This window comes from Syzygium oleosum, unplaced genomic scaffold, assembly GCF_021117445.2.
Source record: "Syzygium oleosum isolate NSW1041296 unplaced genomic scaffold, Sole_v2.1 Sole_v2.18, whole genome shotgun sequence".
NCBI classification, from domain to species: Eukaryota; Viridiplantae; Streptophyta; class Magnoliopsida; order Myrtales; family Myrtaceae; genus Syzygium; species Syzygium oleosum.
Genome location: NW_026607502.1, coordinates 1,111,980 through 1,183,040, shown reverse-complemented (window position 1 = coordinate 1,183,040; position 71,061 = coordinate 1,111,980). Strand labels below are relative to the sequence as shown.

Genomic DNA, 71,061 nt, shown 5'->3' with positions numbered 1-71,061 from the left:
GATTATTTGAGAATCGGGAAAATCATCCAATCAATCTTAAACATACTGTACGGATGTCAATTTAGTCCTAAACTTTCAAATTTTATCAATTTTTTATGCCAATTTAGTCTTAATGCAAAATTTCAATGAAGTCATTCTGGTCAATCTTTGTCGAAAGCTGACATAGCGGTTCAGTTATCGCCGGGAGCGAAAATTGGGCAAGAGGACTATATTGAAATTTTGCGCTGAGATTTAGAATTGAATTTGGCATCCGTATAATAGGTTTAAGATTAATTGGACAAATAACAAAAGTTTGTACCGTTGACTTTGATGCACGAGTAGGAAGACCCATCATTAGGGAAACTTCAAAAATTTTCTTGCCGCCATTTAAGAAATAATCCCGTTGATTAGGAAGATGACCGTTTGGTGATTGAAGTACTTGCGGCAAGAAAATCACGCAGCAGTTCTATTGGGATTTGGGAAATCCTTCAAAGACTTGCACACATCAGTCCCAGTCGTTCTAGAGTTAGGAAATATTCGAAGCAACGGCTACAAGATCATCTCCTAACTCCTAAGCAATTTTCAAATAAGCAATCTATAAAAGATCCATCATTTCGACTCGAGGAAATTCAAGGATTCACTAATGAACATTTACGAGATTCAAGAATCATTTCGTGCTCAGGGAATCAATCCTTCGTTAGAACTTACGATTGTATCGAGAGTCGCCCTGAAATTGTTTCTTTGGGGTAAAGGGGAAAGATGCCCAGCTTCATTGAGTCTATACTAAGTATAGTAGGATCTGCTGCTGCCGTAGCGAAAGCTTTTGTTACTCATGATCTACTTGATTTAGGGTCTATTTGGTTCAACTTTGAAAATACTACTTGGGGGAATGCAAATACCTTTGAGTGAAAGCCCATTGGGAAAATGCAAATGTTGTTTGGTAAAAATATTTTGTAAAGCTACTTTGACCAAAATATAGTGTTTGGTGAATTTTTTTTGCAAATGCACTTTGAGAATTATCTTATTTATTATAAAAAAAAAAAAACCGCCGAGGGTCGGACGACCCCCGGCGACCCTCGCCGGCCGCCGTCCACCCTCGCCGGCCCTTCTGGTGAAGAAGATGAACAGCGCTAAACCCAAAAAAAAAAAAAAAAAAAGATATGAACAGTAGCATTCGTGGAATGCTGAAAGCCCAAGGCTGGTCCGGCATTTGGCCAATGCTAGGCCAAATGCTGAACCAAACACCCCCTTAGTAGAGGAGTTAAGCTTTCGAAGATTATAAGGGTGCTATGACGCAGAGAGAGAGGACTTGGGGTGGACAGCCGAACCTCTATACATAGTCGACTCACGTTCTCTTAAATATTACTCCTTTACACATAATCGACTCGCATAGCACTATCATTCCTTATTTTCATTTTAGATTCGGATACCGTATGGACTATAGACATTGATAACTTTTAAATCTTCTAACCGCACCTTTTTAACTCTTTATCTTGACTAGCAAACTTTTTACGCACGATTTATATGAATTCTTTTTATTCTAGTTACACCAACAAGTTCGAATCACATCGATTGAAATTTGTGTGGTGCGGAGGTTGAAGATGCAACTATTGGGTGTCAATCTTAGATGTTGACTTTGACCCCAAAAAAAAAAATCTTAGATGTTGACTATTAAGTGACTTCAAAGGAAAGTTACTTCAGTTGCTCCTAATAAAGTCACCGATATTAATTATAAATGGCTTGTACACATCTATCTGCATAATAAAATAGCCAATTTACCAACGTCCGTTGGCCCAGGTGGTAAGGAGCCTGGGTTCCCTTAAGCAAGGTCTCGAGTTCGAGCCTTGTGTATGGAGCAAACGGCGCTGGGAGAGCCACCCCCCTTGTGGGTCCGATAGTGCTCGCTTCCGGATTTAGTCGGGGATACCCCGGATACCGGAAGGTCATAGACCAAAAAAAAAAAATAGCCAATTTTAAGTCTCATATGGAATGGAAATGCGAAATTTTTTATTTAAAATCTCAGATATTTATGATACGAGGGATTAATATTGTTGTAAAAAGAAAGTACAAGGACTAAGTTTGAACATTCCAAAATGTAACTTTTATTTAGAGGATTGTACATAGAGGACCCACGAGTCACCAGTCGATATTAGCTTGGTAATTTCCTGAAAACGTTGAGTGGAAATTTGTTTAAGGAATTAAATTGTTACCGAAGAATAGTACAGGAACCAAAATCATAGCCAAACAAAGTATAAGGATCACAATTAAATTCCCCCAAAACTACATCTATAAAAAAAATGTGATTTCCCCTAAATCTAATATATTGTATCATATTGAAAGTGACTTTTGAACATTTAGTGCATTAAATTTAAATAAAGGAAGTTTTCTCTTTTCCTAATGAAATTTTAAGAATTATTCCATGAATTTTTTTTTAATGGACTCTTGAACGATTTGTAGTAAAAATGACCAATAAAAATCAAAAGATATATTTTTAAAAATTAGGAGAAAAAAATTTAAAACCTTAACATAGTATTGAATATTACATCTAATAGTACCTTCATCAATAAGTCGTAAAATTAATTATACTATAATGATAAAGTAACTATATCTATAACTCATGTAATTTGACTCAATTGTGCAATTACTAAATAAATCTACTCGTATATTTATAGAATAATATGGAGGAAGAAAGTCGATTTTGTCACTTGCAATATAATACATCATATAGAGTAAAATTATTTCGATGCTGTTTTTTACATGTAGTAAGATAAATTCTAGAGTTGATGTTAATAGAATTAGTTCACGACAATTCAACTTTTGTAAAATATGTCGTACATAATGTTTGGTTCAAGTATAGTGAAATTATATATAAAGCAAATGATCCCATTATATTAAATCATCTTATAAATGATTTTTTAAGCGATATTGTTATACAATTTCATGATTATTGTCATTGCTATAACTCTCAAAGTACCATTTTCATATAAATTGGATGAGCAAAGAGTAGATGAGCAGTTCTAATAAACATGTATTCTCTTAAAAATATTTATACATAAAACTCATAGGAAGCATGAACAAATATACCAGTCCAAAATAAAGGTCAATTGGCAGTGCGTGACGCAATAAATAAATTAAATAGGGCTAGTTAGGTAGATAAAGACATATGTTTGTGGATGGGGATGGAGAGGTAGACCTTATCAATCGTTAGATTGAGTGAGATGGAGAATTTACCAAGGGCATTAACGAGATATTCATAACGAAATCTTTTTCAAGGTAACCATTAAAAGTTTATGTTATCGAGTGGTTTTATATTGTCAAAATCTTTCAATAATGCTCGCTACTCTAGGCTTGGTAAGACACTAACAAAATATATATTTTAATTTTTTAATTATTATCAAACAACTTTTCATTCTCATCTTCAACGTTTAAATACTTCAGCAACTAGTATTTAGCGCTTATTTTTTAGTTTTGTCAAACGACCCCTCGGTAAAAGAAAATAATTTTAAAGATTTAAGCTAAGTTGAGTTCGAACATGAAGACTAGGCTCGATCAGTCCCTAGTAGAGCACATCAAGAATAGTTAATCCGATCGTTCGATAGCAAAGACCGGGCAATCTGCCCATCAAAATGTTCTACTAATCATCGGACTTTTCCATAGAATTAAGTAGGGCTAAATTTGAAAGCCGAGCCTAAATTTTTGTCCAGACTCGTGCCATCACGAAATTTTTATAAACAAGTCAGGTCGGGCTTGCTCATTTAAGTGCTATCGTCCAAACCCACCCAAAAAGTCTTTCGGCCTTGGACCCGCCGTAGGCCACCGCCCGTGACTAAGTATACTCTCCCATGCCATATCGAAAAAGAGAAAACATTCCACGTACAGGTTTCATGACTAATGTAAAGTGAAATATGAATTATATCGTTCCTAGGAAAATTTCCAAAAAAGTCTTAAACATATTATGCAGATACCTACTTAGTCCTAAACTTTTCAATTTCATCAATTTAGCCCTAAACCTTTTGACAATTTATCGATGCTGTCCTTTCGGTCAATTTTTGCCGGAAATCGCTGACTTGAATACCGGTTGTCCTACGTGACACGGCCAGCGTCAACACGAATCAATTTTTTTCATTTTTTTTAAATTTCCTTTTTTCCTAAAAAAGAAAAAGGAAAAGGAAAAGTGGAAGAAAAGAAGAAGAAGAAGAAGAAGAAAATATCAAAATCGCAAAATTCGTCAACGTTAGCGCCGGCCGTGCCACATAGGACAGCCGATATCCATATCAGAGATTTCCAACCAACATTGGCCCGGAAAGGTTATATTGGCAAATCGCCAAAAGGTTCAAGACCGAATTGACATCCGTACAGTATGTTTATAACTTATTCTCTTAGTTATCCCATGGTTCCCATCAAATCGATCCCACATAGGCTCTCGCTTATTTATGCTATTGCCGCGCGATGCATCCGATGCTCAAAATACTTCTTTTTTTTTCCCTTGTCGCACACGGGAGGCAAAGAATCCAGCGCGTGAGAACCAAGTAAGGGGGAGAGGCGCGTGGGTGGGGGCTGGCCTTCGGGGAGGGGGGAATTCTGGTTGAGCAAAGCGTAAAATTTTGTGGCGGGCGGGCCCCCCCGCGAAACGGAACCGAGAGCGTGGGAGGAGCGGAAGCGAGAGACCCGATACTTGTCACCAAAACAAAACAAAAAAAAAAAACAAACAAACGGAATAAAAGGGGGAAACAAATCCGGTGCTCCCGCGCCCACGGAGGCCTTCCTTGAAACTGGAATGTCCGGCGGTCGGATCCGGAGAATCGACGGCCAGGATCGTGGGGACTCTCGCAGCGGTCGCGACCCGGGCGTCCTTGGTAACCTTGCTTTGCCGGCAGGCTTTGTCTTTTTTTTTTTTTTTCACTTTCCTTTTTTTCTACTTTTTATTTTTTTCATTATTTTAATTTTGTTTGGGTGTAAATAGGGACGTTATTTATTTTACTGCTCTGCTGTGGGAAAATTGAAGGACGTCACGCTGAACCACGAGAGACCCCCGACCGTCGTACAAGTTCAACGACGCTCGTTGCCTCGGGCAGTGAGCGCCACGTGTCGTTTGATCTATGTTTTTTTTGGGTTAATTCAAAAAAAAAAAAGCACCAACTTTAGATCGAGGGACAATTCTGGTCCGAACTTTTTTTTATTCCATAAAAAGGCATTAACTTTAGGTCGAGGGACAATTATGGCTCGAAATTTTTTTTATCTCGTAAAAAAGAACCAACTTTAGGTCGATGGACAATTCAGGCCCGAACTTTTTTTTTTCTTGTAAAAAAGCACCAACTTTCACTTAAATCCCAAATCTGGCCCTTATTGACTTAAAATCATTGATTTTCCAATTTGACTATTCCACCTTAACAATAAATCCACGTGACTTGCTAACTGGATTTAAAGCATTATTCATTGTCTTATTCTCTAAACCACAGCTTGAAGAATAACGGTGAAACTGTTTGTCTCCTTTACTTCACCTAAGTCAAAAATATCTCCAGGATTGAATCTTTCCGCCGAACTCGTCGTTTTGTCGTAATCGAATCGTAGACCACCGTCTGCGACGACGCCATGGAAGAGATTCGCTGGGCTCACTACCATAACTTTTTTTCTCAAACAAGGGTAATTTCGGATAGAAAATCAATGAGGGGCCAAATTTGGGATTTAAATGAAAGTTGGTGCTTTTTTACGAGACAAAAAAAAGTTCGGGCCAGAATTGTCCCTCGACCTAAAGTTGGTGCTTTTTTATGGGACAAAAAAAAGTTTAGGTCAGAATTGTCCCTCGACCTAAAGTTGGTGCTTTTTTATGGAATTAATCCATGTTTTTTTGGTCTCCTCATCGCAACAGTAATGCCGTGGTAACTGTAACATGGATTACGTTACGTATCTCTATTTTTCGAAAGATACGTATTTGCGTCCTCAAAATTTAACGATATCATCCATCTATTCACGGCGTCGCCGTAAATACTCTTTAGATATACGATCGCTTTTCTCGCACCCATTACCGCGCCGCTCGCTCAAGTTCTCGGGCTTGCAGCCACGACCGCTCAAGCTCTGGGCCCACGACCTCGACGCTCCCATGAGCTTTTTCCAACTACCTAACTACCGGACGCGTCGCTTCGGTGGCCAAATGGAAAGTTGAAGGTGGCCTCACGCAAGTGAAGATAAGTAAAAATTGCAAGAGCTAAGGCATTAATTTGATTCTTTTGTTAGAAGGCCAATAAGTTCATTGGAGGGAGGTTGTTAAGAGGGAGCCCAAGCCCAAGTCTAAACCCGTCAACATATCCAATCGGATCCATATTCACTCAAAAGCTTAATTTAATAAGTTATGGAACAGTTAAGATATATTAACTACTAGGGGTGTGCAAATGAATCATGAACCGCCCGTACCAACTAGCCGTTCTCATGGGAACGGGTTCGGTTCTCGATTTCAATTTACTAGGATCGGTGAGTACCAATCCGGTTCCTGATTCTAGACATGGAACCACTTACCCACCCACCCACTGGATTGATTATATATATAATTTTTAAGAAAAATTTCCAATCAAAATAAAATAAATTTTTTTAATAAAAATGATAACCTTAAAATCATTAATTTGAAGCTCAACATCCATTAACTGAGTGCTCGTATCGTCTCACTCTCATCTTGTCTGAATCGTCTCTCTACTGCTCATTCATAATTTCGACTCTCAAGCTCAATGCCCTTCAACTCGTAGCCTTGACTCTCAACTCCCATCAACTCACAGCCGTGCCTCCGACCATTAATCGCCCCTCTCTCACGCCCTCGGTAGAGGTGGTAAATGGGTCAAGTGGCTTTAGTTTAAGAATAGACTTAAATTGGTCATTAATGAGTTGTCCTATAAATTTAATGGATATTAAATGGGTCATAAATGGGTTACCCAACAACCTTAAGTGAATAATAAATATGATATTTTCATTTTTTTAATTTTTTTAATTTTAATTTTTTTATATTAATTTTCTTTTCTTTTTTTTCTTTTTCTTTTTTGCTCTTCTTCCTCCGCCGGCGGCCGGTCGTCGCCCACAGGCGAGGGATGAGCTCGCCGATCTAGTGAGCCTCGGGCCTCACCCAATCGGCGAGCTCGTCCCTCGCCTGTGGTCGACCACTAGCGAGGAAGAAGAAAAAAGAAAAAAAGAAAAGGAGAAACGAAAGGAAAAAAAGAAAAGGAAAAGGAAAAGAAGGAAAAAAAAGAAAAAGAAAAGGAAAATAATTAAAATATGATTTTTAAAAAATAAAAATAAAAATATAAAAAAAACATTTTCATTTTCTTGAAAACATTTTCTAGAAATGTTATATTTTTCGCGAAACAAATATAGCCTCAATTTAAAAAAAAAATATAAAACTTGTTCACTAGATTTGTATTGCATTAACATGTTTTAGCAATACAATTTTTTAAAATAATTATTAGAAATAAGCTTTCCTAGATTTGGTTAAATGGGTCGGGTCGGATATGGGTTGGGTATGGGTCGAGTATGGGTCGAGAAACTTATTTTGCGATAAATAGATCATAAACAAGTTAAATGGGTCAAGTTGGGTCATACCATTTATAACCCAACCCAAATCCGACTTGACCCATTTGTTTAACAGGTCTAGCTCTTGATCACCTCCATGGAATCGGTTCCCAGATGGGTTCATGGAACCAACGAATGATTCTCGATTCCAATTTTTTGAAATCGATCCTTAGTGCGTGGTTCTCGTTGAACCGCCCATCCAGACTATGCTCACCTCTATTAATTACTCCACACCATATCAATTTTCTGATGTGAGACTTCTCTAACACAACTTATGTGTGCTTCCTAACAATCTTTCTCATGCATGAGTTTAGTATTAAGTATGCTCCTCCTTAATCCAAGTATTTTTCTATATCGAGATATATTAGCTTGAATCTCCATCAATGCCCAACTCGTCTTTGGTCTTTTTCTTCAAACCAAACCATAAAGTTTGCCATCAGGCCCCGCGTTGCTACGGCATAATGTCCATTGCCTGAAAATTGTGTTGGTCAGCATATTACTTCATTGAAATATTCACCAAACACCGAAATAGATTAGGGGTTCACTAATTTACCATTAGATCCGATACCATTTGTTGGGAGCACGCAATAAAAGCTGAAGTACCTTTCTCTAGGGGTTGATTATTAAAAATTCAAACCAAGAGTCCCCTACAGATAGTCTCACTCAGTCCTTTCAACTTCTGCGCGAGCTTCAACTGCGTTCAAGCTCGGAATCGTTCGATCATGGCTTTTTCTTCTTCCTTCCTCTGCCATGACAACATCGTCTACCCATCATGCAATTTGTCACAAAACAACAAAATTCGTCCTTCCATGAGATATGGCCCCATCTTCATCTCGTCTCCGAAGGAACACTAGATCTGTGCTCGCCGCATCGTCCGTGTCGATGTAGGAGGACAATCGATTTATTTTTCTCTATTTATTTCTGCAAACATCGATTATATACAGCACGTACCGCCATTTCAGAAAAGGCGTTACACACGAGGCCTTTTACATCATTGACTTCGAAAACGTATGTAATTGTAATCCTCAAATCAACCATGGATAAAATTATATGTAGAAAACTTCCACTACGGTGTGTTACTATATTTCCATACATGTATGGACGGTAGAATAAGTTCTATTTTCTGATACGTGATGATCCCACAAAGCCGAAAGCAATTAAATTGGTCGAAACCAAGTGGTAGAAGACAAACGTGGGTTTAATCCGGATCCGCAGTACTCGGATGGGTCGGGCTTGGATAACCGGCCCATAATTTTTCTCTCTAGGTTCTGCTCTTCACGGCCTATGTTCCACGCGACACCCCCTGGACAAAGTGCCATTGCTCTCAGCGATGCCAAGTGTTCCAACAACATGCTCGCCACGGTCGGCGCATCCTCCGACCGGGTCGATCGCCTGGCAGTTCGCTGGGCTCGAGCGAGGCGTCGCCTTCCTCCGCCACGTCGCCATCCTTGACTGCCTGATGGTGCATCGGTCACTTTTTGGACCTGAAAATGCATAAGATCGCACATGTAAACTGCTTTACTCAAGGCCACCCGCATAAGCCGAAGATCCGCCACACTTACCTGATCTTAGATTGGTGACTGAGAGAGGGAGATGGGTCGGCCCAGAGTGTTAATGGGTTGGCCCGACCCTACCCCAACCCTAATGACACCCCAAATTTTAGGGCCGAAGATTAAGGCCCGACCCCAAAATACCCTAAATTTTAGGGTCAGGCCGGGCTGGCGCTGGTTTTGTTGACACCTCTACTGATCTATTGGTCTTGCATGGTGTTTATAGATCTCTAGATAATTGGGCCTATGCTTGTACCCCTTGATTATCAAAGAGACAATAGTCCAGTAAAATTTATCCGAAAGACGCGTGCTTGCGAGCGAGAAATTTGTATGTTTGCGTCGTTTCAACTGATAAAATGCGTGCAGTGAAATCATAATAAGTGACTAGTAAGCTCCAGTTTCATGTAGCTCCTGAAATTGTAACATGTATATCCTAGCTAGTCAGCAATTTTCTTATTGGCGTGAGCACGTAGTGTTAGTTCAGTCATCGGTGATTTCGAGAATTATGTCAAAATTTAAGCATAATCCAAATACAAGACATGTAAGCCATATGGAATGTAAGTTATGAAGGGTCAAAATTAATTAAGTAAACGTAAAACAAAGTAGAAACATATACTAAAATTGGATAGGAGAAAAACACAACAGCTAAAGAGGAAGAAGTCTTGCCCCAACAAAGAGCACAATCGCACCGTCGTCGGCGATCAAGGTGGCTGGCCGGATTGGTTAAGCCTTACTCTTATATGGTGTGGAGTCTCTTTGATTATAAGTTCGAATCTCTCTATTGCTCATTGATCTAAAAAAGGAAAATCTTAATTTGGCTGTGGCGGAAGAATGCGATCCCGGGCTGCCAAATGAGCCTGCTCAAACTGAACATTCGGACCATAATGCATAATTTCTATGATGACATCCAGAGATGATCGTCGACGTTAGTCGCTCCTTCTGATCCATTCAATTTTTTTAGAAAAAAGGAACGCTTGTCCGTTGTGCGCCTTAGTTGAAGCATTCCAATCTTTATGACTTTGATAGAATAAAATGTCATTTTCTATTCGATTAATATTTAGACTTTGAATATTTTTCTTATCCTAACAACCTCATTGAATATCAATACTTTAATGTTGCTGACGTTTTGATTTGTTGACCACTCCTGTTCATTTCTCTAGTCGTATGACTGCAATTACCGCAATGAGAAATATACTTTATAAGATTTTACGTTGAACTACTAAAGTTAATGCGTAATCTCGACTTAAGATGGTATTTGGCTGTAGTTAGGTAGTGCTAAATTTTAAGTGGAAGACATCACTAAAGTTACAAATCTCAAAATCATTTTTGCCTATTTTTGCTCTGTTATACTCTAGGAAGCACAGACACTCTCCGGGGGCCTCCGTGTCGGTGTTGGACACATGTCGGATGTGTCGGACATCGACACTCGTCCGACACTCTTTTTTTTTTATTTATTTATTTATGGATTTGAATCAAATTAATTTGATTGAAATAATCATAAAAATGATAATTTATCATGTATATATAAAAATATACATTTAATATACAACGTGTCAAAATTATTTATTTTTTGAGAAATAATGTGTCGGCGTGTCGTATTGTGTCGTGTCGTGTCGGTTCTACTTAGGTTATACTTATCGGTTTTCTTGGCCCCCAAAAAAAAATTATGGCCTTTTTGTTATGGTTCAGGAAATGTCAAACTAATTAAGTTGGATTTCATTCCATTTTATCTTTTTTCCAGAAAAAAAACCTTATAAAGGTTTACCATTAGCTTTTTATTTATTTTGAATAAGTAAAGTGTTTGTACAATCTTCTGGAATAAAAGAAATGTTTTACATGAAAAGATTTCACATGAAAAGATTTTGCATGAAGTAAAAGTGTTTATGCTTTTGATAGACAATCGATTTCTTGAAATTGGACAAGAGAGCTAACTTTCGGTTGAATGTCATCTGGTAAACAAATTAGATCGAAGCGAACGCATTTCTTAATTTTGGTTTTCTTGAGTTTTGGGCTTGGGCCGCCCATGATGGGCTTGACCCAAGCCCAACCCATTTGCATTTCAATGTTTAAAAAATAATCTTGATCTAGTGACTGCTATTTTAACATGTTTCTTCCGGTTAAGAGTGATGTGGGCTACGAAACATGTTAGGAAAGCAGCTAGGTTGAGATGGAGAGATCTGAGTAACAAAAGGAAGACCATTATGTGTTTACATTGGTACATGTATTCATCGGACCGTCAGTCATGTCTATCTTAAGTGGTTACGACCTGATTGTGAATATCCGATAAAGTCAAATACGCTTTTAAAGGGATCAAAGGTGCTTGGATTGGTGTAATGAATTGAGTTTATGATACGACGGGATTGTTTAGGATGACGGATATGTAATCTTAACTAGTGCATGGTGAGCGTAATGCAGGTGTACTCGCGTGATCAATATGCTCGTTTGAATTGATCCTTTAAGAAACTACTTGCATGTGATAGATATTATATATACATGGGATACATGAGTATGGAGACGCATGAGAGGGAAAAAGAACAGTGATCTCCAATCAAGTTTTGTTTGGATCAAGTGCATATTTGATTGAGGACATACGAGTGCTAGTCCGAACGCACGATCACACTTCCTACCGAAACGACTACATAAGCAGTACGTGGAGCAATCTCGCTTCTTAAGATTTGAGGTACGATTGCGCGAAACCCTTCGGGTTCCACATCCATGTTTTTTTGGCTCTCGGAATGAGATAACCAACAGCACAATGGGGGCTCTACAATACATAGAGAAATCCATTGAAAGCTGATAATTTCTGGGATAAAAATAAGGTGGTCTAGGTCATTCACACTAAATTTGAAGTGATTGTATACTATCAAGTGGTTTATATATCTTAACTCATTCACATGGAAAGTACGACAAAGAAAGGTGAACCATCGAGAATCGTTCCTCAAGAGACCGGGAAACGCTCCGGGATCTCTATGATCGAATCGAGCATGTGTCGGGTGCCTCCTGTATAACGTAGTTCAATGATTCCATTCTAACCCTCGCTAAAAGAGATGGGCTTCGATTAAATTAATAACGAAACTTAGATTAAATTGAAAAAATGGTTAAGTCAAGATTCATAACTATCTCATCCTTGCAAGTCCAAGGTTTTTGCTCCTTAAAATAATGTTGGATCTGCGCTAATAATTAAATAGGCACGTTGAATGGGTAACAGAAGGACAGCACTCCACCGGTTGAAAGTCCTAAGCCGGATTAGACAAATGCTAGTCACGGTTTACTTGTCAAGCTATTTCAAGTTATTTTTCTTCATTTCCTTGTGCAAAATCTTCTTCCTATGGAGATGTTAGGTATTCATAGACTTTTTGGTCAAATGAGATTGCTTCATCGCCCACCCCTCGAAGAACCCACAGATTGATTTTCAAATGCCATCATGGGTTTCGATTCCCACCACTCGTCTTAATTTAATAGGTTATCGATATCGATATGGGGGATGGTGGAATAGAAGATTAGGTTAAAATCAACAAGGAGAAAGAACATATCGCATGTGTATGCAACACTATCCCGCAATTGAAGTAATGTAATAAAAGTAGTCAACGTGAAATTTTTAGATAGGAGAGAGAGGGAGAGATGGTTGGAGAACGTGCGCAGCTTGAGTTATTTTATATGGATCGCAAGTACGACTATTCACATGGTAGCTTCTCTACACCATGTGGAGATGTTCCATGAATCTGATCATTTTCTTTTGAAACTTCGAGATCAAGAGACGTTACGAATAGAATAGAATTCATGGCCATCCGTCGGCCCGTTCCTGACGTTCGAGACAGGTTGAGTTGGATTGCCCTCTCGGGTCTCTTTAGGTAGATATAGATCATCTTGGCCACATAACATACAAGTCATGGTGATTTTATTTGACTGGAATGGCTTCGTTTTGTTTGGGCATAAAGCGAAGGCATGAGGCAAGATCGATGTGGAGGATGATTTGATTCCGAGGGGGGGTCGATTTTCGAGATGCATCTCTTGGCGGTCGCCACCTGCAATAGGGTTTGCTCAGATCCATGCAAGTTTCGATTCGATTACATAGACTTTCTTGGATAAACCCAGAAAAGGAAGAAAAAAAGATCATGCATTAGGTTTTTTTGATCATCTTGGCCACGTAACATACAAGTCATGGCGATTTTTTTTGACTTGAATGGCTTTGTTTTGTTTGTGCATAAAGCGAAGGCATGAGGCAAGATCGATGTGGAGGATGAATTGATTCTAAGGGGGTTGATTTGCGAGATGTATGTCTTGGCGATCGCCACGTGCAATGGGGTTTGCTTGGAGATCGTGCAATAGGGTTTGCTTAAATTCATGCAAGTGTGGGAGTTTCGATGCGATTCGAGATGCTTTTACAAATCGGACATCGACCCTCGAAAAAATCCGAGTTGCGAGCTCTCTCTATTCATCGCCGACACATTTTCGTGTTTGTACATGCATTATACGTCCTTATCTTATGCATATAATGTGAATATGGCTATGCTTCGATCGGATGCGAATTTGGGATTTAGGGTTGAGCGGAAGCGGAATACATAGTCGGGAACATATTTTTGCTATCATCAGCAGTAAAGAGATCAAGGAATCAAATGCATCATTGCTTAGGTATTATCCCCCATATTAAACTAGTCAAATTGCTTTAAATTCTTAAAAATGCCTTAGAATATGAAATGAATATGAACAGGTGAGTGTGAAAATAAAGAGAAGTGATGAATGCAGCCTTGTCCTTTCTTTAATTCAGCTAATGACTACCCATAATTTGTCGTGTCTCGAGTTGGGACTTGGAATTATCTAAGAGATTAGTTGGCACTTTGACAGTGCTATAATCATATTCAAAGTTATAACAGTTACGTGTATCATATTCTATCCGAAATGTCTCCCTTTTACGTTTGAATATTTAAAAGGATTTAAATGAGCGCTTAATATAATTCATGTACAAACTATAATATGTGAAACCCATAAGATTGGATATTTATTCATGTCACTAAAAGGGCTTGCTATAGAAGGAACACAAATTACGTATATTGATTGATTATTGCTGATTCGGTCGTTCGAGGGGGAAGAACCGATATTTCCTCTCACTTCTTTTTCTTATGATCTAGACGTACGAGTACTGACCCGACTAAGTGTCCATGACCCAGAACGCTTCGCATGTGATTGGCGGGATTCGACCGCGCAACTTCCGGTTACCGTTTTTTTTTATCTCGTGACATTCTTGTATGGAAATGTTAGGTCTTAATCAGCTAACAATAAGTTAGTGACCTACTCTTTTGGTATTTTTTTCCGTTCCAATTGGATTTCTGCATTCGTAACACAAAATCCAAGTTCTAAACTATATGACTAATCCTCAAAATATAGAGAATATGCCGTTTCAATTTCCGTTGCTTAATTTTGCTTTTTGGTGGTTCCAATAATTAATTATAATTAGTGTGTAGAACTGACTTTTGCATCAGGATCAAATGATGAAAGAGAAGTCGCGCGTACCAATGATCTGACTATTCTTTTCATTATCATCAATTTCGATCCGATTACATAGACTTTCTTGGACAAACCGAGAAGAAAAAGGATTTTCAAACTAGGGTTTTCTATCACGGAATTGGAGGAAGCTGTACCTAGAGTTTCCTTCAATTTCCCACGTGGAGTCGATCGTTTCTAAATGTTACCCGTCAACTTTAGAATACGTAGTGACATGAACGAGAAAAAGTCTAACCACTCTGTGTTGACAACTCTATATAATAGTGCCATTCATCTTTTGCTTAAGCACCCTAAACTTTGGCCAATGGCTTCTCTTCCTGCACCAGCCGCAGCTGCCGCTGCCGCCGGCACCACCACCACCTCCTCCTTCTCTTCCTCCGCTGCCATCTCCACATACGGTCCATTCTTCCACAAATGGGCGCCGGTCTCCCTCTACACAAAGCCCAGAAAACACTCGACGCGGCGATCGACCGTTTCGTGCAAGGCCCCGGGCAATGACAACTCCGAACAAACTCCTATGTCGGCCAAGCTCGACAGGAGGAATGTGCTCATTGGCCTCGGCGGCTTCTACGGGGCGGTCGGGCTCGGATCTGACCCGTTTGCGCTCGCGGCCCCGATATCCGCCCCGGACCTTACCAAGTGTGGGAAGGCCGACTTGCCGGCTGGTGTGAAGGCCACCAACTGTTGCCCGCCGTCCTCCACCAAGATCCTAGACTTCAAGCTTCCACACTCAAACTCGCCCTTGCGCGTGAGGCCAGCCGCTCATTTGGCCGATAAGGACTACATCGCCAAGTACGCCAAGGCCATTGAGCTCATGAAGGCCTTACCTGCCGACGACCCGCGTAGCTTCATGCAACAAGCCAATGTGCATTGCGCCTATTGTGACGGGGCCTATCACCAAGTCGGGTTTCCAAACCTGGATATCCAAGTCCACAACTCTTGGCTATTCTTCCCATTCCACCGTTACTACCTCTACTTCTATGAGAAGATCTTGGGGAGCTTGATTGGAGACCCGACCTTCGCATTGCCCTATTGGAACTGGGATGCGCCCGCCGGCATGCAGATGCCTGCCATGTTTGCCGACCCGAAATCGCCGCTCTATGATGCAAACCGAAACCCAAAGCATGCACCGCCCACGCTCGTGGATCTCGACTACAACGGCGAGGACCCAACCACATCGAATCAGGACCAGTTGTCCAGCAACCTAACCATCATGTACAGGTAATAAAGGTTTGCAAGAATGAGAAACTTTAGGTTGGATGAACGTAGGTGTAGATCTAAATTAATACAATTTAATTGGCCATGTAAAGTCTAAAGTCAATGCTTCAGTTTGCGATGGGTAAATTCTCTTTTTGTCACTTTTGATTTTTTTCTTTGTTTTATAATAATCTCTCCCATAATTTTTCTACGTAAGCACTGAGAATAGATGAATCCTATATATTTTTAGACTAGTGAGAATGCTATTCAGGACTTTATCATAGGTATTGTAACGAGAGTCAAACTAACACAGAGCAAAAATGGGGTTTTACAAGGGTCCACAAAAAGAAAAAATGTTTGATGCATTGAGATGGCAACAGCTTAATTCAATTGCCTTACTAATAATAATAAGATGACATAAATTGTGGACATGGGTAGTTATATAGTTTCAAAAATTGACCAACTATTGAAATCAATGATGATATATGTGGATTGTGTGTGAAAAACCAGACAGACTATATCCTTATAATTAACTTAGAAAACCTTTTTGCTTCTTAATTTATGACATGATCAATTTGGTCTAAGCAGGCAAGTGGTGTCGGGTGGGAAGACGGCAAAACTCTTCCTCGGCAGTGCCTACCGGGCGGGTGACGAGGCAGATCCGGGGGCCGGGTCGCTCGAGAACATCCCGCACGGCCCGGTCCATGTGTGGTGTGGTGACACCAGGCAGCCCAACCTGGAGGACATGGGCAATCTCTACTCTGCCGGCCGAGACCCGATCTTCTTCGCCCACCACTCCAACGTGGACCGCATGTGGAACGTGTGGAAAACCCTAGGAGGCGCGAAGAGGACCGACTTCACGGACCCGGACTGGCTCAATGCCGCCTTCCTGTTCTACGACGAGAACGGGCAGGCTGTGCGTGTGAAGGTCAAAGATTGCCTAGATAACACTAATTTAGGTTATAAGTACCAAGATGTTGACATTCCATGGCTAAAATCTAAGCCAACCCCACGCAAAATAGCCAAAAAGGTGGCCAAGGCCTTTGGGAAAGTAGCTCATGCCGCGGATATGCCACGGCCTATTGTTCAATTTCCTATTAAACTAGACAAAGTTGTGAGCACTCTGGTCAAGAGGCCAAAGCAAAAGAGGAGCAAGAAAGAGAAGGAGGAGGAAGAGGAGGTGTTGGTGATCGAAGGGATCGAGTTCGAGAGGGATGCGTTCGTGAAGTTCGACGTCTACATCAACGACGAGCACGACTCCCTGAGCAGGCCCGACAAGACTGAGTTCGCGGGCAGCTTCGTGAACGTGCCGCACAAGCACAAGCACGGCAAGAAGATGAAGACCAGGCTGAGGCTGGCGATTACGGACTTGTTGGAGGACCTGATGTGCGAGGACGACGAGGAGGTCCTGGTGACTCTGGCCCCCAAGTACGGCGGCGGCGACATCACCATTGGCAACATCAAGATCGAACTTATCGACTGAAGTCGACGGCGGCGGTGGCGTTCTCTTGTGATGTTTCTTCCGTTTCAAGTTTGAAGATTAGTGGTCAAATCTTTTTGGTTTAACTTACGTAAGCGTTTCGTTTTCTTTCCTTACGACTTTTCTCGATTTTCTTAGTTTCTACATCATGTGTGTTTGAATAAAGTGCTGGCCGCGTTGCATGTAGTAGGCTCTTGGAAACCCTAAATGGCTACGATTAATCTAATTTAAAGGTCAAGTTGCTATATTATGTAATCCATGGAGATCTGTGCGCTTATTCTAACCAGTGGTGCTATTAAATGTAAAAAGCATAATCCCTTTTGAAACTAATCGTGTTTGCCCATCTAACTGTCAAATTACTCAAACTAGTCACCTACCCATCTCATAAAAAAAACTCAAGAATGAGGAGAGAAGAGGATCCAATGTAAACTACTGCTTGTCCTTTAGTTTCCACGACTGGGATTATTCTAAGAGCTCGAATGATAAGACCTAGACAATCTTACAACGTGCAAATTCAACGCTCACGTTCAAATGACTCTAGTATATATATATAGATATGAATCACAATATATGATGTCGGATAGGGAAAAATGCCATAAAAAATCCTAAGCTATAGTCACCCATGACAGATTTACCCGAACTCTTTTTTTGTGACGTCAAAATCGTCAAACTATGTCTACTGCGACATATTTGCCTTAAAACTTTATATTGTGACATAAAAAACTCCAAATTTTTAACCGTGTGATATATTACCCTCCGTCTAGGTCCCATCAATCCAACCAAGGTGCCATGTTGACACAATTTGCTTTCCGTTGTTCATGTAGACAGATTTTTAATGGTTCTCATTAACGTTACTATGACAGAGCGCAAATGTGTCATATATTTACAAATTTAGAATTTTAGATGATACTAAAAAAAAAAGTTTAGGATAAATATGTTACAATGAGTTTGGGGATGTTGGTGGTTTTTGTTCTCCTATAGGATACATATACCAAAGAAGTCAACTGAGAAATAGGGACTTAACAAAAGAACAGTCAGGATTTCAAGATTACCATAGCCCTTGTCCTAAAAAGTTAAGATCAACAGCTTAACCCGCAAATCATGCATACAAACAAACGTACATAACACGTAAAAGTGTACATATATTCTTACATGTATGTGCATGCATGTATAACAGTTGTTTGACTCGAGATGCCTTGGCAAGCAAGCGTCGTGCACAACAACTCACTGCCACCGAAGAACACTTCTGGTTCCTGGTGCGTGCATGTGAAGAAAAAGCCTGGAGAAATGCGAGCAAATCATAAAATTACCTGTAGAGTATTTCTGCGCCGCCCGTCGTATGCATCTCGCCTTCTCCGTTGCAGCTCTCATTGAGTTTGGTGAAATTCAAAAGAAACGCACGAATGATCCGCCGGTCATCTTTCTGTCTGTGGTGTTTGAACCTTTGCATACTGAAAGGGCTGATGGAGAAATCTCAGTTAAGTACTAACAGTACTACAAAGATGAAGTACAAAGGAAACTACCATACCCTTTGTGTAGTACAAACATTCTCCTGCAGTACAAAGCTGCTTCAGGATGCATGATTTCTTGAATTAATAATAATGACTATGGTTTTAGTCATCATCTGGAAATAAACTCGAATAGGATTTGATTGCATCGGAATAGAATGTTGTCAAGAAGATTTGAACCGGCGAAGAAAATCCGATCCTTGTAAAAATTCCAAATTCGAATAGGACAGGTTGATGTCTGAACAAACAAGAACCTATTGAAAATTTTTTATTACCGTCGGAATTGGATTCCTAGTTGGGTCGACAGGTCACATGAAAAAAAAAATAAGAAAAGAATTCTACTCAGTCATTACGTATCGAAGCAAACAAAAGGGCTGGGAAATACTTGAGGTATTGAGTGATTGTAACTTTGTAATTTTTCAAATTCATAGTGAATTTCTTGGTAGTTGACTCTCCCTATGGAGTAGGTACCGATACTCAGGCTGAACTACGTAAATCTTTAGTATAATTATTGTTCATCATTGATTACTTGAGTGATTTCTTCTTCTTGCGTTAAATTTGAATTCCATGATCCGTTAGTTTCCATGTTATTTCACTGCAGCCGTCCCTATTTTCATATCGATCGTTTGCTTCAAAAAGTTCCGCACATAAGAGTTCCGGAAATAGTTACGAATATCTCTTAGGAAATATATAGTGTACCCAGTATAGGGTTAAATAGAAATTGAAAAAAATTAGAATAAATGCTCTTTAAGCTCACCTTAACTGTTAACTTAATTAATTTGAATTAACTTTCATTATTAATTATTGCGATATAACTCTATAAATAAAATAGATGTAACTGTAAATATCTTCTTAAATCCCACGTAGATTTATTACTTAAGGGAAAATGACACAAACAGTCTCTGAATTTTGGTCCAATGTACAATTTGGTCCATGAACTTTTAATTTATTCAATATGGTCCGTAAACTTTAATCCAATGTGCAATGTGGTCCCTAAATTTTTAATTTGTTCAATGTCAACCCTAAACTTTTGGTATATGTTCAATTCAGTCTCTGAACTATATGGAAATGTTCAATGCAGTCCTTTCTATTAATTCAAGTTCAGGGACTACATTGAACATTTTCATATAATTGAGGGACTGAATTGAACATGTATCAAAAGTTCAGGGACGACATTGAACAAATTAAAAGTTCAGGGACTACATTGAACATTCGTCTAAAGTTCAGGGACTACATTGAACAAATTAAAAATTCAGGGACTAAATTGCATATTGGGCTAAAGTTCAAGGACTGTTTGTGTCATTATCCCGTTACTTAATTATTAGGCTTGTAAGAATTCTCAAAGCCATTGACAACGCTGGTCAACGATTTATTAAGACATGACATGGCCTGGTGGGTGGGTCTCTGTTGCAAAACTAAAAGTCTGTCAAGATGCATAAACTCTCATGCTACCATTCTACGTTGATAGTTAGATGGAGAAGTTTTTGGATTAATCATCTGATTAAAGTTAAATATAAACGTAAGCAGATGAGCGCTTAGCTCATAAAATAACAACCCCATTAATTACTAGTTTTATTTACTCTTAATATCTTAGTACATATGCGTACCAAATTCTTTGTCTTTATTCACCCTACAATATTCGTAAAATTCGAGAGATGCTGATTATATATTGTTGAATATATGTCTCGAGTTTGACCTCGTAAGGAAAACCCGACCCAAATACATTTTCTTGTTTTAGTAGGTTTCGTAATTTGAGCGGTTTTGTAGTTTGAATAGGTTTTTCCTATTTTGGATCCAAATATCATATATACAAGAGGTGAGTGTCGGTTTTTGCCTATTAGTGAGCAAAAGAGCTTTTGGTCATAACAATTAATCGTGCGATATGCTCATGAAGAAATTGCAAGTGTTTTTAAGACAATATATCGTTTGATAAGATTTACGCATTCCTTTGTGAGCTTGTTTCACTGGGAATTGTAAGGTTAAGCACCGTTTGAGTTATTTGGTGTTATTTGGGGCTGGAAAATACCGAGAGTATTTGAGTTACTCAAGTGTAGTTGTAATTTCCGTTGTATTGCTTGATCTATAGTGAAATCATGTACTGCTCCCTGTGGAGTAGGTCCAACCCAATCATGTAAATTCGGCATTCGATTTATTGTCTTGTTCTGTTTATTATTGTGCTCGATTGATTGTTTTTCGCAACAATCGGTACCAGAGCTAGACTTAGTTGACTTGAAGTGAACTGATGATGATAAAAGAAGGAAAAATAAGAATGGACAGATTTGATGGGAAGAATTTCGATTTTTGAAAGATGCAAATTGAGAATTACTTGTATCCAGTGAATATGCACTTATCGTGTTGAGGGAGAAGCCAAGTCGATAAAGCAAGCTGATTGTGGTTTGTTAGATTGATAAGCGTTGATTGTTATTTGGCTAACTTTATCTCGTAATGCCGTGTTTTACCAAATTGTTGTGGATAATATGCACTGCCGATGGCCTAATATCAAAAACAACTTAAGAATGTGAGGAAAAAAAAGGGACCTATGCAAGCTGTGTTATGATTAGACAAATTTATTATTGATTTGATTATTGAGGACTTCAACAAGAGTTTGTTTCCACCCACTGAGTAATTAGGGATTTGAAGCCAATTGGGGTTCAACATCAACATTAGAGGAACCAATTAATTTGGTTCCAATGCATGAACATCGGTGAGTCTTGAGATTGCATAGTGCCCACTTGCCCCTCGGACATTGCCAGCCGCAATCAATGTCACGCTTACATGATGCATCGACTCTTGTCACCGCTTACATGATGCATCGACTCTTGTCACTATCCATGGCTCGCCTGAAAAAGGAAAAAAGAAACAAATGTTTTTTTTTTTATTGTTACTATTCTTTTGGGAGACATTTATTTTGAAATAGCATGTGCCATGCTCACGATAGAAAAAAATTAAAAGAATCACGCATATGGTTGTATTCCTTGCATTTCCTTAGCCTTGCTTTAGCTTGGTAAAGAAAAAAGTGTAAAATTTTCTTCGAGATCAATTGTATAAATGCATAAAAAAAATCATAGGTTAGGGTTTTATGATTGAGAGAGAGAGAGAGAGAGAGAGAGAGAGAGAGAGAGAGAGAGAGAGAGAGAGAGAGAGAGAGAGAGAGAGAGAGAGAGAGAGAGAGAGGCTTATTACAAGTTAGAGTCACCAAGAGGAAGACCAACATCAACTTGGAGGCTCGCTTCATTATTCCCTTGGGTTTTGGTTTTGATAGAGTGCTGAATGGTTGATGGTTTGGTTATGCTAAAATAGAGAGTGCTTTGGCAAAAAATTCTATGTGCACCGGTCCATATTTGTAGGCTTGAAATATCTCTGTGCTGTTAATTGCATTTCATTATTAATGGTACGTCCATATTTCTCCATTACAACTTTGGCAATTTCATCATTAAGATACCTTCATGAGTTACTTCCATTACTTTAGGCAGATTCTAGTGATTATTTCTCTTAAATGCTGCTCTTAATTGACGATATATGCATGACGGATTTCTCTTTTGCACAGAAAGAACCACATCTGCATATCATCCACAACAATTTGGTAAAACAATGACACAAGAATTTTCGTTGCGAGCCATCCATCCATTATGCAAATAATAACTTGTTCTTTCACTTAACGTTTAGATGTCGACTATATCATGAATGTGCTTTGTTGATAAGGAAAATACTGGAGTAGCTTAAATCATAAAAATTGATTATCTAGTATCTATTTTCCCAGAGAAATAACACAAATTGTGCCAAAAAATATGTAAATAAATTGGACTCTACCGTAACAGGTATCGATCTCTAACAGGCCAGCAAAACTAAGACTGTTCACAACCCATTCGTTTCAATGTTACTTTGCTCGAAACAAACTGGTGGCCATGGACATCATCATCCGGCTTCCCAAGATTGTCGTCCCTCGCGACTCTCCTTAAGCGCTCAGCTCATCGAAACGTCTGGTTTTTTCACTGGCATTTGTTTTAGCATGTTCCTGATATGTATACTTCACCAGATGCTGCGTTCAACTTGTAATTGCGGATATAGACCCTTCTGATTCAAGTTGCAATTCTGTCTAGTCCTAGTTACTTAAAGAGCAGAGTGATTTCGCTTCACAGTGTCATGAGTTTTCGTGCGTTGGGTTTGCAATATTTTGTCCAGATGAAGTTGGTCCATCTTTTTCTCCTTAGGATGCCTGTTTGAAGACATGATCGCAACTTTACAGAGGCATAGCCACACTAAAAGCTGCATTTTGACTGTTCTACTTTTGGAATACCCAGAGAACAACTTTGTGAAATGGTAAAATTTCTTTTGAGGTTTTGTTGATTAGGTTTTAACTTAATGTCTGCCTCATTCGTTGGTGATGCGCAAAATTCGATCCAAAAGTAGACCCATCATTCGTAATTCGCTTGTTGTCCTGTACGTGCCCACTCTTTTCTTTCATAGGCGCGTTTGCATTCCATTCCCAAGTTTTTAATCTTAACGTAGATGAGGCTTTGTTCGTCTCTGTTATTACATCTTATGTGACATATTCCAATTTGGGTTGTCTCTACCACAACAGATCACCATACAGCAATTCTACTTCAAAATCTAGAACAAGCTTGAGTGAGAAGCAACTAGTTACTAAATGCCACATCAAACGCTCGAACATAATAATACTTTTTTATATATTCTATCCAACATGAAGCAAAGCTTGTATCTCCGCCAGAGAGTCTTGGAATGGCTTCTCTTAGACTGGTGTCCTCGAGAAATCTAGTAAGATATTAGTTGAATTTCTCAAAAGAGGGATTAAAAGCATATAAGCCACAAAAAAAGACTCTCCAATAAGATATACCGAATAGCCTCAAACTTGTCATTTAATGGGTTCAATGCAGTGCCCATCTTGGTTATATAAATATAGACTGCAGAAACGGATTTACTGGTGCTGCGGATCAGACTCGATCTCATGAGCCAGCTCTCTAGTGAGCTTGTCGGCACGGTCGTCGTGGCCACCAGCAAATGTGTACACCCGGAATGCGAACTGAAAAGCCCTCCAGAGCATTTTTGTGCATCCCTGTGCTCGTTTATCCGCTTTTGTTCCAGCATTTAAACCCTCATTCGCCTTGGCGTCCCTCTTCTCCTGCATCAAGAGACTTATTAGATGAAACTCAAGATCTGGATCGTCCATTTCCATTTATAGTCTCTGTTAAACTAATAGAACTCGTGCTTCAATAATTCTTTTGATGTGATACCTTAAGTGCCAGTTCCATGCAGCTGGAAGATACATCCACCATTGCTTCCTTGATCCTTACAAGTGTATCGAAGTCGAACTGGATGTCATAGGTTGAGAACTTCTTGGCTTCTTCCTCTTTTGTTCGTTCGAGTTTGTCGAGTTCTCCTTTGATCTGTTTGCAGTTCAATTTGGCAAAAACCGTGAGCAATGAAGCGCAAGCAAAGATTCATGGCAAAGCGTCTTGAGATCTTACGGGCAAACAATAGATATTCAGTTTACCTTGTTGAAGTAGCATTCGACCTTGTCGAGGAGCTGCCCCAAGGGAGGCATGATTTTATAGTTGTGCAACTCGACGATAATAGAGTTTAACTTCAAGTACAGTGCCGCGGCTGTTCGTAATGCTTCCAACTTCTTTGTGGGGAATCCTTCGAACCTCGCCAAGACCTGCGCTTCCAAGAATTGAGCGTTCGGATCTTGAGCTAATAGTGAGGCGTAGATCGACTGTCAGAAAATAACATGGAATAATCTATTAATTATAGACCTGTGTTTCATCAGTCAACTTTTCGAGGTGAGACTCGACATGATTGTGGAACTTGAGCAGCTCAGCCATGTCCTTGGTTTTGAAAGAAGTGATGGTACTCTTTAACTCCTTTAAAATTGTTGCATAGTTTTGGACGTCTTCCTCGATTTGTTGGAAGTATGCCGATCTGAGATATAGAATTTTGGCAAATTCCATAGAAGATTAGGTTAGCTTTTCTAGCATAATCTGTTCTTGTAAATACTGCTAGGATTTTTGATACTTTCAAGGCTTACCTCTTTGTCATTTCCGCTAGTGCATCAGCCATTCCTTGTTTTCCACCACACGAGGCACCGGCCTTGCTTTTCCTCCCATCAGCGCATCTACCTTTTAGGCTCGACCCTTCAACCTTTCCCTTGAGCAGCCGATATAAATTGCCGATTTGGGTCGATCTTTTCAGCTTTGTGCTGGATTTCTTGGGGCGCAAGGATCTGGTCGCGCTGAGTGGAGGAGGGGGCGGTGGAGCAGCTCCTCCTTTTCCAAATGGCGGGGGAGGTAATGGTGGAGGTGTGGATCCTTTTGAAGGTGTCTGAAGCGGAGGTGGTGGAGGAGGCACCGCGATGTTCCCTTGCATCTTTGGTGCTGGTGGCGGCGGTGGGGGAGGCGGCAGGTACTGAACTGTAACATTTGATGAGTTGACTGATGAAGAAGGTAGAGGTGGTGGAGGCGGTGGGGGTGCTGGTGCTCCAATGTTTGGCTGGACTTCCATTGGTGAGATCCTGCAAGGCAGCGGCGGCGGCGGAGGTGGCAACATAGGCGATGGCAATCCACTGTACAACACCTTAAGTGGCTGTACTGTTTCTTGCACAGCCTCCTCTATTAGTGAGATCCTGCAAGGCAGCGGCGGCGGTGGTGGCGGAGGTGGCAACATAGGCGATGGCAATCCACTGGACAACACCTCAAGTGGCTGTACTGTTTCTTGCACAGCCTCCTCTATTGGTGAGATCCTGCAAGGCAGTGGCGGCGGTGGCGGCGGAGGTGGCAACATAGGCGATGGCAATCCACTGGACAACACCTTAAGTGGCTGTACTGTTTCTTGCAAAACCTCCTCTTTTGCAAGTTTTTGTTTCACATCGTCAGTGTTGCTAGCTTCCTCTTTTTTCTCACAAGTTGCAATTGGAGAACCGCCGGTTTGTGCTGTAACATTAGGAAACATGTATAGCGAAAGGCGCTTCACGTCGATCGGGTTCAATTTCCCCACAGCCCTAACGCGGAGAGGAAAGAGCAGTGGCGGCGTGTAGGAGACCTCTGCGAATTTCGTGACCTTGAGCTGTTCTGGAAGGACCGAAGTCGGACTGACTGGCGAGCCATAGGGGCTTTGGTTGTCGGGACTCCCCGTGAAGTTCTTCTCGAACTGGCGGTGATCTTCGTCCTCATTGTCTTCATCCATCAGGTCGAATTTCTCTCTCACTAGTTTTATCAGGCCTTCTAGTATTGCCAGTACTATTCCCACTGCATTGGCAGAATAAGTTCACTGGGTTTCGCATTTCAGGAGAAACTCTACTTTTACTTTAAGCTAACTATATTTTGAGCATACCGATTTTCTCCAAATTGTTGCGCTCCATATTAGCAATCTCTTCAATGGTGTTCTTATCGATCCAGGCATTGTTCATCTTCCATGAATCTCCAATAGATTTTAAAGCAGTGCAAAAGTAACTCAATCCCTGCTTCGAATATGTTTGGTTAATTGAGCACAGCCTTTATCAAAGTTTGCAATCTGCATTCACCTAACCATACTAGGCTCTGCAAAGCGAAACAGCGTTACCTGATTGATTGCTGCTGTCTTCATTTCCGCGACTTGCATCTTTGGTATGATTTCAGGGTAAAGCTTTTGGAGATCTTCCATTGTCTCTATTACCAGCTGCGAGAGAAGAGAAATCAGGGTATTAAATTTGTAATTATATTGATATCAGAAATGTCTATTTAGGTAGGATTTTAGAGGGATAAGCAACATTCTGTTTAATTACCTCGTCGACTGAGATAGAACTGCGACAAGGCGGTAAGTCAATGAGATCACGAAAGATGGAGATCTTTCTCTGGAGCTCCATTGCCAGAAGGTCGTCTCTGCATCCGTGTGAGCTAGCGAATTTCGAGCCTTCGCCCTTTCTATGCATTGACATCTCGGATTCTTTCATTACCTGCAGCACCAAATTCACAAATCGTTAAGATCGTCACGTTATGAATTAACTTCCGGTACCTATTTTCTAAGATCTAATCTGGATAGATACACAGAATGCTTTGGCCATATTTACAAATAACATGACAACTCATTTCACGTAATGGCGAATTGACGGTAAATGATGCTGTCCTACAAAAATGATCAGGACAAGATTAAAGATCACGAAATATTCGACGAAAGATGAACGACGAACTACCGAGCACATTTTTCCCAAAAAAAATGTTAAAAGACTGGGAAGATGAAATATTTAAAAAAATTTCGGTGAATATGATGCCGAGAAAAGAAGCGAATTCATCATGATATATCAGAATTGCACATGCTCATTTAAAACAAATAAACAGCGCGGTACCCTCATTTCTAAACCATTGCAATCAAGCAAACAGGTAATATCTGTGCCAAACAGATAATATCATCATCAAACTGCCTGTGGAAAATGAAACCGAACGGCGAAAAGATCAAGAACATATATAATCCTAACGCAACGTCCTACGATACCTCGTAGCCACAGGTCTTGCATGAGCCACAACCACTCAAGAACGGCGAGACACCACAGCAGCTTCGGGTCGCCATGGCGGTCATCGAGGGCGTGCGCGCCGGATCTCGTCAAAACCGATGAAGCGGGTCGCGATGGATCGAGGCGAGAGCTCGACGAGTCCTCGCCAGCTCCTCCGTTCGAGAAGAAACCCAGGTTTTTTTTATATGGAGAGAACAGGCGAAGCGCTCTTCAGGCAAGGAAACATTCAAATCTGAAAGCGTCTTGCACAGAATAAAATAACAAAAGAAAAACTGTCGTTATTGTTGCTATAACTACGTGCAGAGCATATCAAAAGGGGCTTAGAATAGGCTTTCTTGATGCGATAATCAGCCTTCTTGTCAGGAACTTTCTCATGGGAGAGAGTCAAGATTTGGGAAGAAAGGCGAATGGCTCTTTTAAGGACGGGACAACGAAGGCGTTCGTCGTTAAATGTTCGTTACGAAAAGGTTTCTTGTCTTGGTGTTCGTGTGTTTTTGTTTGAGGCTTATCTCTCCAACGGCTAACAAATCCACCCCAAAATTTGAGGGAGCTTGATGTTGGATATACTTTTAGCGACAGCGAAGACAGAAACAAATTAGCCTAAGTCCAAAGATGATTCGAGAAGCTGAGCTGTGGGAGGAAGTTGTGATTATTTGCAGGGAAATTACCATCGCCCTTTGTCGCTAATAATATCCTTTTCAACATCCTGTGTGTGTAATCGGTTCTTTTCCCCCCGGTGCCCGCACACCCTGCTCCCCCGATTTCCCCCGGTATCTTTGTCTTTACCGGGGAGAGGGAATGCCCTCTGAAAGTTTTATATCTCGGGTATTTTTGAGGTCCAGTTGAGACCTAGTTTTAATCCTCGGTTGATTCTTGTCCCCGGAAAATGTATGAATTCTTTCTGCTTGAGTTGCATCGCATGCTACTTTGCAATAGCCGTCCTCATATGGTCGATTCGATCGGGAAGGTGTGTAAATCTAAGCGGAGTGGCTTACTCGTTATCTTAATACGTAATGAAAAACCTTATAAGGAAAACGAGATAGTAGTCCGTGTATTGAGATTTCTCTCATTGATCCGAGTGCTCGGATGTTGTACTCACGGTTAAAGGATGCCTTACACTAAATACAGATTTTCACATCTAAAATTAGGAAAAATTATAAAAGTAAGGGGGCAATCTTGAGCTAATTTTCACGGGAGAGCTTCATTTTCGTATTGTCCATTCTTTTTTGTGCTGGAACTTCCCTTAAAAGTCTACTATTTCTAAGAAATACATCACATTCATCAAAAGTTCCTTGGAATGTTGACTTAGGTTCACATACGATTTTTTTCCGCAACTTTTTGAGACTCGAAAATAATTTAAATTTTGATGAAATGTACCTTTTGCTTTTGTTTAAATGTAAACAAACAGGAGGTTACAGATTCTCAAGGTCTTATATGCGTGAACAATGTCACTTGCATCACCAATTTTGAAGACATTTTGGGTTACCCGGATGCATGTGAGCTCGGTGCATCTCTGTGATTCTCAATGTCTTATAGGTGTGAACTAGAGTTTTTTTTTAATTTTTAATTTTTTGTCAAAGTGGGAGCAAAAGTTTAGAACATATCACTTTCATCACCAAATTTTGAAGACATTTTAGGTTACAACGGGCGCATGCGAATCCAGTAATTCCTAACTTAGATCATGGGAGTCTCGTGTGAGACCCACCGACAACAATAATAGATGAATCGGCTCGTATGTATTCGAATCACCTAAGAACTTTTCCCATTGCCAGGCTTGCTTGGCATACATAAGCTGGGAAAGTGGGAATAAGAAAGAAACAGAAATAGGCCAAAGTTTTCTCGCCAAACAATTGAAAATGCTCAGGTCGGAAGATTTATTCCAGTTGGCTTAGTCAAAGGTGTATCTGGGATTTAGGTACGCAATCCCCAATTGCGCTGCATTATTAACCATAAATATAACCACATCGCCCGAACACACTCGTTCGTACATAACCTATAAAGTTTGCGAAATTTCATGGACTCGAGATTTATTTACTCAAACTGTACACCCTCGTTATAGAAAAAAAAATTCGTGGTCAGTGGATGCATTTATTTTTATTTTCAAGTGTTAAAAATAAATGATTTTTGACGAGAGGAAAGTGAGCAATGCCAAACGCAAAGTCGAGAACTTCCCGTCTTCCCTAGTGCCTCCCCACCACGACCTTTTGAAATTAGCGATGGCCAACATTTTCCGGAGTTAAAAGGCCGACCTTACTTGCAGATTCCAAGGGTCGCCATTTACATTTCAAACTTGATTCTCTAAAAGGGTTCGGTGCTGTGTCTTTGAAAAAGACAAGAGAGGTAGATTGATTAACTGTTCATGTTGTTGCTCAAAGTGCGAGGATTGAGACAATGGTCTCATAAATGATGGCGCATGTCGTGTCCATAATCTGAAAAGCAGTGAAAAGTCGAGTAGTTGGTTCGAAATATGACATTGTTTGCACTTGGCAACATGACGAGTTAATCGCGCCAACTTGCTTGACCTGAACATGACCTCTATGTTAACGAGTTGGCGACATGATCTAAATGACATGATTAGATAGCGAATAGACGAGTGGACACCAAATCGCTTCACCAACATGAACCACACACAAAAATATCCCCAATTTTTCGTAAAACCTATTTACAAATTGCAATATCCGTCTACAAACTGTCGTCAGATCAAATAAAACCATGTTCATAGTCAATGGAATAAGCTAATCATATCTAAAAGGGTCACGTATAGGTTGTGTAAGCACTAACCCATTAATTTAAACGACTTTTGTACAGATCAATTTTGTGTCAAGCGGGATGACATGATCATTAGTCGCATCATTAGTCACGTCTTGCGGGTTGACAAGAAATTGAACTGAACACGATTAGCTTCAATCCAGCCATGCTAAGTTAGTGTTGTGTTCGAATCATGTTATCGCGTCATGTCAGAACACGCCATGTTATATTTATGGGCATGAGTAGTGGGCCTGATTTTGGTAATGTTTCAGCGACTAAAGTTGAGGCCTTATCATGATGGGCTTTCATTGGCCCGTCGCGCAAAAAGTCCCCAATATCGAAGGAACAATGAACAAGATGATATTGGGATAGACTTTGCAGGAAAGAGGCAAAAAGACATTTTAAAAGGACTAGAATGATACTTGAGACATCAAGACTCATATAATGAAAAGATTTAAATGATGTGGTAGATTATGCTGAGATGGACTCGCCGACTAATTTCCAAATACGGTCTGTCAAATCTTTCAATTTATCCATTTAATGTATGAAAAAAATGATGATTCATGTAATTTGATGACGTGGATTATTATATCCCGATTTGAGTTGAATATCTTTTGTGGATCATCCACGCATAACATAACGTTATCTTTTTGCCCACTGTTCAAACGTACCGAATTGAAAGCCAAATTATCAAATTCTGTTAATTTAAATTAACGAATGGGTAATATTGAACATTTCATATAGTCCAGAGATTAAATTAAATATATACCAAAAGTTCAAAGATCATATTGAATAAATTAAAAGTTCAGAGATGACATTGTACATTGGGCTAAAGTTTAGGGATGGCATTAAACAAATTAAAAGTTTAGGGACAAAATTGCACATTGGGCTAAAGTTCAGGGACTAGTTATGTCATTTTCCCAAGGTTAAACAATATCTTTTTAGCGTTTGTTTAATTGTAAACAAATAGGTTCTTAAGAGTTTTTAATCTTTGAGTAAATATAAAGATCATAATAAGCTCAAACTTGAGCTCTCTTTCAACAATCTCCCTCCCAATAAAGGTATCGGGTTCCCTCTTGGGATCTCTTCCATATGGTGTTTGTATTCGATCACTTTTGAGATTGGGGCCAGATACATGAATACCCAAATTGGTAGCTTCAGTGGAATGTTAGCCGAGAAGTGCCGATTGTGTTACGTGCCCTAAAATGAATCCGAACCCGTCGAATTTGGCGAGACTGGTCATGGAACCCGTCGATTCGAACGGTTTAGATTCATTTAAGTATGCATCGACTTCTTGGTTGTAACATGTGAAGCTCTCTATCCAGAATCAAATTCAACATGTTCAGACCTTTTACCATTCAATTCTTTTGAATTTAAAGTGGGGGACACAGTGGGAACAGGGGACTTCAATTCATTGATTTGGACTAGAATACATCGATTTCTCTTGTTTCTTCTGAAAGAATACCACTCTGAAGATGAGTTGGCGACGGTATCGCAAGACCAAACTCAAGGAAGTGAGGAATTGATCAACAAGGACGACCCCGTCAAAGCTTGTTAAAATGATTACTTGATCTCCAATCAAGAAAAATTGACTCTTCCATCACCTGATATCTCTAGAAAGCGCAGGCTATAGTTACCTTGTCATTTGAAGTTTAACTTTGGATTGCTCTCCAATTCAGCCACGTCTTCTTACTCTTTGGACACTCGAGTCATCTTATTCTACATTTGATGCTTTTAATCGAGTCATTACAGACAATCAAAAACCATACTAATTTCTATTTGAATGCCTTTTCAGCTTTCTATTAGTTCATCCGCGGATGGGCGGCAAAGTTTGGTTAAAGCTATTGCAAAAGTGTAATTACGGTCCTAGGCAGTTTGGTGCGATCTGCTGTAGAAGAAAAATATAATTTCGAAATGCTTACTTCCTTTGCTTTTGGTTATCCCACGTTAGTTGAGACGCCCTCACTTTTTCACTTTATTTATGAGTTTAGTTTATTAGTCTGGTAAAATGAAGAAAAAAGTGTTGGGATCATGCTTATGAATTTGGGACGAACCAAGTGTAAAGTTGGATTGTGCCCTCCCCATGTGCAAAATGTATGCGAAGCCCGGAATGTTTCCTTTTACCGAATTTCTTATTTTTGCCTGATAATTCTAACTTTCGCTCAACCTATTTTCTCTCTTTCTCTCATGGGCTTTGCATATCTCCTGTACCTGCTATACCCGAATAAATCAGAAGGTCCGTTGAATCGTGGACATATCCGCGTTCTACCTTGTGCACTCTTTGAAAGGCGGAAATTATCCTCGAGAATAATACTTTACAAGCTATCGTAAATAAAAAGGAAGGAATTTTTAATTGTCCAAACACTTGAACTTCAATTTCAGCCCTAAAAGAAATTCATGAATGAGCTTGTAGTAGCGAAGGAACAGGAACAATAATCACTACCGAAACCATAACCTAGTCCAAGTCTCATAGGGAATTCTTGAAGCTGTGCAGCTTCAGGGAAGGTATTGCAGGTTTCCTTGCAAAAGACCGAGAAATTGAGAACCTGGAAATTGAAAGAAAGGTAAGTGTTGGCAGCTGTATGATGTCTAGGGTGACGAAAATTGATAAAACGACAAGCCAGAATGTTCCTGTCCGTAGATCTACGAAACTATAATCTGCATATATATTGTGCAAGCATTTTTTTTTCCTTCACACTCTTTGTGGTATTTAAGGCGCAGTAGACGGACTGCACACTACGTGTTAACCATTACTTAATTCCTCAGAGTTGTTGTAATTGGACGGATTGCCTTTCCAATGAAGCGGTACTTCTTCAAAGGAAACCTTCGAACGCAAGTTCGCGGAATAATCGCACGAATTACAATGATGAAGAACGATGATTATGCGAAAAAAATGGCTCGCGGGGCTAGAGAATGCCGAGAATGCGAAAATATATGTTCGAAAAAATGAATAGTCACGAAGAGCCCGTTCAGCTATAGATGGGATTGAACAGTCACCAAGAACCGAACAAATTCGTTCAGTTGACAGACGGTTATCAGTCACAAACTGACATGTCTGTCCGAAGAAAAAATTAACTTCCAAGAACCGAACATGTTTGTTCGGGAAAATAAAACCGATGACCCGATGGAATGGACCTAGGGGGACGGACGGCGGCGGCGGCGCGTGCAGGGGGACTGACCTAGCTTGGCGTAGGTCCTCTCCCTTCCATAAAAGTGGGGTACCCCTTGGGGCCCAAATCCATTTGAGAGGCTCATCTAAATAAACCATCTCCTATCACAACTTCTATCCAATGTGGGACTATTTCCATCCACACTTCTCATTCACAATTTATGGATTTTGGATACTAAAATCCCAATAATTTGTTCGAATTCCCACTAACTATCTGTAAACTGCTCTGAGTCTGGATCAACTGTACAGACCAAAAGTCTTGATTTGACATGTGACTTTGCGGAGTGTTCCATGGGTCTCCATGCCCGTGCCCTAAATTTAAAAGAAATATAAAGTCAACAATTATATTTCGACTTAAGAAATCCTCTCATGATTTTATTTAATTTACCAAACTTACACAACTTGATGATGTGACGTGTCCATCTCTTTATTAGCTTAAGTAAACTGTAATGCTGATTCGAAAGGCATCCATCAATACGCATAAATAGGTTGATTCAATAAATTCTCACATCAGGTATGAGAGTAGTTGGTCAAAGCACCCACAATATTCCTTCAATCATATTTATGCCAATTCAAAGGTGGCATCGGAGTGGTTTCTTCTTTTTCAGTTTAACGGTTAGGTGATATTTGAATCAGTTTTCGAATACCCAGATTGATCTAATGGCTCAGGCGATCTTAAGATCGCACTCTCCAATGTCAGCCTAGAGTTCTTTAATATTTATGTGATGGAATTTGACGGACGATTGAAATGTGTTGGAACCTTAAAATTTGGTAATGAGCGGTGCTAGGCTTCAATGAGGGGGATTCAAAAATAAGAGGAAGTCATGGAAATCCCTGAAATCATGGAACAGGTTGGACAATGCCAGATCATGATGGTGTCGGCCCCAGGGAATTAGATGCGATGTTTTGAACGTGTACTCTTGGCTTTTAGCTAGGAGTCACTCATAGGCTTAGTTTGAGTTTCTATCTAAGTTGTAAATCGTTTGCTGGATAATACAAAGGATTACACGTTTTTCTTATTTGCCAATCTCGAGTTTGGCCTTCATTGGAGAGTCTTCCATGCGGAGGGGGTGGCATGCATTTGGCGAATTTTTGGGGAAACAAAATGATGGTAGGAAAAGCATTATATCAACCTTACTGAGGTTGAAAATGTGTTGGACTATTTTTGACCCGAGCTAACTCACCCGTTTGATGGGTCTAGCTCCGAGTCACCCATTGGCTTAGTTTGTATTACTTTCTAAGTTGTAAATCGTTTGATCATTGGAGAGTCTTCCACGAGGAGGGGGGTGGCATGCATTTGGCGAATTTTTGGGGAAACGAAATGATGATAGGAAAAGCATTATATCGACTTCGGTGAATCATGATCACAACAACAAAATAATACATGTAGCAACAACAATCAATATATTCCATGTATTATTTTGAAAATATGTTTCGAGTTTGAGCCCGAAAAGGGAACTTTCATTATTCAAGTAGATTTCTTAATTTGAGTGGATTTCCAAATTGGAAGTGATTCTTAGTTTGATTATATATATTTCCTCAAAGAAATTTCCTATTGTGGATCAAACTCTTATCTATATATAAGAAGTATCTTCTTTGTGAAGAGCATCTAAGAGGCTCCTTCTTTGCGAATCAAACCCCGAAGAAATCCAAGAGTGTTTGAAGCCACATGCTAAAATTTTGTGTAATTCCTTTGTAAAATTAAGAGGTTGTTTCCCGAGAAATTGTGGCGGCTAAACACTATGAGTTATTGGGTGTCATTGGGAGCTAAGAAACATCAATAGTATTTGAGTGACTCGAGTGTAGTTGTAATTTCCGATTTTGATTTATGGTGAAATTCCGCGTTGCTCTTCTCGTAGACATAGGTCACATCGATCGAACCGCGTAAATCTAATATCCGATTTATTTTCTTGTTCTGATTATTTATTATTCGATCGCTCGTTTTTGCAACGGAAAATTTTGAAACTTTTCCGCGAGACAAAGGGGCCCAGGAGGTCGCAAGAAATTGACGTTTGATTGAGCCTGCCAAATAAGAGTGCAAATTCAAACGACCGTGCGGATTATTAGCCAAGACAACAACGTGTTTGAAAACTACGATAGCGATGGGTGTAGTAGCAACCCATGTAATAAAAATGATCTCTTATGGGGCCAAAGATAAGGACGTGTTTGAAGGTCCGGACAACACTTCCTACCGAAATACGTGTTAATTAACCAATTCCGTACTTCTTTTTTTCTCTGCCTTTTCAAGACAAATGCTAAGTAGTTTCTCTACGCGAGACGGTCGCTCGGTCGGTCGGTCGGTCCGACGATGAACTTTTGAATAATTCCTCTTTTGAATACCATACCATGTCCTGTCTAATTACAACTTCATAACATTCCTCACTCTCTCCAAAACTCTCTATATATATGAACATAACGCACCCTATAGCAGAATAAAATCGTATATTTCTTTAAAATATACCTTTTGTTAATACTTACTTTAGGTTCTTGAAAAAGCCATGCAGCGATTATCAACAGCCATAGCCAAGAACGTAATTCATCATGGCCACGTTCTCGGACCCAACAGCCAGATCATCCAAACCCTAAGGCCACCGTACGACGTGTTCATAAACCACCGCGGCGCCGAGACCAAACGGAGCATCGCCGGCTTGCTGCACAACTTCCTGAGTTTGCTCGGCCTTCGTCCTTTCTTGGACAGCAGGAGCATGATGCCCGGTGATAAGCTGTTCGATGAGATTGACGCGGCCATTTACGGTTGCAAAGTCGGGGTGGCGGTGTTCTCGCCCCGTTACTGTGAGTCGCGGTTCTGTCTTCACGAGCTTGCTTTGTTGATGGAGACGAAGAAGAGGGTGATACCCATCTTTTGCGATGTGAAACCGTCGCAGCTTCAGGTCATGGACGATTTGAAGCATTCGGCCAATCATTTGGAAAGATATAGGCATGCTCTTGAGGAAGCCAAGAACACTGATGGTCTCAGTTTCTATTCATCAAATGGGTATGCTTTAAATCTCTTTTGTTCTAATTTTCCACTACAAGCCATAGCACGACTTGTTACGAATGATCACGAGAAATCATATTATCATGAAACATAGTGGATACACGCAAAATAAGAAAAGAAAAGAGCATATTCGCGGTCTAAATGTCAACCTAAAAGATTAAACTATTGAGTAGAAGACGAATGAAAGCTTCACCGAAGCACCGTTACTAAAATTCCTATGAACACAATTAAATGCCTCATATATTTTTCTGTTAGTGCAAGTGAGTATACATAGCTTTGAGTTTGATTTTTGTGGGTCCTGACATTGTTTCTACATGATGGAATAGGGACTGGTCGAAGCTAGTAAGAGACGCATCCGATGCAGTGATCCACAGCTTGCTGGAGGCAGAAGATGAGAAGCCCTAATTTAGATCCAAACATAAAAATTTTGTGCACAAATCACTAAATAAAATGCATATAATGGTTTGCGCACGGGGAGATCCAAAAAGAGATTGGAATGCCCCATCTCTCTCCAAGCTTTAATTTGCTTTATTTCTTGAATCAAATTCATTGATTTAGTTGATTCTTTGTAATTCTTTGTAACAAATAATATATAGTGGTTTAATATTCTAGGCACATGGAATAAGGGACCCTCGGCATTGTAATTAGTGTCGGCTTAAGTTTTGTATAATTCTCTTGATCTCTGATGATAATAAGATTGTACCATCTTTTGTCTAAAGAATAAGCTCTCGTCTAGTGCACTATTTAGATGATTATTTCCTTCATTTTCTCTGACCATAATGCAAAATCAATGAAATGGAGTTCATTCGAAACTTTTTTTGGCCCGTGCTAGAATAGCATGTTCGTATCCCTTTCCGCTTGCAAATCATATTTTGAACCACTCAACCAACCACCAACTCGATATGTTTCAGCATAGGGTTATATGCAGCTGAACCAATTACTTTTAAAGTTTTGAGACAGAGCAACATTATATGAATGACATCAACATAAACAAAATGGGCATTAACAAATTACCAAAAATGGCAATTGGTTTTTCTAATATGTGCCGAAAGAAGAAGAAGAGGGACGTCGAATGTCAATGTTTAATAGTTGGGCGTGTTTGGTTTGTAGCCACGTGGCATTTCTGATGAAAGTGACAAGGTGGGATAGAAGCTTGGGCTTCCTAAAAGTCAAAGGCCAATGTCAACTGCTGAGTCATTTTATCAGATGCTATCAAGAAACTTTCCGATACTTTGCACTTTGCAGCTAAAGCTAGTTTTGTGTCGTGTCTTTGGGCGGCCCTCGGGTTCAATAAAAAAAATGATCTTTTAATGACAAAAAATAGTCCTCCTTAGAAAGTTGATAGATTTAAGACAATTAAACGGAGGGTAATTTATACAAAAATCCCATTGAACTTTAGGGATAATACATGTTTCCTGAATTTTTAATTGGTAAGTACCCCCTTAGACTTTTATTTTATTATAGTTGTCACTGTTAGCATGTGCAGTACATGTGACTTTTAAGGGGTATATGTATATACTGTTGCGAAAATTCAAATCGGCATTAGCATAAATATTACAAACAATACAGAATTGTAAAAAAACGAAATTGCAATAACAAAGTCGGAATCGATACAAATGAATACCGAGGCCTGTGTTTGACACAGTTTCCTTAAAACAGATTCGTTCCCTCCGGTACACGATTGAGGTTTCGTGAATGTCTGTCTCCCAGGATACAACGGTTGACAGCGAAGAAGAGATCACGGCACTTCCAAGCTTTCGGCGAACTTGAACAAACTCGAAAATGAACACTACCGAAAAACAGTGCAAATGCAAAGAATTTTTAAAACAGAGGAAGAATGATTTCGATCAAATAGAACGCAGGGGAGAGCATTTCGGGAATAATAACGGTCGATTAAATCTGTCGTTACAAAATCAATACGAATAACGGACGATTAAATCTGCCGTTATAAAATCAATACGAATAACGGACGATTAAATCTGCCGTTATAAAATCAATACGCATGGGAATAACGGTTGATTAAATCTGCCGCACGTTACGAAATTCGTAACAGTTTGAGTTGAAAAAAATAAATCAGAAGGCAAAATTGGGCTCGTCGCGAGGCCCACTTTTCGGTCCTGCAATCGTGTACGCGGGATGTGCGCTTGTGCCCAAGTTTCAACTTGTCGGGCGTCGGATTTGCACCCCCCCTGCGCCTGCGCGCGAGGCAGAGAGTTTGTGCTATGATAGTTACCACTTCAAATAAGTGTAACTGTATATAAAGCACTCCATAGCCTTCTTTCTTTTCCGATGTGGGAATAGTATTTTTCCACTTCCCACTTCTAACTCAAGGGTGTTCTTTGAGCATCAATTTCTCATTCATTCACTCATCAATTTATCCCATATTTCCAACAATCCCCCACATGAATGAAAATTGTTTTAGTTTTGACTCTGTGATAGTGTTCAACAATTGAAACCTGCATAGGATAGGTAGGTGTTACCCTTTGAATCTTTCCTTGTGAAACTATATTTACTTTACTAGTTGTCCAGTAGACATGATGTCCTTGAACTGTCCAGCTTTCTTATGTAAATGAACCATACACTTCACACAGGAATCATCTAAACATTTGTTCAGTTCTCATAGTTATGTTCGTTTTGGCCATGAACATCAACCTGGTTCTGCAAGAGTTTCTAGCCCTTAAATAATTCTCCTTTGAAGCGGCCCCACTTCTCTCTCACATAGGTGATTACTTAATTTTGAGTAATTTGTTTACTCCACTTAAGAATCATTAAAGCAAAATGCTATCCTTTCCATTACAATATCACTATTATTTTATATAGGAATGGTTTTAGAGATAACCCCCACAGTGACATCACTAAGTTTATATAATTAGGTTGTCCCTTTGAACCTAGATCTTGGGATCTCCAGTCAACTAGGTTGGGTTTCCTTTATACCAACTTATTCTTTCATGGGCTTCAGTCCCATTCCTCTTGTCGATTTCTCAACTAACTCTCTGTTTAACCCTTTGGTTAGCGGATCCGCAATATTATCCTTGACTTTACGTAGTCAATAGAGATAATTCCTGTTGAGAGTAGTTGTCTAATGGTATTATGTCTACGACGTATATGTCTAGACTTACCGTTATACATATTACTCTGTGCTCTTCCAATCGCAGATTGACTATCACAATGTATACTTAATGGTGGTACAGGTTTTTGCCATTTTGGAATATCCTCTAAGAAATGGCGTAGCCATTCAGCCTCTTCACCACATTTATCTAATGCTATAAATTCAGATTCCATTGTGGATCTGGCTATAACAGTTTGTTTACAGGATTTCCAAGATACGGCTGCTCCTGCTAGTGTGAATACATATCCACTAGTAGATTTTGAGTCTTTTATATCAGATATCCAGTTCGCATCACTATATCCTTCCAGAACAGCTGGGTATCTGGTATAATGCAGGCCATAATTTCGAGTATATCGTAAGTACTTGAATATTCTCACTATTGCTTTCCAATGGTCAGCACTCGGATTGCTTGTATATCTACTTAATTTGCCAACCGTATAGGCAATGTCTGGTCTAGTACAACTCATTAAGTACATTAGACTTCCAACAACTCTAGAGTACTCTACTTGAGAAATACCCTCTCCTCTATTCTTGGAAAGATGAAGACTATTGTCTAATGGTGTTCTAGCAATACCAGAATCATTCATGTTGAATTTTTCAAGAATCTTGTCCACATAGCGTGACTGGTTTAAAATAAGACCTTATGATGTTCTTGTGATTTTAATTCCTAAAATCATATCAGTAGGTCCCATATCTTTCATGTCAAATCTTGAATTCAACATATACTTGGTAGATTTGATCATTTTATCATCACTACCAACAATTAGTATGTCATCTACGTAAAGACACAAAATGACATAGCCATTTGTTGTCTCTTTAATGTAGACACATTTATCACATTCATTGATCTTAAAACCATTGGTAATCATTGCATTATCAAACTTTTCATGCCACTGCTTTGGTGCTTGTTTTAGGCCATACAATGATTTCACCAATTTACAGACTTTCCTTTCTTGTCCTGGAACTATAAAACCGTCAGGTTGTTCCATGTATATTTCTTCATCCAAATCACCATTTAGGAAAGCTGTTTTTACATCCATTTGATGTACTTCGAGATTTCGTAATGCTGCAATTGCAAGTATCATCCTAATGGAAGTTATTCTCGTCACAGGATAATAAGTATCGAAGTAATCTAAGCCTTTTCGTTGTTTGTATCCTTTGATCACAAGTCTGGCTTTGTACTTATCAACAGAGCCATCTGCTTTCATTTTCTTTTTAAAAATCCATTTGGACTTTAAAGGCTTACAACCAGGAGGAAGATTCACTAGCTCCCAAGTATGATTCTGCAAAATAGAATCAACTTCACTTTTTATTGCTTCTTTCCATAGAGGTCCCTCAGAGAAATTCACAGCTTCTGCATAATTTAATGGTTCCTTTTCTAACAAATAAGTTAGAAAATCATTTTCAAAAGATTTTTCCACTCTTGCTCTTTTGCTACGTTTCGGTTCTAGTTCATGATCTGAGTCATGAATTTCATGAGCCGAATCGTGACTTTCTTCATTCATAGTTTCATTCTTTCGTTTAGATGAACTTGATCCATCATTGGATTTACAAGGAAATACATTTTCAAAGAATGATGCATTCCTAGATTCCATGATCGTATTCTTGTGTATATCTGAAATTTTTGATTCATGCACAAGAAAACGATATGCATTACTGTTATGTGCATAGCCTATAAAGATACAGTCCACCGTTTTAGGACCTATCTTTGTCTTCTTTGGTGTTGGAACCGCCACTTTTGCAAGACATCCCCACACTCGTAAGTGTTTGTAGGATGGTCTTCTATCTTTCCATAACTCATAAGGGGTTTTATCCTCTTTCTTTCGAGGTACCTTATTTAAAAGGTAATTGCTTGACAATATAGCTTCTCCCCACATATTTTGAGGCAAACCTGAATTTAGTAATATTGCGTTCATCATTTCTTTCAATGTGCGATTTTTACGTTCAGCAACACCATTTGATTGAGGAGAGTAAGGCGCAGTTATTTCATGTATAATTCCGTGTTGTGCACAGAATTCACCAATTGGTACTTCATACTCGCCACCTCTATCACTTCTCAATCTTTTAATTTTCTTATTGAGTTGATTTTCAAATTCATTCTTATAGAGAACAAATTTCTCTAAGGCTTCGTTTTTGCTTTTAAGCAAATACACATAGCAGTATTTGGTGTTATCATCGATAAAAGTAATAAAATATTTATTACCACCTCTCGTTTGAATGAATTTCAAATCGCAAACATCACTATGAATTAATTCAAGGGGTTCAGTGTTTCTTTCAATTATTTGAAATGATGATCTCGTTAATTTTGCCTCAACACAAATTTCACATTTATGTTTTGAATCAATTTGAAATGAAGGTATATGTTCCAAGTTAATTAATCTACGCAATGTATCATAATTAACGTGTCCTAGTCTACCATGCCATAAATTGGAAGACTCAAGAAAATAAACGGAAGACTTATTATCTTTATTGATAATTGTCATTACATTGAGCTTAAAAAGCCCATCAGTTACATATCCCTTCCCCACATACATTCCGAATTTAGACAAAATAACTTTATCTGACTCAAACACCATACGAAATCCATGCTTGTTCAACAGAGACCCAGAAACCAGGTTCTTTCGGATTTCTGGCACATACAGGACATTGTTTAGAGTAAGCTCTTTTCCTGAGGTCATCTTCAGCAACACCTTCCCTTGGCCTTCGACAGCAGAAGAGGCAGAGTTTCCCATAAAAACCTTTTCCCCATTAATTGGTTCAAGATTTGTGAACAGGTACTTATTGGAGCATATGTACCTAGTAGCACCAGTGTCAATCCACCATTCCTTCGGATTGGACCCAACTAAGTTTACTTCAGAAACCATTGCAGAAAGGTTTATGTTTGACGCGTCTTGAGCGATGCCGCTCACCATATTTGTCTCATAATTCTTCTTCTTCGGAAGTCTGCATTCCATAGATCTATGCCCCATTTTACCACAGTTGAAGCATTTTCCTTGAAACTTGTTCTTGGAAACTCCTCCTTTTGGTCCCAACTTTGGCTTGGCAATCTTCTTGTTCTTGTGGCCTTGCCTAAGCTCCACAACATTTGCTTTAGCTGTAGTAGGATTGAACCTTTTGCGTTCAAATCCTCTATTGTCTTCTTCAATTCGAAGTCTAACAATCAGCTCTTCCAGGTTCATTTCCTTTCGCTTATGCTTGAGATAGTTCTTGAAATCCTTCCACCCAGGAGGTAGCTTTTCAATAATAGCAGCCACTTGGAAGGTTTCACTCAAGATCATTCCTTCAGCCAGAATTTCATGCAAGATCATTTGAATTTCTTGCACTTGACTGATCACAGTTTTAAAGTCCACCATCTTATAATCAAGGAATCGACCGACAACAAATTTCTTTGCTTCGGCATCCTTTGTTTTATATTTCCGATCCAAGGCTTCCCATAACTCCTTTGCCGTCGTTTTTGCACAATAGACATTGTACAATGAGTAATGTAAGCCATTCATGACATAGTTCCGACACAGGAAGTCAGAGTGCTTCCATGCTTCAACAGCATTGAAGACTTGCTTATCCGTTTCTCCATTGGATAACTTAGGAGCTTTCTCAGTCAAGAATCTCGCAAGATTCAAAGTTGTCAAATAAAACAACATCTTTTGCTGCCACCTTTTGAAGTTCGATCCGTCGAACTTTTCAGGTTTCTCACCATGGTGGACAGAAACCGTAGAAGGAACAGAGGATGAGCCAGGCAGTTGGACAGCTGAGGCATAGGCAGAGTTTTTGGTGATGTCGTTAGCAGCCACATCGACACCATCGTTTCCGGCAGCCACATCCACGACTTCTTTACCAGTAGCCATTTGAATTTGTAAAAGCACGAATCTGTTTTAAGATTGTTGCGAAAATTCAAATCGGCATTAGCATAAATATTACAAACAATACAGAATTGTAAAGAAACGAAATTGCAATAACAAAGTCGGAATCGATACAAATGAATACCGAGGCCTGTGTTTGACACAGTTTCCTTAAAACAGATTCGTTCCCTCCAGTACGCGATTGAGGTTTCGTGAACGTCTGTCTCCCAGGATACAACGGTTGACAGCGAAGAAGAGATCACGGCACTTCCAAGCTTTCGCGAACTTGAACAAACTCGAAAATGAACACTACCGAAAAACAGTGCAAATGCAAAGAATTTTTAAAACAGAGGAAGAATGATTTCGATCAAATAGAACGCAGGGGAGAGCATTTCGGGAATAATAACGGCCGATTAAATCTGTCGTTACAAAATCAATACGATTAATGGACGATTAAATCTGCCGTTATAAAATCAATACGAATAACGGACGATTAAATCTGCCGTTATAAAATCAATACGCATGGGAATAACGGTTGATTAAATCTGCCGCACGTTACGAAATTCGTAACAGTTTGAGTTGAAAAAAATAAATCAGAAGGCAAAATTGGGCTCGTCGCGAGGCCCACTTTTCGGTCCTGCAATCGTGCCCAAGTTTCAACTTGTCGGGCGTCGGATTTGCACCCCCCCTGCGCCTGCGTGCGAGGCAGAGAGTTTGTGCTATGATAGTTACCACTTCAAATAAGTGTAACTGTATATAAAGCACTCCATAGCCTTCTTTCTTTTCCGATGTGGGAATAGTATTTTTCCACTTCCCACTTCCAACTCAAGGGTGTTCTTTGAGCATCAATTTCTCATTCATTCACCCATCAATTTATCCCATATTTCCAACATATACTACAAAATAGATCAACCCGAACACGACACAATTATTTAATTATATGGCCTACTTGACATGGATACGAACTGAAAGTTAACGACACGATCAATGTAACACGATTAAATAATGAGTTGGCTAGTGGGACACGGTTGCGTGATCCAATATGACACAAGTCAACCCATCAACATGAACCTGACAGGAAAATATCGTCAAATTTTTTGCAAAATATACTTGAAAAATTGCAAGATTCATCTACCGAATATCATCAAATCAAATGAAAAATATGTTCATAGTTAACGAAATAAGCTAATTATATCTAAAAATGTCATATACAAGTTGTGTCAAGACTAACCTGTTAATTTGAACAGGTTATGTAGATCAATTTCGTATCTGGTGAGTTGGATACGGACATGACAAGATTATTAATCGTGTCTCGCGGGTTGATACGAAATTGAACAGATCGCAATTAGTTTCAACCCAAATCCTCTAAATTCATGTTGTGTTTGAGTTATGTTATCGTGTCGTGTCGGAAATTGCTGCTCTTTCGTACATAGGTATGCCTAGCAGGTTTGATTTTTCATAATATTTCAGCGAACTAAGTGGAGGCCTCTCCAGGACGGGCTTTCATTGACCCATTGTGCAAATAGTCCCCAACATTAAAGGAACGATGAACGAGATGATACTTCGATTTGAGTTTGCAGGGAAGATGCGAAAGACGTCTTCAAGGACAAGAGTAACGCTAGAGATGTTCAAACTAATACATTAGCTAGATCTTTGTTGGATACATGAATGATGAATGAGCTCACCAGCTTAAATAACCAAAATACTGTCTGTCACATCATTCGATTTATCCATTTAATGCATGTGTTTCTCCATCTCACATCACTCGAAGAACGATTCCAGAAATTCTTCTCTATCACTCGTTCACTCACCGCTTGGCATCATGTATTTTTAAAACCCAAGGATAAAAATGCATTTGCGAAAAGTTGAAATTACCCCTCCTGTAACTTAGAGTGAAAAAACAAATTGAACGTTGGCATCACCCCGAATCTTTATAGTCATGACCCAACTCTAATCTCTATTCAGCTATCGAAGTCGCCACCCGTGGCCGCGTTGGTTATCACCCGCCACCGCCATCATGTTTCTCCGTATTTCAATTTTCTTTATGGGTCACGACCAAAACAAACTTTTTTTTTCTTTACGGGTGTAAGAAGCTCCCCAAGTTCTTGAAATCTTCCATAGTCAAAGTGTTAAGGTGCGCATGTAAGGGCATTAGTGGAATAGACCCCCACATTGAGTAATACATGGGGGATGAAACGATATTTATAATGGGCGCACGATTTTTTAGGTTAAGGGCACGTATGGATTGGCTATTACTTTTTCTTGTTTAATATAAATCTTGCGGCTCACAGATTTTGATTTTTTTCAGATCCAAAGTCCTTGGAAATTTGACAAACCGACTTTAATATTGAAGCGTAGAAACACATAATTTTTTTTTTTTATAATTTTGTAAATTTTGAACAATATTTTTAAATTTTGGTGAGAAAGTAGAAAGGTACCTTTTTGCTTTTGCTCAAGTGTAAACAGATAGGCTCATTAGTTTTTTTCTTTTTTAACTTTTGAGTATATGTAACAACCTATTAAATATGTTAATGAGGTTAAACTTGAGCTCTTTCTCACTAATTTATGTCCCAATGAAGATATCAAGTTTTCTCTTGGGAATCTCTTCGATACGACACTTATATTTGACAACTTTTGAGATTGGGGCAAAATACCCAAATTGTTGGCTTCAGTGGAACGTTAGTCGAGAAAGTGCTGATTGTGTTACATGTACTAAATGAACCTGGATTGTCAAACATGGTGAGACTCGTTATGGAATCGGTTTATTTTGATGGTTTATATTGATTTTAGTAAATATAACCGGAGAAAGGACTCCTTGGTTGTAACATGTCAGGCTTACCATTCAATTTTCTTTTTGAGAAAATATTAGGTGGAAAAATAATTAAATTTAAAAAAAAATAATAAAATAAAAATTAAAGCGCACTTTTCAAAAATATAAAAACAAATTAGAAAAAATTTCTCTTCAATTCTTTTGGTTTTAAAGCCTTGGATACAGTGGGAACAAAGGACTAGAATTCATTGATTTATTTTTGTCAAAAGGTCTAGGACTAAATTGGCCAAATTAAAAGGTTTATGGATCGTTCATGACTAATTTGGTAATATTCCCCAAAATTTTGCTCAGGATATGAAGAATCGATCAAGAAGGAAGGCTCTGTAAAATGCTTATTAAAATGATTATTTGATTTCTAATCAAGAAATATCGACTCTTCCATATCCATATGTTAATAACATCACCGGAAAGTGTAGGCTATAGTTACCTTTTCAGGGTTTTAACTCCCAATATCTACTAGTAGGTGATATGGTAAAAGGATATCGAGGCTTTATTTACCATTTCATTCATAGTTTAACCTTGGATTGCTTTCCAATTCTACCATGTCTACTTATTCTTTGGATATTTCAGTCGTCTTATTGTACATTTAATGCTTTTAATTGAGTCATAAAAGACAATCAAAACCATATTAAGTTCTATTTAAATGTCGTTTCATCTTTCTATTAGTTCATTTACGGATTGACGACAGAGGTAGGTTAAAGCTATTTCAAAAATATTTCGAAAAGCTAGTTTCTCTTATTTTTACTTATCTCCCGTTGATTAAGAAGCTCTCACCTTTTCACTATATTTTTGAGTTCAATTTATTAGCTTGGTAACAACAAGAAAAAACGTTGGGCTCACACGTATGAGCTTTGCCCGAGATATATACGAGACTCGGTTCAAGGTTTCTTTTGACCAAAATTTTATTTTTTGCCTGATATATCTATCTTTCGGTCAGCCTATTTTCTCTCTTTGTCTCACAGGCTTCACATATTTGCTGTTCTCGCTATACCCCGAATAAATCAAAAGGTCTGTTGAATCTTGAAGGATATCCACGTTCCACCTTCTGCACTCTTTGAAGGGCGGTTGAGGATGGTACCTTACAAGCTATTGTATATAAAATGGAAGGAACTATCAGTTGTCCAAGCCCGTGAACTTCGGTTTACAGCCTCAGAAGAATATTCATGTTCGAACTTGAAGTAGCGTAGGAACAGGAACAACACCAACCACCAAACCCTAACCTAGTCCAAGTTTCATCTGACGTAGAGAATTCTTTGAAGCTGTGCAGCTTCAAGGAAAGTATTGATGGTTTCCTAGCAAAATACCGAGAAATTGAGAATCTGGCAATTGAAAGAGAGTGAGATTTTGGTGGGACCACTGTCAACTGTTCTGAAAACTTAAGTCATTTGATGAATGCATTGTTTAATATTTAATTATTCTAATAGAGATGAAAGTGTTGGGAGTTATATAATGCCTTGGGTGACGAAATTTGATAAAACGATAAGCTAGAATGTTCTTGTCCGTAGATCTTAAAAAATATAATTTGCTTATGTATTTTATCACACACATTTTTTTTCTCGCACTCTTTGTGGTATTTAAGGCACGGTAAACGGATTGCACACTACGTGTTAACCACTACTTAACTCCTCAGAGTTGTTGTAATTGGATGGAGTGTTTGGGAGATTTCTAGCTCAACAACAACTAGACGTTATTTGTTTGAATTCCTACTAATTGTCTGGAAACCGCTATGAGTCTGGACCAATTGTATAGACCAAAAGTCTTGATTTAACAGGTTCATGGACTTTGTAGAGTGCTCCATGGGTCTCCATGCCCATGCCCTAGATTTTAAAAAAATAGAATTAAAGTCAACAATTATTTTTCGACTTAAGAAATCTCTCAAGATCTATTTAATCTACCAAACTTATACAACTTGATGATGTGACTTGTGCATCTCTTTATCAGCTCAAGCGAACAGAAATCTTGATTTGAAAGGCATCCATCAATATGCATAAATTGGTTGATCCAATAAGTTGTCACCTCAGGTGAGAGAGTAGTTGTTCAAAACACCCGGAACATTCCTTTCGGTTATATATAGAAAGACATAATTAAATGTTGGGGACATATGTTGGAACCAAAATTTGGCACGACTGGCATGAGAAGGCATCAGCAGATCGAACTTAAGAGATTGGTAACGAGCAATGCCAGTCTCTGATGAAGGGGAATAAAATATAAGACCAAGTTATGGAAATCCTTAAGATCTCAAAGGAGGTTGTACAATGCCAGATCATGGTAATATTAGCCTCAGGGACTCGCATACGAAATAACAACTCTGGAAATCTCAGAAATGATCAACTAAGGATGCCTGCCTCGAAAAAACTTGATTTAGTTGCAGAGTAACCTGTGTCAAACCTTGGGAAAATTACCAAAATAGTCCTATACCTATTGCAATTGCGCCAATTCAGTCATAAACCTTTCTTTTAGCCAATTCGGTCCTAAATCTTTTGCATTTGTGCCAATTCAGTCCATTTAGCCAATTTTGGCCTGCCGGTACTGATGTGGACACCGGCCGGCCGTCGAACGCTGATGTGGCAATTTTAAAAATATATTTTTTATTTTTGTGAATTTTTTTATTAATTTTTTTTCCTTCATCTTCTTCAACCTCTAGCTAGCGAGGACGATGGCGAGGTCTTGTCCTCATCGGTCGCTTCGAGCGAGGCCAACTTCGCCAACGACGATGCGGACGGCCTCTCCTGTTGAGTGCGAGGACGAGCCTTGCCAGATCTTGCGAGGTCTCGTCCTTGCCAGTCGCTTCGAGCTAGGCCGACCTCGCCAGTTACTGGCGAGGTCGAGCCCTTGCCAACGACGGTGAGGATGGCCTCGACTGACCTCGCCAGTTGCGAGCGAGGACGGCCTCGCCCGACCTCGCCAGTTGCGGGCGAGGATGGCCGCTCGACCTTGCTGTCGCTAGCGAGGTCGGCCTCGCCTAGCAACAGCGAGGTCAGCCTCACTAGTGGTTGACGAGGCCGACCCCGCCGGCCCCAGCCTTTGGCCAGTCCCCGGTTCGGCGACTGCCTAGAGGTTGAAGAAGATGAAGGAAAAAAAAATAATAAAAAAATTCGAAAAAATAAAAAAATATTTTAAAAATTGCCACCTCAGCGTTCGCCGGCCAGCCGGCGTCCACATCAGCGTCGTCCGCCCAAAATTGGCCGGATGGATTGAATTGGCACAAATGCAAAAGGTTTAAGACTGAATTGGTACAAAAAAAAAGGTTTAGGATTGAATTGACACAATTGTAATAGGTTTAGGACTGTTTTGGAAATTTTCCCGTCAAACCTCCGTAATACCAATTCCATAGCTGCGGAAACAGGCCAGTGCCAATTCCGAAGATTAAGGCGCAAAACAACCAAACTAGCTCAACAAGCAATCAGAATTTTGGAAATCACCTGTGCCGGGATGAGCAAGGATTCGAAAGAGTGTGAAAGCAAGCTTGGGACCGGAGAACGCACACAGACGTACAAATCACGAGATTTTACTTATTTTTTTTTTGAAGTTTTCATTAAGTTTCCTTATTTTGCCAAACTCTCGCTCTCGGGTTTGTTTTGAGCTTGGGCTGTCGTCTTTTAACTCTAAGTCATTCATAAGCTTAGTTTGTGTTCCTCTCTAAACTGTAAACTGTTTGGTCAATAGTACAAGAACTACCTGTTTTTCATGTTTGCCAATCTCGAGTTTGGTCGTCATTGTGGAGCCCTCTTTGAGGGCTGGCATCTCTATTCAACAAACTTCAACGGAAACAAGACGACAACAGAATAATACATAGAGCACCAATCAATATATTCCATGTGTTATCATTGAAAAATCTGCAATTTCCTAGGAGACGAGGGCCCGAGAGATCGCAAGATATTGACGTTTGGTCGCGCCTCCTGAATAAAAGTACAAATGAATGACCATGCAGTTTGTCAGTCCAGACAACAGCGTGTTTGAAAACCATGAGAGCGATGGGTGTAGCAGCAGCAGATCTATTAAATTTCTTGAGGGCCAAGATACGGACGTGTTTGAAGGTTAAGACATCACTTCCTAATCAATATGCTGAGTAGTTTCTCTCCGGGGTATGGTCGTCTAGTCTGACGAAAAACCATTGGAAAAATTCTCCTCCTTTGAATATCAAACCATCTTCTTTCTCACTCTCTGCAACTCTATATATGTATATGAACACACCCTATGCGAGTATATTGCACCCTATAGCAGAACAAAATCGTATGTAAAATACCTTTTGTTACTTACTTTAGCTTCTTGAAAAAGCCATGCAGCGATTGTCAACAGCCGTAGCCAAGAACGTAATTCATCACGGCCACATTCTTGGACACAACCGCCAAAAAATCCAAACCCTAAGACCGCCATTCGACGTGTTCATAAACCACCGCGGCGCCGAGACCAAACGGAACATCGCCGCCTTGTTGCACAACTTCCTGACTTTGCTCGACCTTCGTCCTTTCTTGGACGTTAGGAGCATGAAGCCTGGAGATAAGCTGTTCGATGAGATCGATGCGGCCATTTATGGTTGCAAAGTCGGGGTGGTGGTGTTCTCGCCACGTTACTGTGAGTCGCGGTTCTGTCTTCACGAGCTCACTTTGTTGATGGAGACGAAGAAGAGGGTGATACCCATATTTTGCGATGTGAATCCGTCTCAGCTTCATGTCATGGACGATTTGAAGCATTCGGCCAATAATTTGGAAAGATATAGGCATGCTCTTGAGGAAGCCAAGAACACTGATGGTCTCAGTTTCTATTCATCAAAAGGGTATGCTTTAAATCTCTTTTGTTCTGATTTTTGGCTTCGAATTATATTAATGCATGCCACCTTTGAGAAAATCAAAGTACGCTAGGTGAATCAATCGAAAATTGAGCATACATGCTTGCGTTTTTGTAATTACTGTATGATACACGTGTCAGAAGATCCATGGATAATGTAAGGAAGCTACTTGTCCACATCGGCATTGCCCTTTCCGAATCATTTATGGTATACTTTTGGGATATGAGGACTTGATAACATGTAAAAGTAGAATTATTTATGTCGTAAGTCTTGTTATAAATTACATTCGTTGCAATCTCTTGTTATAATATTTATTGTCATGCCTATATTAAAAACCGATATCGCATATACTCTCTCTATCCATAGCAGTGCAAAACATTCGTCGATAGCATGATGTGTTGCGAATGATAATGAGATATCATACTATAATGAAAAATAGTTGATATACGCAAAATAAGAACAGAGAAGAGGATATTCATAGTTCAAAAGTCAACCCAAAAGATTAAGCTATCGAGTGGAAGACGAAATAAGTGTCTACCATCACTAGAAAAATACGAAATACTCAAAACACAGTGAAATGCCTCATGTTTTCTTAGTGCAAGTGAGTATATACAGCTTAAGTCGTGTATTTGTGGGTCCTGATATTATTTCTTCGTGTTGCAACAGGGACTGGTCAAAGCTAGTAAGAGACGCATCCGAGAGAGTGATACGCAACTTGCTGGAGGCAGAAGAAGAGAAGCCCTAATTAGAGCAAAAAAATAAAAAAAATCTTGTGCACAAATCACTAAATAAAATGCATATAATGGTTTGTGCATCGTGCACAATATGTACTGTGGGGAGATCCAAAAAGAGGGGGGGGGGGGGGGGGGGGGGGGGGTTGTCCACGAAGTAAGATTGGAGAGATTTATTGATTTAGTTGGTTCTTTGTAACATATAATATATAGTGGCTTCATATTCTAACCACATGGAATAAGGGACCCTCGGCATTGTAATTAGTCTCGGTTTAAGTTTAGTGTAATTCTCTTAATCTCCGATGATCGTAAAATTGTACCATCTTTAGTCTAAGGAATAAGCTCTAATTTAGTGCACTATTCAAATGATTATTTCCTTCATTTTCTCTAACTATAATGCAAAGAGAAATGATTAAATGACAGTTTTTAATATACCGTGAGAATAACAGTATGTTCTGGACAAAAAAAAAAAACAAATTATTATGAATTGTTGTGAGGTTCATTCTTTTAAGAATTTGTGGCTCACAATACGTTGTTACTCTCACAGTAGCCCAAATGCAAAATCAATGAAATGGAGATCATTCGAAACTTTTTTGTGTCCCTTTCTTCGGACGTTATAAATATGATTTTTGTTTATCATCTCCTCTTGTGAAAGAGGGTTATATCACACGCACACAGGTGCGTACATGCATGAATGTTATCCTCACAATCTCTTGTTCATAGAACATGAACACGATGTTTTCTTACTAAACCTAAACCGCTTGTTGTCGAGAAGTTAGTGACTCTATTGGGTTCCATTTATTTTGCATAAAACATTTTCCAGGAAAATATTTTTTTTCATTTTACGGCATTTGAATCTCTTAGGAAAATGAGCCAACGGAAAATATTTTTCTACCAAAGCTTGAATTTAGGAAAATGATTTCCTCTTTAAAAAATCAAAAAGCATTTTCCAAAATATGACTAGGTATTGACACTTGAACCAGAAACTTTGTGCTTGGGCACAGGAACCTTAACGCTCGTTCCTGAGCTCTTGGTAGCGAGGCCAGGTCCCTAGTGCTCAGGCCCAAATCCATCGAGGCCAAGCTCGAGACCCTGGCGCCCTGGCCCGGTCCATCTAGGTCACGCTCGGGTCTTTGGCCGCCACGCCCAGGTCCATAAAGGCTACGCTCGGAAGTATAGAGGCCGGTCCTAGGTCCTCGGCACCTGTGCTCGGGTCCATCAAGACTAGGTCTTAGCCCCATGGCCTATGATCGGGTCCCTGCACCCACACTTCGGTCATAGATGCCGAGCCTAAGGACCGGGGCCCGGTCTCGATGGACTTGGTTATGGGCGCCAAGGTCGCAGGCTCAGCGTCGATGGATCCAGGTCGGGGTGAAGGGGACTGGGTCCTGGGTGCTGAGTGTGGGGCCCAATCTCAATGGACTTGGGCGCGGGGGACCTGGTCTTGAGCGTTGGGGTCCGCGGCTCAGCCTCAATGTACACAAGCCTGGACGCCTTTTACCCAAAAGTCTCCATGTAGTGATCAATAACTCTGTTAATTAGGTGTATAAGTTACTATAATTAGCTTGATGAGATTCAGCAAGATAATTTAAAATTTTTATTTTTCATCCTTGTATCCTTGTAAGCTATATAAGGTAATAAGATGAATATAATACCAATCATAATTAATAGGGATATGTACAATATATATGCATAATTTTGAGAGATGTGGAGAATTAAGTTATCCTAATGTTGCTTTCGCTTAAGAACAATATCAGAGCCAATTACTTCAGTCGAAACCTTCAATTTTCCCCTCGATTTCTTTAATCATGCCAACTCCTAGTGTGTACTCCTGTCGCAATGGTTTCTCTGACATTACCGGAGGTCACCTTATTTTTTCATGAAACGCTAAGAGATTTTTGCTGCGAGAGTGGCATCTAGAAGCTAGCAATAAAGCCAAAGACCAGTTTTTGCCTCATTGCTACTTTGTCGCTGTGTTTTTTTTTAATTACAATTCAGTCCCTTTGGGCTTGATTTCTCGCAATTTTGACCTTGTGAATTGTAATGAAAGTGGGGATGAGTCAAACCATTGCGATCAAACTAGACGGAACAAACAATAGTAATTAATTCTATTTGATGCAAAAAGACAGAAAAAAAGAAAGCAAAAATAAAGAAGAATTCATCGCAAATTCTCAGGTTTTAGCATGGATGACCTGTATTTGATCGAATCAAGGAAGTGATGCTAGTCTAATGTGCGAAAGACCCATGACACCACCTAATTGCAACACCCAATCAATATGATTGTATTCGATAATTTAAAATCCACGCGAAGCATGGAATATATGCTTTTGTGGATCCCATGTATTATCTTTTCTACGTTAGAGTTAGATGCGTGAACAATTCTTGATGGAGCCATTTGATCGATAATAGATATGGGCCAGCTACATCACACTGTTTCCATTTAAATGACTAGGCCTCGTGAATGAAAGCCTAGTTCGATCAAGTCCATGTTCCTGAATAGGGTTCGCAAGTAAAGCCATTGTTTGATAATGGATTTTGGGCCAGCTACATCACACTGTTTCCATCTGAATGATTAGTCCTTGTGAATGAAATTCTGGCTTGATCAAGTCCATGTTCCTTTAAAGGGTTCACAAGTAAAAGGGTCTAGAGGCGGTAAGCAGTTATTTCACCCACTATTAAAATGTTCGGTTTAAGACGCCGATGAAACACCAGCTACCCATCAAACGAGCTTGTCACCGAAGCCCAATTAGGTGTGAGTGTGAAAGCCCAAGACCGGTGATATATCTAAACCAAGGCCCGTCCTCCGCAGACAAACCAAGGTTTCCTGAGATCGAGAATAGACTAAGGAATCGAGCCTTTGGAACACTTGACCAACAGTCTACTTTATATGTTGTTACAGAAGTTGTATGCGACGTGACCAACTACTTTCAAGTTTCGAGACAGAGATATATCATATGAGTGACCTTAGCATAAACAAAAGGGATATCAACAAGCTGCCAAAAATAGCACTTGAATTGTCGAAATTGTGCCCACAAAAGAACTTTGTGCAGAAAAAAGAAACACAGAAGAGAGGGACGATGATACCTCGAATGTCTAGGTTTGATGTTTAGGCATGTTTGGTTTGGTAGCTACGTCGTGGCATGTCTGATGAAAGGGACAAGGCGTGCTTAAGCTTGGACTATCTAAGAGTCAGAGACCAATGTCAGCTGCTGAGTCGTTATAACATATTTAATCAAGAAACTTCTGATGTTTTGCAACAAAAGCTACGGAGTCACTCTCACCGAATTTTACGTAAAAAGAAAAGAAACGTTTGACTAATGATGGTCCACTCTGGTCAAGATCGCAGGGTTCTTACCCCAAAGATGGAAGCATGAACCAAATGATATGGAAAAATAGTGGTTAATTGCATAATTATTATATTCATAGCTGGTGATGTTTTATTTTTGGTCAAAAGAAAATTGTATTCATTACTCGAAATGATGCATGAGAAGCACATAAACTTTCATGACAAAGAAAATCAAAATAGAGCAAAGCCCAGAATATTACAAAACAAAGCCAAATCCAGAAAATAAGGAGGATTAATAGAGTACCAGCAGGATTAAGCACACATTCGTTCCATAAGAACGGATCTGTCAAGCAAGATAATCGATGGTTGATCACTTGATCTCGTGTTATCGTTGGTGATGAGCACACGTCGGAAATTCCTACTCCAATAACTACGGCGTTGTTAGTTGGCGGTGTATGTGTAGGTTCAGCTTCCTCTACACCATCACCGTACGGAGACAACCACACCATGTTGAATAAATACATATCTAACTTTTAGAAGAGCAGATTTTCGTAGTTCAGCGAGACGCCAGACAATCTGCGGTCACCATTGAAATTGTAGGCAGATGACATGTATACGGATAGATCATGGGTATCAAATCCCCGAAAATATTATTGAACTCCTAGATCAAAATCAAGAGAGAATAGCTCCTAGATCTAAAACTAGATCAGAATAGTTTAAATTCTCATATCTAGAACTAGACCGGGAGAAAAGAGCTCCAAAATCTAGATTGGGAGAGACGAAAAAAATAAGAAAAGAACAAGAAAACTCAAACAAAATCATAAGAGAGAGAGGGGATCTCTTCTTGAATATTCATAATTATTATTTTCGTAGCTAGTAATGTTAAGTGGTTGCTTTTACCAGTAAGATGCCTTCTTTGACGCACCAAAGATCTCTTCTTGAATATTCGCAGCAATAAAAGACATGATGCTGCATTAAAAACTTGATAAAGTAAAGGGCTACTAGAGAAGGCAACTCATCAATTTAATCAACGTGTTTTCCCCTTCGATTTCGAGAATATACTCCTATCGATTATTTCGTCTGCATTTTCCCTGTAAAACCATGGTCAAAGTATGAAGAGATGGACCAGACTGGTGATTCCGGTAGTCATTTTGGTCAGAGAGACTTTGAAACCATTGTTGAAGGGATTGCTTCAGAAGATTACCAGAGGAGTAAGCACGGGTATAGGTTCAACGAAACTAGGGTTTCGTTTCAAGTATCATAATATTACTTTGACTCCCCCAAAGCCAAGGCAGAGAAGCAACAGCCCACGTTGATCACGACAGGGCGAGGTGAAACTGAAGTTTTCCTTAAAATTAGCCGAAAGACACTAGTTTGCTCGGAACGCTTCATGATCCTCGACGCAAAAACATCTTTGATTATCGCTTTTCACGGTGACTCTGGTTTGATTCCTGTGTGTGCATGGCGTGAATCGTAGTCTAGACCAAAGTAGAACTGACCAAGGGAGAGTTATTCTTGGTCGTTTTTAGCTGAACAGTGACTTGACCATTTCTTGGTCTTAAAAGTGTGTTGAGATCATGAAAACCCGAACGGGGTTTTGGCTTTGACCTGGCCTCAATTCAGCTCTTCCCAAATTTCAAGGCTTCCGACAGGGTGGGAAACCGACTCGTGGTATTTCCTGTCGATTTGACACGACAGAAAAGTGTTAGGTAAGGGGAAAAATCTTTCCGATTAGCCCTCTTGACGCAATGACCAGGTCCGGCTGGCGGGACGGCCCAACCCCACCTCCACCGACTATGGTTCGGCCACTCATGGGTCGAGCTTGATAGTTGGAGACTCAAGTGTTGCCTCTAATGGCCCGAATTTGACCGTGGCCAACACGGGTCGATCGCCAACGATGGCCTGAGTGTATTGTGTGGTAATTAATTTGATGATGAGAGTGATGGAGAGAGAATCGATCTCTCTTTTGAATTATGAAATATCAATTAGATGCTTGTGTGATGCATGTTAGATCGTAATGAACTGAAACTAAATCTAAGATTCCCCGCTCTAAAGACTTAATTTTTCCAAAGAGTCGTGTGGAGCTTCAAGCATCATCATCTTCCCTTCCAAGCAATACTATTTTTCTTTCAACGATCGGTAGAATAAATTAAGCAAGTGTAAGGTATGGCCCAGACAATCAAGAAAAAATAAAGATCATTAGATCTGGCCCAAAAATAAAAATAGCAAGTTCTATTTTAGTATACAAAATACTATTCTATGGTATAGCTCTACTTGTCTTTAGCTGTCGGCTCGCCACGTCAGCTCCTATCTTTTCCTAGAACTGAGGAACAAATCATGAACTAAATCAATGTTTGAAAACCCATTACCTTTGCGGCTCATGACTGAGAAAAAGCTCTAGCTATTTCAGGGAGCACAACAGCCTTCGGCCCCATGTATAGATTAAACCAAATTGACTATAGTTTAATTAAATTTCCATGCAACGCAGATAACCTGGTATATTCCGAGAATGGTGCATCATGCTTTGGGAGTACCCCCGCCGCAAGCCACCACCCCCCAACGTTTAACGTTTCGGAAAGTCAAAGGACGACTGTTCTCTTGAGTCCGGATTTCATACGACGTATTCGTCTGAGGGGGAACAATTATACAGGGGGCAATACAGGTGAAGGCGTCAGGCAGTGACACTGCAATTTCCAAGTAAATCTGCTGTGAGGCTCGACCATACATACATTTGAGCTGTTAAACATTCACTTAGCATGTGAAAATCCGAATTCGTACTCCGTGATCGTTTGGGAAGTTGCGAAACAAAGCGAGCGTTCGGCGAGGATCTGCGCTGAACGGGACGGTTTCTCCTCCAATGAGAAATGATCGCACGAGGGGAGTATATCGTATTGACGAGACATGCTTCCCATCGAAATTAGGTTCCACGGAATTCAGCTCTTTGAGCAAAAGAGTAGTAAATTCTAACGAAACATTAGGAGACATTGCCGACGAGAAAACAACGCGAGGCCAACACCTGTTGAACAGCAATCAAGGTCAACGAACGTAGAACCAAAAAACAATCAAATCATCAAACCGTTTTCGCAGCAACATATGCAGACACGCCGCAAAGAAACCACATGAAATTGACCTTTACCCAAAGTACAAAGTCTGTTCAAATGACCACGTCATGCTCATCATGCATTTCGTAAAGTTTGCGAAGGACGTGTTTGAAGGTTTTAGAAAACTCCGATTCCATTTAAAAATTGTCGAAGCTGTGCTGCTTTTCTCTGCCTTTTCAAAACAAGTACCAAGTACTTTCGCTTGGCGGTCTAGTCGGCACGACCAAAACCTTGAAATCACGCAGTGTTCTTTATAAATACCCAATTAGATGAAGCGTAAGGGTCACATTACAATATACCTGAAAAAAAAGGAGAGAAAATTTTAAACCCTTCGATTCACTTCTCTGGCTAAAGCGATGCTACGTCCGGTGGCCACAGCCAAGAGCTTGATTCACCACCACGGCCGCGACCTCCGGCAAAAGATCCAGATCCAAGTCCTGAGGCCGACGTGCGATGTGTTCATAAACCACCGCGGGCTCGACACCAAACGGAATGTGTCGGGCTTGCTGTACCAATACTTCAGCGTGCTCCACCTCCGCCCCTTCCTGGACAGCAAAACCATGAGGCCCGGCGACTCGCTGTTCCAGAAGATCAACGAGGCGATCTGCGGGTGCAAGGTCGGGGTCGCCGTGTTCTCCCCCCGATACTGCGAGTCGCCATACTGCCTCCACGAGCTTGCCGTGCTGATGGAGAACAAGAAGAGGTTGATCCCCATCTTCTGTGATGTGCGACCATCTCAGCTTCAAGTCCCGGACGACGGGATCTCTTCCGAGATGGACTTGAAGAGATTCAGGGACACTCTCGACGAAGCTAGGGACACGGTCGGCCTCACTTTCGACACATCAACAGGGTATGGCTCGTTAAATGCTTGTGCTACCTAATTTTACGTGCATTATATGCATGCAGATGAATATTTCTCATTCTTTTTCTTGGTCTTAATATTACGGGTCATTTTGATTTATTGCTGAAAACTGATGGTGTTTTCTCTTTTTGCATTTTGAAATATAGGGATTGGTCGAAGCTCTTGAACGATGCTACAGATGCAGTGGTGAGGAATGTGCTCGAAGAAGAGGAAGAGCGCGCAAGCAAGAACCCTTGACACGTTGCACAAAAATACCTGAACTTTTCTTCTCCTTCCTGAATGATGAAGAGAGAAAAAAGAAGAAGAAAAGACTGGGTCAAGAAAAAAAAAGTGCGCATAGAAAATCGCTCTTGGTTCCCGAATCGCTGGGTCGACATCGAGTGCGCGTCGCATTCATGGTTTAATCGATTGCTTCCTTTATTGATTTGTTGATTTAATTGTAATTATTTTATAGAAAAGTACAAAGGAGAGATCCAGCACATAGTGCAATCTGACTATGTAAGAAAAGAACAATATCGTCAGATTCACTGTTTAACTTTAATGCTTCTTCTTTTTTTTTTTCTTGTTTCTTCTGTAATTAATGACATTTAGAGTTTCTAAAATATATATATGCAATAGTTCATATCACATATGTACAATCCTCTTTGGAAGGAACCAATAAAGTTGATAATATATTAGAGCTGTTGATCTTTTTGTCTATACTTTTTGCGGACAATCTGATCGTTCTCTATTATTTATCGTGTTTCTTTTGTCTTAGCTTAATTGGGAAACTTATTTACTTCTAAGAGCACATGCTCTACGAGAGAAACTGGTAAATCTTTACTAAATTTAGTTATAAATATCTAAACGTCATACATAGACGTAAGAACGACATAGCGCAAGCCTGATTAGAGGACTCGTGGATAGAACGGCGATTTTTCTTTGTTTGTAGTTCGATTGGGGTTCAAGCCTCACCGGCTCGAGAGATATTTGGGTGCATCGGGCGGGTGCAGGCGAACCCAAGCTGACATGCACCTTTAAAATCATATGTCCACACATCTAAACGGCACGATGCTTAGAAATAATACACGTGGCAAACATTATTTACATACATCTTGATCTTTTCCTTTCGTTAATACCAGAAGCGTCGTTAAATGCGATGGCCCATTTCATATACATGATCGTTTTACTTCATGTCATGAGCGAGAAATTCCCATCTAATTGCTTCCATGAATGTCTAGGGAAATTTCCCTCACAGTTTACAATCACTTCTTAATACGCGGATTGCCGCATTAATGAAGTTTCTCATGATTGCCAAGGAAAATTCACCTGGGCATCACTAGGAACGATTTGCTCACTAGGGTTTTCGGTTCATTGCCCATCGAAAACAACGATCTCGCGCCCCCCCGCCCCAAAACAAAAATGCTCGTGAAGAAAATGTCAAGACTTTGGGAAAATCAATGGAAAATGCAGACAGATCATCACTTCGTCAGGATGCATCTTCCAAGAAGACATTGGAATTTTAAAAGGAAATGTCTTCATTATTTACAGAACTTTTCGTGTGACCCGAAGGAAAATATTGTGACTCGGTTCGTGTGTTGTAATATATATAAAATATATTCGACGACATAACGTCGGTAAAAGTGGCTGCAAATTTGGGGCTGAGATTGTAAGCTGCGATGCATTTTCGTTGTTATTTATAGAGGGGAAAGGGCCTTCGGTGTAGCTTCGACGTCCATTCTGTGACCAACAATATTTACCAAAAACGGAGCAACGATTTCGATTATTATAGTCCCCATCAATCACATCTTATGTCGGATCTAAAAATTCACGGGGAGCTCATCGGTTGGGGGATGATAGAGCCATTTAAAATTGACATCTCGAATTTTATTTTATATATTTATAACGAATTTATTTGCCCAGAGAATGGTAGGTGGACCAATCCTTCTAGAAGTCCAAACTATACAAATAAAAAGGATTAGAAACTATTGCCCAGAAAGCACCGTGCCTCGATTAGTTTGGGTGAAAATTATTCGAAAAATCTTAAATTGATTGCATTTTTGCCAATTCGATCATAAACCTTTTTGATTGTGCCAATTGGATCCTAAATATTTTCACGTTTTATTAATTGAGTCCATTCGTCAAATTTTGATTGAAAATCGCTGACGAGGATGCCGGCTGTCCTACATGGCGCGGTCAGCAATGACGTGGACAATTTTCCTTTCAAAATTTTTATTAATATTTTTCTTTTGTTCTTTTCTTTTTCCTTTCTTTTCTCCTCTTTCCTTCTTTCCTTCTTTTTTTTTTTTTAATTGTGGCCAGCGAGGGCATCGCCCGACTGCAGGGGAGGCCGGCCTTGCCCAGATCAGGCTGCCTTACCTACGATCGGCAAGGTTGGTGCATCATATTTAAGGCCTCTCCATGCTTGCTCTACTCCATTTAACGTCTCCGTCTCCTACACTAGTAGCTAGGGTTTCTTCACTCTCGTTGGCTAGGAACCAGAGTCGACACAACCATGGTGGCACCCATCAAGTTCGTCCAGTGCTTCGGGAGGAAGAAGACGGCTGTTGCCATGACCTATTACAAGCGTGGCCATGGGCTAACCAAGGCCAACGACATCGTCATCGAGCTTGTCGGCCAGAGATCCCCTGGTTCAAGGCCTACGAGCCAATCCTCCTCCTTGAGCGACACCACTTCGCATGGGTTGACATGAGGATCAAGGTCAAGGGTGGCGGCCACACCTTGCAGATTTACACCAGCCTTGATGGCCATGGACGAGGTTGCCCTCCCCCGCGGCCGCGCAACCCTTGCCTGCGGCTGGTGAGGGCTCGATGACACTCACCGGTCACAGTAAGAAAAAAGGAAAGTAGGAAAAGAAAGAAAAGAAAAAAATAAATAAAAAATAAAAAATTTCAAAATATTATTAAAAATTATCTATGTTAGTGCCGAAAGTGCCATGTAGGATGGACAATCTTCATGTCAATGATTTTCGATAAAAATTGGCCCAATGGATTCAATTGGCAAAGGTTTAAGATTCATTGGCAGAATTAAAAGGTTTATAATTGAATTGACAAAATACAATAGGTTTTGGACTTTTTGGACAATTTTTCCATTAATTTTCCTGAATTTCCAAATGAAACAGTGATACATATTGAGAGTAGGCCACTAATCAACCATCGGCTTTGATACCATTAATTGGGAGGGCATAACAGAAACCTAATACCTTCACCTGAGAAGATCACTAAGAGAGAGAGCCGAAGTCCGAGCTCTGCAATATATGAAATTGAACCCATCTTCACTAAAAACTTAAGTTAGTGAGTTATGAGCGAATTAAGAAATATTAACTGCTCCACACTACATTAATTCTTTGATGTGGGACTATTTGATAGAATATTTATATATTATATCACGCATTCATCTAATAGCTTCCCAATAAAAAAAAAATCTAACAGCTTAAGCTTTAAGAACAATTGGCTAAATCTTTTATGGTACTAGAGCAGAAAATCCCGAGTTCAAATCTTTACATGCCCCATTTGCCTCCATAATTTATTATGTCTACGCTTAGTATTAGTCAAAAAGACCAAACTAAGCTTGCGGGGGAGTGGTATAATATTTAAATATTAAATCACGTTTTTATTTAACAGTTTAAGCATTTATAACAATTGGTAGTGGATCCTGAGTTTAAATCTTTATAGGCCCCACTTTCCTCCCTAATTAAGTATGTCCACGTTTAATATTAGACAAAAAGAGAAGACAAAGTGTAAGGGGGAGTGATAGAATATTGAAATATTAAACCACGCCTTCTTCTAACAGCTTAAACTTCTAGAACAGTTGGCGGTGCTCCCATTAAGTCTTTCACTTTTTTTTAACACAACTCACACGTGCATCTCAACAATCCGTTGTCACTGAGCCTAGACCCGCCCAAGATTGGGCGGCAACACCCTTGGTGGTTGAGATCTCGACTACCGATCCCTCGCCATGCAACATGTTGGTTTTCAACAAAACATTAACGAAGATTCTCATACAGTACGAAACTGAAACGCCTCATATGCGACTCTCAAAAACTTTTTTCTGTGGAAAGCCTAATTGCAATGAATCATAACAACACTTCCAAGTATAATGGAGAAGCCATGGCACCGACTACTTGAAACCCAAAATTGAAAAAGTATGTACAGCATTAAGCACTCTGATGTGGTCACAATCACTTCCCCTTTCCAAATAAAACGTATAACTTTATGGATAATCATTACCCTCTTCACATGGAAATGTTATTGCGATGGCTTTACAATCTCATGATGATCTTTCGAAATGATGAAGCTGCAACCGGACCAATGGTTGCGTTGGAGCGGCCGCGAGGTGAGGGAAGATGGTGAAATCCAACAAGATTATTAAACCCCGATTAAAGAAAAATTAGACATGGTCTGTGGAGTGGAGACCACTGCGCTTGACAGATCTCCCTTAATAAAGAAAAATCAGACATGGTCTGTGGAGTGGAAAGCACCGAAATTGACAGTTCCTTGTTGGTTCACAATCATGCACACATTGACCTTGGTGTCCAAATTGTAATGCGCGAGGAAAACCGTCCTCGAACCACTTTCCAAGTTTAACGTATCACTAGTCTACCACCTGACGTGCATAACCTGTTTATTTCAGGTAATGCCACAACGGAGATCTTATGTGGTGTGGAGTACTTATATTCGATTTAAATTTTTTTAGCTACATTGGATACAACTAGATATATTGACTATCTTAAATATGTATGCTCTCTTTGTGATGTCCCTAGAATTGAGGTATGGGGCTTGAGTTGCGTGTTCTACAAGTGATTTCCGAGCGGATGGTCGTATCAAAACTGATGATTGATCGGTGAATTCCTAATATGGATTGGTATCAAGGATAGAAGCTCATGATTAATGGCCTGAGTGAAGATTGCCATCATCGTTGGTTTGACAAGATAAGAAACCAAGGATATGTTAGCGTTAAGGATTACCCTATTAGAGGGGAACATGCTTAATATCGGAGGCCTTCACAGGGGAAAGGGAGATTGCGAAAGTGAACATATGAGGGATTTTGCACAAAGTGTGATATCATCGTCAACTATTAAAAAAGTTAAAATTGTTAGATAAAGGCATGGTTTAATAAACAAAAAAATCTAATACTCCCCCTTACGTGTAAGATGGACATTGGCCTAAGATTGAAGCATGGAAATATATGATAGGTGAAGAAAATAGGGGTTTGGAAAGATTTTAACTCAAGATTTACCACTCTGCACTATGTGAAATTTAGTGGGACCATCGCTCACTATTTTAAAAGCTTAAGCCATTAATTAAAGGCATGGAATAGATATTCCTAATTAATTATGAACCAAACAAAAGGAATGACTATTTCATAAGCAATACTAGAAAAAAGTAGGATAATTATTTTTGTATGTTCTACTCAAATACCATGTAAATTTAGTAGAATCATCGCAAACTATTTTAAAAGCTTAAACCGTCATATGAAAACACATGTATTAGCGATTCCTTGCCGCCTCAAGGAATTGTTATTTCTAGTTAATTTTGGAACCGAACAAAGAAATGACCGTTTCATCAAGAATACATTGGAAATAAAACAATCATTTATATATTTACTTTGATATCATGAAAAATTTAATGAGATTTCTGTTAATCGTTTTAAAAGTTTAAGTTGTTATATGGGTACATGCAATGGAATAGCTATTCATAATTAATTAACAAAGGAATGATTGTGCGAATCCAGGAGTCCTTTTAGGACAATCAAGCATCCTGGCTAGTGGCTATGGTTGACTTCAACAGGACACCTGTCCTGGGCTCCAACTTCCTCACTTATAAAGGGTCAATAATCGATTATTTTGTAGCATTGAAACTTTAGTTGTTTATTCATATGTAGATTGTTGGTAGTTAAGAATAAATATAAGCATAGATATATAACTCTAAAGTACATTACTTTTGCTTGTGAATCATATGGTTGATGACCCGAAAAAGGGTTTGTTTATTCTGCAGTGGACATGGCAACTTAGACTTCCTCGTGCTCATGCAAAGTGGAAAACTCCCACACTATCGATCGTTGTCAGCGAGAAGGTCTTTCTCGTAATAGTTATAACAAGAAACTTACTCAATTTATCTCAATTTAAGCATAAATTTGGACATTACTAGCAAGGAGATTCAGTTAATTTGTGACACGGCGTCGAATTATTGTATTGAAGTATAGATTTTCACCGTGCGAGGCGCTTGCAAATTGAAGCCCGAGAGCATGATTAAGAATGATGATTCCGTGGTCGATGTTGTTTTCCCGCAAAATGGGTCGGAAGTGACAAAGTCAAACCATTATACATTGTTCTGTTTGCAGAAAGAGAGAACTCTCTAGTTGTCCTTGTCAACTTTATAAAGTAATTAATGTGGGTTTTGTACCTTCAATCTTGACTTCTGGACAGGAGTTTCCTAAATCATTCAACCGACCACATTAATTAATATTTAACCCCGACTATAATGACCATACCACACTAATTGAGTTGTCTTCTTGACAATGCGATTCCCGAAATTTTATCATTAGTGCGGCGGTTTTGACCAGCGACTTATGATTAAGACGGTTCTAGACATGCATCTGAATTCATTATAGTGGACTACGGGGGTGCCATTTAAAAGAAGTTATGGTGCGTCGAACTAATTGACTTTCTTTATCACATAATGTGTTTTGCACGAGTCGAATGAGACTATACCAATTCACATATTTTTCTTTATAATTTGGATTAGTTTGAAGTAGACTTTTTAGTGACTCTCATCTCGTCCTAACCTAATCAAAATGCTTGATGCTTGGCTTTCATCGTTTCTTGGTTTCACCATGTTTTCTAGCATATTAAACTTCAAAAAGATTTTACCCAAATTTTTTAAGTTGTGCCTCTTCTTGGCGTGCGTGCGAGACAGAGATCATGTACGGGGCATATTAATATTGATGCAATGCTAGAAATCGGGTAAGGCATTCTTGTTTTTAATATAAATCTGTACAATACAACAAAAGAACTAAGATTGGATAAGTGAGGATGAAGATCTGCTGTCTTCCATATAAGGCTCATCTACTATTCTGTTTTGTAGACGAGATGATGAAATATGAACATTGATCTTAGTACGCACCCGCATATAAACACTATCCTAAATCCATCTCTCTCTCTCTCTCGCCACCATTGCATCTTTCGCCACCAGTGCCGTGCTCGACCTCTGCTGCACCACTACCTCCTTCACCCCCAACGACAATCTCAGCCACACCACCACCAGTGACGGCGGCGAGAGAGAGAGAGAGAGAGAGAGAGAGAGAGAGAGAGAGAGAGAGAGAGAGAGAGAGAGAGAGAGAGAGAGAGAGAGAGAGAGAGAGAGAGGCTTGGTGCATATGTAATTAGATGTGATCAGCAGTACAATTAGATGGACATATGTCGCGATTATGTAGGAAGATAATGAATGGGACTAGAGTTCCAAACAACAAACTTCATGGAATCGATTGGGGGAAGGGAAGTAAGTTTATACAATAAGTTTCAATTAAATAAAAAAAACGCTTCAATTTCTATTTTACTTGAATCCACATCATGATGATCACAAATGGTTCAAAACTATTCCTCAAAAAGAACTCGTATTGAGCCCCTGATGGGCTGAGACATGATTATAGGCTATAAGCCACTATTTCTCCTTTGCTTTTATCTCGGCCATTTCATACGGCCCGACCCAATTGAGTTTACAACAGAGGGCATAAGCCTCTTAAGTCAGTGACTTTTGTTCTTTCGGACTGAATAAAATTTCTTTTTTGAATTATCCCCACATTAATCGATCATAGAACTGAAAAGTTCTAAAAGAAACAACTCTCGCATGATTTACTTGCTAGAGTACGACCGACATGATTTTGATCATCTAAAAATGACGAGACCAATAGCATTGGCAAGGAAACATCATAAGTATATAGTCGGTCATTTAACTCGTCCCATTATTACAATGTGTTTATTTGTTTTTCGCTAGCCATCCAATTTGTAGAAATGGTCAAATTGGATACTCCTAATGCAAGTTTCAACAAATTTACCTATGTACCATGTTATGGTTGGTCATTTAACTTATGTAGCTCCTACATAATTCTTCGATCCATGTTCAAGATTCGTTGGAAATGACAGACTCGCCAATTTTGAATTTTTAGATTTCGGATGAATTGGATAATTATTTTTCAAATCGAATCCTGGACTTGTTCTTTGTTGGCGTGAAGACATAAAAAAGAACCAAAAAATCCAAAAAGGTCGATAAAGTTGAGGAAGATGAGATCGATTATGTCCCCACAATCTCTCTTGCCACTGAGTGCACAAACTCACATTAAAAGCCTTCTGTCCTACTGCTTCCTCACCGACATCCAACCTCACATGATCGCAGATGCTCTTTCATATCAGCTAAAACCAGTCACAGTTCTTCGTCTTCAATTGGTTTTTCACGTCACCGAAGGTCACGTGGTGAACGGTGATGATGGGTTTCGGAAGTGGGCTTCTCGTTCTGTTTCTGTGCATTGTCAAAACAGCTTGTGCTGTGAACACGAGCGACCATCGTGGCCATGGAGATTATGTGCAGTTCCTTCTTGCTAATGGAGTTGCTCGAACTCCTCCAATGGGGTAACACCCAGTTTTGACTTTACCCTTTACACTTCTTTAGTTCTGCAGCTAGTTCAGTTGTGGATTTATCATGTGCCTCCTTCTGTTTCTTTCTTTTGATTTTGTTGTAGGTGGAACAGTTGGAATCATTTTCAATGCGGAATCGATGAATGGACTGTGAAGAGCACTGGTGATATTATGTCTTCTTTACTCAATATTTCTTGTTCATAATCATGGCAAAGATATGTGTTAAGGACTTCTGTGAGTTTCGTTGGTCTATTTCCCAATATCTTCATATATAAACTTCATATGTTAGTTCTGCTTCTGTCTTGTTTCTAAGCCTTTCCTCTTTGTTAGCTCTTGCATATTGTGTCTTGGATTTTTGGGACATCTGGATGCAAACAACTAAAGACATCAACTTTGAAAGTCTCTTAAGCACTGCAGTTAGAGGACAGTTTGTCCTGCCAAAATCTCGAACTCTTATCTGGTTTTTCGTAAAAGTGTAAAAGTGGAAAGTTATCTGCAAATCATTCCCCAAAGGACTGTAGGATTATTGCATATACAGCTGTTATGAACTGATTCAAATAGAATAGAAGAGACAATTTCGCTTAGCATCCTCTTATATTATTGAATTATTGGGATAAGAAATTGACCATTGCGAGCTGTGAGTAGCTCTGACACATGAGCTGGCATTTTATCCCTTGATTTGAAGCAGAAGTTTGTGCTCTATTCTCACAATGAAATGGGTTTTCCAGCTTATTATAATGTTTTACATTCTGTTCTTGCTATAGCTGATGCACTTGTTTCCACTGGTTTGGCTGGACTTGGATACAAGTATGTAAACATTGGTAAGTGTCATTAAATCTCAGTCCTCAATTCCTTAATTGTGTCCTCTTATATTCTGCTGCTGAAGTTGTTAGCGAAGGTACTTTTGCCACTGCTGCTGGGAAATAATGCTGAAGTTTTCTTTTCTTTCACACTTTCCATTTTGATTTTCGTATCACGAAGAGTAAAACACGATTACTAATAGAGACAAATTTGCAAGTCCCCACCAAATGAATGCTATAGCAATGTCTGGTTTATGACTGCCATTGTACCTAAAGCCTAACCAAAATGGTTAGCAAAATGCAGATGATTGTTGGGCTGAAAGAAACAGAGATCAGATGGGCAATTTGAGGGCAAAGTCTTCGACTTTCCCTTCTGGAATCAAGGCCCTGGCGAATTATGTGCACGCAAAGGGGTTAAAACTCGGAATATACTCGGATGCCGGGCAAGTCTATCCATTGTTTCAGATTTTCAATAACACAAGTTATTTTGGTTTGCTCAGAACAGTGATGATCTTCTTTGGATTTTGTTTTCTTTTTCGTGTAACAGGTATAGTACCTGCAGCATGACAATGCCCGGGTCTCTCGGGCATGAAGATCAAGATGCGAGAACTTTTGCCGCTTGGGTTCGTGTCCTCGATTTAATTGATCTCGGGACAGAACTAAGTAATAAGATATGACACAGGGGTGTTTGGCTGTAGGGAGTGGACTATTTGAAGTATGATAATTGCTACCATGATGGATCCAAACCTCAACAAAGGTCTAAATTCTAAAATTCTAGGTTTTAATGTTGTTGTGGGGTAGTTAATTCCGTGGGTTAGCATGATCATATATTTAGGCATTTTGGACTAGCTAAACAACCAAAATATTCATCTGTCTTGATCTTCTGTTTCATTTGACAGGTTCTTGAGAATGAGCTATGCATTGCAGAGAGCCAAACGGCCAATACTTTATTCTCTCTGTGAATGGTATTCCGGGTTTAATACTCGATGTGATAATCTCCCAGTATTCGTAATGATTGTTTTGAAGCATCTTCACTAAATCTCACTACACCACGAGTGGATACAATCGTGTATCGATATGGCCTTAGTATCTGCTAAACTATGTTACAGGGGAGAGGAGAATCCGGCAAAATGGGCCGGTCAGCTCGGCAATTCTTGGCGAACGACGGGGGATATTAAAGACAGATGGGATAGGTTGCATATTTTGCATCTATTTGAACATTAACGAATCATTCATAGAAGGCTTTTGAGTTTATAAACGCATGAAATATGGCCTCACTTGTGCCCTTATGCATCGTTATTCAGTGTTACCTCCATTGCGGATATCAACAACATATGGGGAAGATTTGCCGGACCGGGTCGGTGGAACGGTAAGTGACAAATCTTTTTCCTCGATTAGCTTCTGCGGTTCTCTGATTGATGAGAAGAGCCATGAAGCTTTGATGCCTGTAGGGCTTTAAAATTTACTAGCAATCATCAAATTGTGTTTGGTCTGTAGCCATCTCGAAACAGTAACATGTAGTGCAAAATTGTAGATCCTGACATGCTGGAGGTGGGCAACGGAGGGATGACTTTAGAGGAATACCGATCCCACTTTAGCATCTGGGCTGTCATGAAAGTGCGTCTTCCGCTCCACGGCTTCCTAATCTTTCACCTACATAGATTTTGGACAATGTGTGAACTTTGTTCTCCTCACAGGCTCCTTTGCTAATTGGATGCGACATCCGGTCCGCAAGCAGAGAAACTCTTTCAATACTGGGGAACAAGGAGGTGATCGATGTGAATCAGGATCCTTTGGGAGTTCAAGCGAGAAAGCTTCGATCAAAGGCTGGGCTGGAAGTAAGTTTTTTCATATTTAAAACAACAGTAAGAGCTAATTATACAAAGTCACCAAAATGTTTGTGTACTTAAGGCCAGCACTTGTCCTACTGTAGTTTCAAGATGTTTGATGTGAGTAAAGTACAAAAATTCTGCGTCCCAGGAAAATTAAACGGTCGTCATCTTTCCCTTTATAGAAAATGGCTATTGTGACTTAATGTTTTCTAAGCATTAGAGTTTCTGATAACATAGTAAATAGTGGTGGCACAATCTTCTCTTATTACTGTCATCTGATGAAAAAGGTCTGGGCCGGACCGTTGTCAAGAAGAAGAGTGGTGATAGTGTTGTGGAACAGAAGCGGCTTGGTGGCCCCTATAACGGTCGGATGGAGGGAAATTGGGCTCTCTCCGTCGCAAGCTGTCATTGTTAGAGATGTCTGGAAGGTAATCTCCAAACAATTTTCTTGGACTAAAACTTTCTGGATTTGTAATTCCTACTCATCATCTGTCAAATTCAAGGCTTATTCTGAGACATTATCTTTTATGGCAGCATTCATTTGTCTCGAAGAGCATGAGGTTCCATTTGACTGCACTTGTTGCTCCTCATGCTAGCAAGATGTATGTGTTCACCCCCGTTTAATGCAAGGCGCGGTTGGTGAAAGGACACAGTGCATCAATTCAAGTGAAGAAGTGTAAATTTGTGATGAACTGTGTGGTATTGGAGACAGATTATATCATAATGATTCCCATGATGATTTAGCTATTGCTTTTGAAATGAATCCTCTTATTGTTGCGACTCGACCATTGGAAGGATCAAGAATGACTCATCTTAAATTTTAAGATTTCTGTTTCCTGATAGATTTTTTAAGAAGTTGGATGGTGTTAAAAATGGTTAGCCAAAGGAAAAAGAACCGGTCACCCAATTTCCGGTTAGCTTGTTGATTACTTACCAAATTTCTAATTTTATTACAGCTTATAAAATAACAACCTTTGTTATAACCTCACTTGTGCCCTTATGCATTACTTCCAAGGGGGGAAGTAATGCATGTGAATGAGCAAAATTGTGCACCTAATGGTCCCT

General features: G+C 39.7%; 6 protein-coding genes and 1 long non-coding RNA gene across 8 annotated transcripts; 5 read left to right on the top strand and 2 right to left on the bottom strand.

The window, feature by feature from the left end:
- Window positions 1–14,588: 14,588 nt before the first annotated feature.
- Window positions 14,589–18,995, bottom strand: LOC130140388 (uncharacterized). 2 transcript variants are annotated; one of them, XR_008818397.1, is made up of 3 exons: window positions 18,788–18,802; window positions 18,570–18,719; window positions 14,589–15,786 (listed from the first exon to the last, which is right to left on the bottom strand). It is a non-coding gene; the product is annotated as an uncharacterized LOC130140388 (long non-coding RNA). The 2 variants fall into 2 exon arrangements; XR_008818396.1 differs by having other exon boundaries at window positions 18,570–18,995.
- Window positions 14,764–17,375, top strand: LOC115686662 (polyphenol oxidase, chloroplastic-like). Its single transcript, XM_030612030.2, has 2 exons — window positions 14,764–15,803; window positions 16,368–17,375. The coding sequence occupies exons 1-2, from the start codon at window positions 14,764–14,766 to the stop codon at window positions 17,260–17,262; spliced, it is 1,935 nt and encodes a 644-aa protein (XP_030467890.2). The 3' UTR covers window positions 17,263–17,375.
- A 4,599-nt stretch (window positions 18,996–23,594) lies between the features above and the next one.
- Window positions 23,595–27,764, bottom strand: LOC115686611 (uncharacterized protein At4g04980-like). The gene is made up of 9 exons (XM_030611965.2): window positions 27,252–27,764; window positions 26,545–26,715; window positions 26,343–26,438; window positions 26,115–26,241; window positions 24,814–26,029; window positions 24,542–24,707; window positions 24,280–24,444; window positions 24,020–24,172; window positions 23,595–23,907 (listed from the first exon to the last, which is right to left on the bottom strand). Exons 1-9 carry the CDS (start codon window positions 27,333–27,335, stop codon window positions 23,704–23,706), a joined length of 2,382 nt encoding a protein of 793 aa, XP_030467825.2. The 5' UTR covers window positions 27,336–27,764; the 3' UTR covers window positions 23,595–23,703.
- Window positions 27,765–35,658: 7,894 nt separating this feature from the next.
- On the top strand, window positions 35,659–36,681 carry LOC115686610 (probable 2' cyclic ADP-D-ribose synthase BdTIR). Its single transcript, XM_030611964.2, has 2 exons — window positions 35,659–36,182; window positions 36,512–36,681. The coding sequence occupies exons 1-2, from the start codon at window positions 35,686–35,688 to the stop codon at window positions 36,588–36,590; spliced, it is 576 nt and encodes a 191-aa protein (XP_030467824.1). The 5' UTR covers window positions 35,659–35,685; the 3' UTR covers window positions 36,591–36,681.
- Window positions 36,682–50,243: 13,562 nt separating this feature from the next.
- LOC115686609 (probable 2' cyclic ADP-D-ribose synthase BdTIR) lies at window positions 50,244–51,497 on the top strand. The gene is made up of 2 exons (XM_030611962.2): window positions 50,244–50,740; window positions 51,419–51,497. The coding sequence occupies exons 1-2, from the start codon at window positions 50,244–50,246 to the stop codon at window positions 51,495–51,497; spliced, it is 576 nt and encodes a 191-aa protein (XP_030467822.2).
- Window positions 51,498–58,226: 6,729 nt separating this feature from the next.
- LOC115686608 (probable 2' cyclic ADP-D-ribose synthase BdTIR) lies at window positions 58,227–58,969 on the top strand. The gene is made up of 2 exons (XM_030611961.2): window positions 58,227–58,720; window positions 58,879–58,969. Exons 1-2 carry the CDS (start codon window positions 58,227–58,229, stop codon window positions 58,967–58,969), a joined length of 585 nt encoding a protein of 194 aa, XP_030467821.2.
- Window positions 58,970–67,070: 8,101 nt separating this feature from the next.
- LOC115686652 (alpha-galactosidase-like) lies at window positions 67,071–70,820 on the top strand. The gene is made up of 13 exons (XM_030612017.2): window positions 67,071–67,358; window positions 67,469–67,527; window positions 68,129–68,185; window positions 68,469–68,607; window positions 68,712–68,787; window positions 68,863–68,921; window positions 69,064–69,129; window positions 69,274–69,357; window positions 69,469–69,533; window positions 69,699–69,781; window positions 69,862–70,002; window positions 70,284–70,424; window positions 70,531–70,820. The coding sequence occupies exons 1-13, from the start codon at window positions 67,213–67,215 to the stop codon at window positions 70,618–70,620; spliced, it is 1,206 nt and encodes a 401-aa protein (XP_030467877.2). The 5' UTR covers window positions 67,071–67,212; the 3' UTR covers window positions 70,621–70,820.
- Window positions 70,821–71,061: the final 241 nt, after the last annotated feature.

Excerpts from the sequence above, each read along its gene's own strand:
- LOC115686662 (XM_030612030.2), top strand. The coding sequence starts at position 14,764 with ATGTTACCCGTCAACTTTAGAATACGTAGTGACATGAACGAGAAAAAG. Across the intron at positions 15,804-16,367 it reads AACCTAACCATCATGTACAG|GCAAGTGGTGTCGGGTGGGA; the intron begins GTAATAAAGGTT and ends TGGTCTAAGCAG.
- LOC115686611 (XM_030611965.2), bottom strand. The coding sequence starts at position 27,335 with ATGACCGCCATGGCGACCCGAAGCTGCTGTGGTGTCTCGCCGTTCTTG. Across the intron at positions 26,716-27,251 it reads GCAAGACCTGTGGCTACGAG|GTAATGAAAGAATCCGAGAT; the intron begins GTATCGTAGGAC and ends TTGGTGCTGCAG. Across the intron at positions 26,242-26,342 it reads AGACAGCAGCAATCAATCAG|GGATTGAGTTACTTTTGCAC; the intron begins GTAACGCTGTTT and ends TATTCGAAGCAG.
- LOC115686610 (XM_030611964.2), top strand. The coding sequence starts at position 35,686 with ATGCAGCGATTATCAACAGCCATAGCCAAGAACGTAATTCATCATGGC. Across the intron at positions 36,183-36,511 it reads AGTTTCTATTCATCAAATGG|GGACTGGTCGAAGCTAGTAA; the intron begins GTATGCTTTAAA and ends ATGATGGAATAG.
- LOC115686609 (XM_030611962.2), top strand. The coding sequence starts at position 50,244 with ATGCAGCGATTGTCAACAGCCGTAGCCAAGAACGTAATTCATCACGGC. Across the intron at positions 50,741-51,418 it reads AGTTTCTATTCATCAAAAGG|GGACTGGTCAAAGCTAGTAA; the intron begins GTATGCTTTAAA and ends GTGTTGCAACAG.
- LOC115686608 (XM_030611961.2), top strand. The coding sequence starts at position 58,227 with ATGCTACGTCCGGTGGCCACAGCCAAGAGCTTGATTCACCACCACGGC. Across the intron at positions 58,721-58,878 it reads ACTTTCGACACATCAACAGG|GGATTGGTCGAAGCTCTTGA; the intron begins GTATGGCTCGTT and ends TTTGAAATATAG.
- LOC115686652 (XM_030612017.2), top strand. The coding sequence starts at position 67,213 with ATGATGGGTTTCGGAAGTGGGCTTCTCGTTCTGTTTCTGTGCATTGTC. Across the intron at positions 67,528-68,128 it reads ATGGACTGTGAAGAGCACTG|CTGATGCACTTGTTTCCACT; the intron begins GTGATATTATGT and ends TTCTTGCTATAG. Across the intron at positions 69,534-69,698 it reads CGGACCGGGTCGGTGGAACG|ATCCTGACATGCTGGAGGTG; the intron begins GTAAGTGACAAA and ends GCAAAATTGTAG.